The sequence below is a fragment of the Oryx dammah genome, unplaced genomic scaffold (genome assembly GCF_014754425.2).
Source record: "Oryx dammah isolate SB20612 unplaced genomic scaffold, SCBI_Odam_1.1 HiC_scaffold_13, whole genome shotgun sequence".
Lineage (NCBI taxonomy): Eukaryota > Metazoa > Chordata > Mammalia > Artiodactyla > Bovidae > Oryx > Oryx dammah.
Genome location: NW_024070197.1, coordinates 10,514,733 through 10,573,205, shown reverse-complemented (window position 1 = coordinate 10,573,205; position 58,473 = coordinate 10,514,733). Strand labels below are relative to the sequence as shown.

Here is a 58,473-nt window from a genome sequence, read left to right as displayed (position 1 = left end):
AAAGAATGTGGGAACCTTTAGGGGCCAGGGTGTGCTATTGGCATTTACCACCCAGAAGCCTTCTTAACTCTACCAGACCCCAGATGGTCTATGTTAGAAGGGTTGGCAGACTAGGAGCCGTGGGGCCAAATGCAACCTGCAGCTCATCCTTGTAAATAAAGTTTTATTGACACACAGACACACCCATTCAGTTACATATCATCCATGGCTGTGTCTATAGTATAGCAACAAGACCTGTAAGTTTGCTGACCCCTGCTCTATAAACGTGAAATCTACCAAAAATGCCAATCTCACCTCCCCATGGAGAAACACGGTCCCCCTTTCGGACAATAGATTTCAATTTAAACATTATCAGAGAAATATATACTCTGATTTTTTCTCTTTTTTGTACTCTGATTTTCTTTTCCCTTATTCTCTTTTTCACTGTGCTGGATGTCATTCCCTAAGTTGATGCCAGGTGATGGGCCATGCCCTGGAGTTTGAAAACTACTGTCTGAGACAAGCTTTTGCTCACACACATAGAGATGTATAAGGGAGTGTTAGCTCACATGTTGTCTGTAAGAAGGGAGAACTGGAGACAGCCTAACAGTTGGCATAGTTGTGGAGTGGAATAGTAGGCAGCAAACAATGAAACAGAAAGTCTTGGAGAGCTAACGAGTGGAAGAGCAAGCTACAAAAGGTTATATAGAGTGTGATGCTTGTATTAGTTTCTAGTTGCTGCTGTAACAAATCACCACAAACATCGTGGCTTACCACACACATCATACAGACTTGTGATCTTACACTGCTGAAGGCCAGAAGTCCAACACAGGTCTCAGTGGGCTAAAGCAAGTTGTCTGCACGGTTGTGCTTCTTCGGGAGGCTGCAGGGGAGAATCTGTTTCGTTGCCTTTTCCAGCTTCGAGAGCCCACCCCCATTCCTTGGTGTGCAGCCTCTTCCTCCATTTTCAAAGCCAACAGCATAGCATCTTTCAATCTTTCGCTGACTTTGATGCTCCTCTTTCCTTTTTCCCCTTACTTAAGGACCCTTGTGATTCCACTGGGCCCGTCTGGATAACCTAGTATCATCTCCTCACCTCAAATCCGAATTTAATCATATTTGCAAAGTCTGTTTGCCCAGTACAATAACATTTGCACAGCTCCTTCAACTAAGATGTGACTATCCTTGTGTGCATGTGTGCGTGCAAAGTTGCTTCAGTTGTATCTGACTCTCTGCGACCCTATGGACCATAGCCCACCAGGCTCCTTTGTCCATGGGATTTCCCAGGCAAGAATACTGGAGTGGGTTGCCATTGCCTTCTCCAGGGGATCTTCCCGAGCCAGGGATCAAACCCATGTGTCCTGCATTGCAGGCAGATTCTTTACCACTGAGCCAACAGGGAAGCCCATTTTATATATAGAAGTGTGTATATTTTAATCCCAAACTTCTAATTTATCCCACCCCCTTCCCCCTTTGGTAACCATAAGTTTGTTTTATATATCTTTGAGTCTGTTTTGTAAGTTTATTTGTGCCATTTTTTTCCGTTCCATGTATAAGCAGTGTCGTATATTTGTCTTTGACTTAACGTCACTTAGTATGGTAGTCTCTGCTGCTGCTGCTGCTGCTAAGTCGCTTCAGTCGTGTCCGACTCTGTGCGACTCCACAGACAGCAGCCCACCAGGCTCCCCTGTCCCTGGGATTCTCCAGGCAAGAACACTGGAGTGGGTTGCCATTTCCTTCTCCAATGCATGAAAGTGAAAAGTGGAAGTGAAGTCGCTCAGTCGTGTCCGACCCTCAGCGACCCCATGGACTGCAGCCTTCCAGGCTCCTCCGTCCATGGGATTTTCCAGGCAAGAGTACTGGAGTGGGGTGCCATTGCCTTCTCCGATGGTAGTCTCTAGGTACATTCATATTGCTGCAAATGGCATTATTTTATTTTTATGGCTGAGTAATATTCTACCGTATCTGTGTCTACATCTATATATAACACAGATATCTCACAGTGAGGTGTTGTGTTCCTTTGATACCTAATCAGTTTGAGCACCTTTTCATGTATACAAAGTTTTGAAACCTTGTAACAGCATTTCCATTGCTTATGAATACATAAAAACACATGTGGGAATGCTCAGTACCCCCTTTGGGGAGTGGCTACCTCTGGGGACAGAAGGAGGGAGGGGATTTAGTTGGGACAGAGTTCACAGAAGGCCTCAGCTTGCAATGTTGTTATTGCTAAGTCAGAAGTGGATACAGGAGTATATGAGACGCTTTATTTCTTCAAATTGATTAAGGTAAGTATGATAAACCATGCCTTCTCTTTTAGTAGAGCTGGGGGTGGTGGATACATAATTCTAGCAAACATACAGCCCTCCCCCATGTTCCAGACACTGTTTTCCAGTACTTTCCAAGTAGCAACGCTTTTAATCCTCACAACAACCCTATGAGAAATGTATGATGATTGTTACCTCCCTTTTAAGAGGAAACTGAGGCCCAGAGACCTGAAGCAACCTGCCCAAGGTCCCACAGCCAGCATATTGTTAAGGCCCTCTACTCTTCTCTATGCTCAAAACAATTCTTTTTAAAACAATTTTATTGAAAGGAAGTTGGTTAACAATGTTGTGTCCGTTCCAGGTGTGCAGCAAAGCGATTCAGTTAAGACACATGTTCTTTCTTTTAGATTCTTTTCCATTGTGGGTTATGACAGGGTATTGAGTATAGGTCCCTGCACTGTACAGTAGGTCCTTGTTGGTTATCTAGTTTATATATAGTAGTGTGTTTATTTTATGTTAGTAGTGTGCATGTTTTAATCCGGAACTCATAATGAATGGATCCCTCCCCCACCTTGAAACAATTCTTAATGTTAAAAACTAAGAATAAAGGAGAGAGAGAGAAGGCAGAAGAGGGTGGGCAGTGGCGTGATGTGACTGGCGGCCGTGATCCTTCCTTCCGCAGGCCCCCCCAGCCTGGCTGCCCGGCCTTCATCATTGTCAAGCTGAGTCCGCTGCGGGACCGCCTCGTGGTGACGGAGTGCCAGCTGACCCACTCGCACCCGGCCTGCCCGCTCGAGTTCGCCTACTACTTCCGCCCGGGCCACCTGCTGGCCAACGCCTGCCTACCTGTGCGCACCACCAACAAGATCTCCAAGCAGTTCGTGGCCCCAGCCGACGTGCGCCGCCTGCTCTCCTACTGCAAGGGCCGAGACCACGGCGTCCTGGACGCCCTGCACGTGCTCGAAGGGCTCTTCCGCACCGACCCCGAAGCCAAGGTAGGGTCTCGCGAGAGGCAGGCGGGGGGACGGGGGAGAGCCACGCGCAAATCTCACGAGTCTTTCATCTGTCCATCCATCCTCCCATTCATTCATTCTCGCCTTTCATTCATTCCTTTCCGCATTCATTCAGCACTTATGGAGGCGTGCGATGGGGGCGAGAGGCAGCTGCCAGCAAGACACACACGGTCCCTCAGAGAACTCATCCTCTAGGGCCGCCCCCTGCAGCAGAACTTTCTGCCGGGATGGGAATGCCTTGTGATCCCACCCCGCCCACTATGGTAGCCCCACAGCCACATGGGGTTGCTGGGTGCTTGTCATGTAGCCAGTCGGACTGAGGAACCCAATTTTTAAATATTACTTCGTTTTCATGAATTGAAATTTAAATAGCCACGTGTGGCGACTGGCTACTACTCCCGTGCAGTGATTGCGGGAGAAACCACAGACAGGTGTGTCCAAATGTGATATCAGGTCAACAGAGTTGGGGCTAGGTAGAAAAGTATCCAGAGTGATGGACGGTGCTATTAAAATTTTTTTTAACTGAACTACACAAATAGAAAATGTGCAAATGATAAGTATGGAATTTGATGCGTGTTCACAAAGTAAAAACACCCCGGTCAACCAGATCACATCTTAGTAGGGAGGGTACACCATGACACAATGAGAGGAATGGGGGTTGAGTGGTAGGGAAAGAATCCTAAAGGGGAATAGGGCAAGAGTGTGGACAGGGACCATTGTAAGGGTGCTATTTTACTGTGAGTGGTTAGGGAAAGCCTCTATGAGGACATGATGGTGAAGCTGAGGAGACAGACTGAAGAGAGGGGACACCCCCCCCCAATCATTTTGTCTTTGAAAGGAAGTGGATTCCAGGCAGGGGGAACAGTCATTGCAGAGGCTCTGAGGCTGGGGGGAGATCCAGGGGCTGGAAGAACGGTGAGAATACTGCTCCTCTGTGAGGAATCTTTCTGCTGGCTTGACCTGACTTCAGAGCCAGGGAGGACTTGAAGGGAAAGAAGGAAGGAAGGGAGGGAGGAAGAGGAAGGAGGAGAAAAACTTGGTTTCTCCTTTCTCCTGGCTGTGGTTTCATGCATGGAAGAGGTCCCAACTCAGGATAAAGATGAGGTGTGAACCTGTTACCAACTCCAAGCTCACTCTGCTCGCTGCACCAGAGGCCAATAAAACCAAGGGCCAAGCTGTTGAAGGAAGGAATATGACTTTATGCAGAAAGCCAGCTGACCCAGTTAATGTCTCAGAATAACCATCTTGTTGTTGCTGGGAGGAAGCCAATTCTGACTCCATGTTGGAAACTGTTTCTTTGACTTGCTTTTATTACTATAATCATACTCAATGGCTTGCCTGGAGGACCCTGCCCCTCTGCTTGACTGTAAACTAAAGTGCCTTTGTTCAACTCCTGGAGAGATAGTTTGTCCTTGCCCACCTGTGAATAGAAGAGAGTAACACACCCCTTCTGAAGGCTGGACATTCCCTTGGAGATGTTTTGCAAGACTGAAGACCCTTTCACTTTACTTCCCCATTGAATCTCCCTCTCTGTTCTGCCTTTTGACTTTAGTTCCTCATTGCCTCTTTGTTTCTGATCTATAAAACAACCTGGCGTCCAGACCCCAATAAAATGCTTATTTTGAGGTGCTAGCCTGCCATCTTCTTGGTCTACCGGCTCCCCGATTAAAGTTTCTTCCTTGCCTCAACACCTCACCTCGTCTCTTGGATTCATCGGCCTATTGTGCAGCGAGCAGAGTGAGCTTGGACTCAGTAACATTCTCAGGGCCTGGATGCCAGGTTCTTTTATGGATAGGAGATGGAGGGAGATGAGAAAACAAGTTAAAAAGACCATTTAATTCTTGAAAATACCTCCTAGAATAGCAAGTCTCAGGCAGGGGAATGTGTTAGTTTTTCTTTACAATCATTCATAGGTGGATTGGGTCAGATTATCTCCCTGTGAGCTAAACAAAGTCACTTTAGCTTAAGGGTCAGACAGAGGGGGCAGGGTTCTCTGAGGCAGGCCATCATGTATGATTATAACAACAAAAACAGCAAAAAAAAAAAAAAAAAAAGAGGGTTAAAGCCATAGAAACAGCAAGGAGTCAAAATTAACCCTTCCCAGTAACAAACCCACTCTAGAATCAAGTCCAAGCATTCTTCCCATCTCCACCTCATGCCCAGTAACAAACCCTCTTTCACACCCAACCCTCTATCCACACGTAATATTGATAATTTCACTAGCGTTTATCAGGCACTTACTATGTTCCAGGCACTACCCTAAGTGCTTTATAAATTATAATTTGTTTAAAATCTCACCAGCACACTACAAGGAAGGAGTCCACCATTCTCATTTTCATTTTGCAAATAAGGAAACTGAAGCACAGAGAGGGCAAGAAACTGGAAGTCACACAGCTACTTAGCAACAGAGCTGGACTTGAGACCCACACAGTCTGGATCCAAGGACATGCTCTTTACCACTCTGTATATTCCTCAGTTTGAAAATGAGGTTCCTGCCCCTCCTTGTCAGTTCCAGCTCTTCCCTGGAAACACCCTGTGTAGGGTCACCCCTGCAAGAAGCAGCATGTTCATATTGGAAAGATTCCAAAGTCAGTGGATCATCCTTCTAGCTCCCAGTTTGGAGGCTGTCATGAAATCCAGCCTAGACTGGGGTTGGTCCTGGGTCTGTGACTTGCCCTACCTTAATTTTTTCAATTGAAGTATAGTTGATTTACCGTGTTGTGTTTCAAGTATACAGCAAAGTGATTCTGTTATGCGTATATATACATCTATTCCTTTTCCTTATAGGTTATTACAAAATGTAGAGTTTAGTTCCCTGTGCTATACTCAACTTTGGTGCTTGTCTGTTATATATAGTAATGTGCATATGTTCCTGGAGGAGAGCATGGCAGCCCACTCCAGTATTCTCACCTGGAGAGTCCCCATGGACAGAGGGGCCTGGTGGGCTACAGTCCACGGTGTCGCAGAGTCAGACATGACTGAGCGACTACGCACAGCCCAGCACAGTGTGTATATGTTCATCCCAAACTCTTAGTTTATCCCTCCCCCTGCCTTTGCCCTTTGGTAACCATAAATCTTTTTGTTTCTAAGTCTTTGAATTTATGTCTGTTTTGTGACTAAGTTCGTTTGTATACTTTTTACAGATTCCACATATAAGCATTATCATATGATATTTGTTTTTCTCTGTCTGGCTTATTTCACTTAGGATGATAATCTCTAGGTCCATCTGCTAAGTCACTTCAGTCAGGTACGACTCTGTGCGACCCCATAGACAGCAGCCAGTCAGGCTCCTCCATCCCTGGGATTCCCCAGGCAAGAACTCTGGAGTGGGTTGCCATTTTCTTCTCCAATGCATGAAAGTGAAAAGTGAAACTGAAGTCGCTCAGTCATGTCCAACTCTTAGCGACCCCGTGGACTGCAGCCTACCAGGCTCCTCCAGCCATGGGATTTTCCAGGCAAGAGTGCTGGAGTGGGGTGCCATTGCCTTCTGCTACAATGGCGTTACTTCCTTCTTTTTCATGGCTGAGTAGTGTTCCAGTGTGTGTGTGTGTACGCCAAGTCACTTTGTCGTGTCCGACTCTTTCCCAGCCTATGGACTATGGCCCATCAGGCTCCTCTGTCCATGGGATTCTCCAGGCAAGAACACTGGAGTGGGTTGCTGTGCCCTCCCCCAGGGGATCTTCCCAACCCGGGGATTGAACCTGGGTATATTATGTCTCCTGCATTGGCAGGCAGGTTCTTTACCACCGGTGCCACCTGGGAAGCCCATTACACACACACACACACACACACACATATTCTTTGTCACACACACACACACACACGCACACATATTCTTTGTCAATTCATCTTCTGTCCATGGACATTTAGGTTGCTTCCATGTCTTGGCTCTTGTGAACAGTGCTGCTGTGAACTTAAGGGTGCATGTATCTCTTCAAATTAAGAGTTTTCTTTGGATATATACCCAGGAGTGTGATTGCAGGATTATATATCGACTTGCCTTAATACATTTGAAAGAAATGAAGAAGTTCCAGAAAACCAAGACACAGACTAGTGAAAGGGCTCTTCCTTTTAAAAAAATTTTTAAATGCTGGTGTTTTGAATATGTAGGATGGTCACATGGTCCTAGATTCAAAAGGTACGAAGGGTATGGAGTGACAAGTCCGCTTGGCATATCCTGTCCCTCGGGGCTCCTCCTCAGAGGCTGCTGGAGTATTCAGTGGCTTATCCACCATTTGTATCTTTCTGTTTTATAGCCCAACGCTGTCCAACAGAACTTTCTGTGATGCTAGAAATGATTTGTGTCTTGCTGTCCAGTAGGCTAGCTCATGTGGCTATTGAGTGCTTGAAATATGGAAATATGGCCAGTCTGACTGAGGAACTGAATTATTTTATTTTATTTGGCTGTGCTGTGCCGGATTTTTAAGTTGTGACTTGCAGGACCTTCGTTCCCCCACCAAGGAACAAACCCATGCCCCGCTGGAATGGAGGTGTGCAGTCTTAACCACGGGGCTGCCAGGGAAGTCCGTTGAATTCTTCACTGAATTACACGAATGGAAATTTCAGTAGTCCCATGTGGCTAGTGGCTTCTGTACAGAATGGCACAGCTCTCTGCACAGATAACATTTGCATGTGTTTATTTTTAATCTTCTTTCCCCGCACCCCTCCCCCAGCAAGGCAGCACATCACACCCACTTCTCTGCATCTTGCTTTGTATGCTGGGACCTGCCAGACGTTAGCATCTTTTGTTCTTCCTCTGGGGCTGCTCAAATCCCCCTGAGAAAACTCCAACCACTTGGCTGGCTGGCGGGTAAAAAAAACAAGCATGGGCTTATAGAGCCGTTTCACCGAGGGTGTCCCAGAGCCCTGTCTGAGTCTGGGGCCTGTACGCCCCCTGGTCTGTGGTTACCCTGCCTCAGCCTTCCTGCCTCCTGTTGGCTCCCAAAGCAAATCTTCTCTGTGTCCTGTTTTTTACATCAGGCTAGTCATTTGGGGGGTGATACAGTAACAGCTAGAAATTTGCTTTTATGTGGATGTACACTAAAAATGTGATATATATTCTAGCTGTACCATTTCCTGGCTGGGGAACGTCCAGTAAGTTGTGAACACAAGTTATACATAACCTCTTTAGACCTTGGTTTGTTCATCTGTAGAATGGAGATAATCAAAGATACTACTTCATAGGGTTTGGGGGCTTGGTTTAGGGTCTGGTGGCTCAGACCATAAAGAATCTGCCTGCAATGTGGGAGACCTGGGTTTGATCCCTGGATCAGGAAGATTCCTTTGGAGAAGGGAATGGCTGCCCACTCCAGTATTCTTGCCTGGAGAATCCCATGGACCGAGGAGCCTGGCGGGCTACACTCCGTGGGGTTGCAAAGAGTCGAACATGAATGAGCGACTAACACTTTCATAGGGTTTAGGGTTGTTGTTTTCTGTAGGTGTGTATGCGTGTAAGGAACAGTGCCCAGAAAGTTGGAAGCTCTATATGATTTGGCTATTTAGCTATTATTTTTATTCCTTCATTTTTTTGAGGGGGGTGGGGACAATCTGGACACTGTCCACATGTTATTCTGTTATTCTGTACATGTGAAAAAGGAGGCTGTGTGCCTGAATATAGGAAGATGTGTGGGTGGGGGTGTTAAGTGGTATGGTTTCCAATATTCACATCACATTCTGATGTGGAATCTGGTCTATGGATGTTGCATCCCAGGGCCACCGATCTGTGGTTCTGAGATGGTACACACGCTCATTCGCATCCTCCAAGCTGCTCCTCCCCCAGCCGCTCCATTCCTGCTTGTGCCCACCATTCACTGTGCACCTCACTCTGGAAACCTGGGAGGCAGGCCCAATCACTTTTGTGAAGGGTCTAGTGGTCAGAAGCATGGACCCTGGGCCCAAAGTGCCTGAGTTCAAATCCAAGCTCTGCTGCTTACTACCTGTGTGACCCCAGACAAGCAACTGAACCGCTCTGTGCCTCAGTTTCCCCATGTGAAAAATGGGATGGTAATAACAGGCCCTGTTGTTCAGGATTGTTGTGGGGGTTGAAAGAGTTAATGCCGCAGAACCGTGGAGATAGTTCTTCCCAGCACTTTGCACATGTGTGTTAAGTCGCTTCTCATGTCTGACTCTTTGCCACGCCATGGACTGGTAGCCCGCCAGGCTTCACTATCCATGGGGTTCTCCAGGCACGAATACTGGAGTGGGTTGCCATGCCCCCCTCCAGGGGATCCTCTCAGCTCAAGTATCGAACCGACGTCTCTTACGTCTCCAGCATTGGCAAGAAGGTTCTTTACCTCTAGTACCACCTGGAAAGCCCTTTGCTCTATTTGTTTTTCTCTTATTCTTTTTACAAGGAGAAAAAGATAAGAACTGACTTAATACAATGGAAACATGTAAGGTTGTTCTGGGTTTTTTTAACCCATTGTATCTATTAATATTTTCTTCTCGTTTCTGTTTTGTAACAGGAGTATAGTTGATTCGCAATGCTGTGTTACTTTCTGCTGTAGAGCAAAGTGATTCAGTTGTACATGCATATACGTTCTTTTTTACATTATTTCCACTATGGTTTGTCACAGGATTTTGAATATAGTTTCCTGTGAGATACAGTGCTGTGCTTAGTCACTCAGTCGTGTCTGACTCTTTGCAATCCCCTGGACTGTAGCCCACCAGGCTTCTCTGTCCATAGGGATTCTCCAGACAAGAATACTGGAGTCGGTTGCCATGCCCTCCTCCAGGGGATCTTCCCAACCCAGGGCTCTAACCCAGGTCTCCTGCACTGAAGAGGACTCTTTACCATCTGAGCCCCCCAGGAAGCCCGTGCTATACAGTAGGACCTTGTCATTTATCCTTTTTTTTTTCTTTTTTTGAGATTTAATTGACATATAACATTCTGTTAGTTTCAGGTATACAACATAAGGGTTTTTTTTAAAATATTTACTTATTTTTATTGACTTACTTGGCTGTGTCTGGTCTTAGCTGTGGCATGCAAGATCTTCCGTTGGGAACAATGACTCTCTAGTTGTGGCGCCCAGACTCCAGAGCATGTCGGGCTCAGAAGTTGCAGCACTGGGCTTAGTTGCTCCACAACATGTGGAATCTTAGTTCCCCAATCAGTGATCAAACCCACATCCCCTGCATTGCAAGGTGGGTTCTTAACCCCTGGACCACCAGGGAAGTCCCCATAATGGTTTTGATATTTGCATATATTGTGAAATGATCACCTCAGTAAGTCTAGTTAGCATCCGACAACTTTTATCTTTACATTGGTTTCTACACCAGCTCCATCGAATAAGACTTTCTGTGTTGATGGAAATGTCCCATCGGCCCCAACCCACAGAGTAGACATTAACCTTGAGCGGCTGTTAAGCAGTGAAATATGACCGGTGTGACTGAGCAAGTTAATTTTTACATCTTTTTAAGTCTTCATTTAAATGTAAATTGCTGCTGTATTGAACAGAGCTGTCCTAGATGGAAACATCTGCTAAGATAAATTAAATCATAAGGTAATCATAGGTATAAAAATTAATGATGGTTGAAAAACGTGATTGTGGTGCTGTAACTGATTCAGTGGTAAGCCAACTAGGCTTTTCCATAAAATGTATCAAATGCTTCTACTCCTTAAGATGCTGAATGTATAATTTTAGGGTGGGGAAGGCAATTTCTGTGTTCTTTTTGGACTCTGCTAGGACGGAGGAGCCTTGTGGCCTGCAGTCCATGGGGTCGCTGAGTCAGACACGACTGAGCGACTTCCCTTTCACTTTTCACTTTCATGCACTGGAGAAGGAAATGGCAACCCACTCCAGTGTTCTTGCCTGGAGAATCCCAGGGACGGGGGAGCCTGGTGGGCTGCCGTCTATGGGGTCGCACAGAGTCAGACACGACTGAAGTGACCTAGCACCAGCAGCAGCATGCTACTATATGGACACAGCACAGTGTGTTTAGGCATTCACTTGTTAGTGGATCTTTGAGTTGTTTTCAGTTTGAGGCTTTCAGTGGGCTGAACATTTGTGTTCTCCCAATATTCTTAAGGGCTTCCCAGGTGGTGCTAGGGGTAAAGGACCTGCCTGCCATTGTAGGAGAGATAAAAGATGTGGGTTGGATCCCTGGGTTGGGAAGATCCCCTGGAGAAGGGCATGGCAGCCCACTTTAGTATTCTTGCCTGGAGAATCCCAGGGACGGGGGAGCCTGGGGGGCTGCCGTCTATGGGGTCACACAGGGTCGGGCATGACTGAAGTGACTTAGCAGCAGCAGCAGCAGACTTTTTTTTAAATAGAATTTTGTTGTTGTTGTTATTATTTTGGTGTTTGTTTTTGTTTTTTTCTTTTACTTTGAAAGTGGAGAACTGTGCATTGCTGTTTAACCCGTTTTGAGGGATGAGGTCAGATTATGGCAGAATAGTTTGTGGAGAGATCTATGCTTAAATTATATTCCAACCCTGATTCTTCAGCTATGGGTCAGCTCTGCAGGGCCTGGCTGAAACAGCCTAGCTGCCTGCCTGGTAGAAGGGACCTAAGCTCATTGCCACTAATCTCCCTACCCCATTAAGCGACTTTCATGCAAAAATAATGAGGCCAGAGTGGCTGAGGCCAAGGCAGACAAGAGGGACAGGAGATGAGGTCCAAGGGCCCGATCATCCAGCCAGATAGCTGTGGGGTGAACTCTGGATCTGACTTGAAGTGTGATCGGAATTTCTGGGAAAGGTTTTCAAGCAGAGGAGGGGGTGATCTGATCTTGAAAATGCCCCCTGGCAGCTCTTTGGGGGAATGGGAGAGACAGGGGGCCCAGTGGAAGTGGCTACGATAATCCAGGCGGGAGATGGTGATGGTTCTGACCAGTGGCAATAAGTTGGGGAGATGGGGTCAGATCCTGGACTTATTTTGAAGGTTGCTGCTGGAATTTGGGGATGGGTCGAATTTTTAAAAATACATTTATTTGCTTGCACCAGGTCTTAGTTGCAGCATGCAGAAGAATCTTTAGTTGCAGCATGTGAACTCTTAGCTGCAGCACGTGGGATCTAGCTCCCTGACCAGGGATCGAACCCGTGCCCCCTGCATTGAGAGCGAGGAGTCTTAGCCACTGGGCACTCAGGGAAGTCCCTAAGGGATGAACTGCATCTGGGGGGTGAAGAAACAGAGGCGCTAAGAGTCAGTCTTGAGTGCTGGGGACTGAGCTATAAAGTGGATGGTGGATTCGAAACTAGGATTCAAAACCAGCATTCTCTGAACTTCCACTCCAGAGATAGTGGCAATCGCTACACACTCATGCATTCATTCACTCACTCACTAGGGGTGTGTGGAGCTGTGGCTCAGGCCAGGTGCCATTCATAGCACCAAGGGCTCCAAAAGTGAAATGAAACAGTATCCTTGTGAAACTGACATCCTAGGGAGGGCAAACAGGCAATAAGCGAAACAGCAAATAGAAATGTAACATGCTTCAGGGGTAAGTGCCATGGCCAGAAGCAGCTGGAGAGAGATGGATGTTGGCTTAGATGGGGTGTTCAGAGAAGACCTTGTGAGCGCCTGGTCTTTAAGCATGGACGATAGTTATGATAATAAGAAACACTTCAAGAGCACTTACTGGTTATTGAGTGAGTATCGTTGAATAACAGTGATATTATTTGTCAGTGCTGCATGCGTGCATGCTCAGTCATGTCCGACTCTTTGCGACCCCATGGACTACTGGCCAGCCTCCTCTGTGCATGGGATTTCCCGGGAAAGAATACTGAGTGAGTTGCCATTTCCTTCTCCAGTGGATCTTCCCGACTCAGAGACTGAACCTGGATCTTCGGCATTGGCAGGTGGATTCTTTACCACTGAGCCGCGAGGGAAAGCCGTTTGTGCCCTGCAATGTTCTAAAGACTTCCATTCATTTCATCTGCCCAATCACACTCTCATCATCATCATTTTGCAAATTATAGCGGCCAGGGAAGTGGCCAGAAGCTACACACAGCCAGGAAGTGGGGGCTCCAGGGTCTCAGTTCAGGCTATCTGGCTCCAGACGCTATGCTAAACCTGACTATCCATGCATGAAGGAATGACTCATTTCCCAGAAGGGGGAATTGGGAAACTAGGAGGTTAAGGAGGAAGCTGAGGCACAGAGAGCCTAAGTCACAAGGTTAGAAAGTGGTGGTGTGGGGACTCAGAGCCAGGCAAACTGGCTCCACAGTTTATGCCCTTGAGTTCTAGACCAGTGGCTCTCAGACTTGAGCATGCATGGGAACCCCAGATGTGTGCATGCCTGCTCAGTCGCTTCAGTCGTGTCCAACTCTTTGTGACCCCATGAACTATATAGCCCACCAGGCTCTTCTGTCCATGGGATTCTCCAGGCAAGAATACTGGAGTGGGTTGCCATGCCCTCCTCCAGGGGATCTTCCCAACCCAGGGATCAAACCCATGTGTCCTGCATTACAGGCATATTCTTATACCACTGAGCCACCAGGAAAGCCTTGGAAACCCCGGGAGAGCTTGCCAAGACAGGTTGCTGGGCCCCTCCCCCTGAACTTCTGACTCAGCAGGGCTGCAGAGGGCCTGGGAATATGCATTTCTGTCAAGTAACCAATAGGTAATGCTGATGCTGCTGGTCCAGGACTTACACTTTGAGAACCACTACCCTAGCCTGTCTTTGAGTGTAGGAAAGAATGAATACCCAGTTTCTAGTAGGGGGAACTGACATTCAGAGATGCTGTCTAGCAAAACCCACACAGCTCTTAGATGATAATGCCAGCATTGCAAATCCAGGCAATCTGGCCTGCAAGCTCAGTGTCTCAATCGTGCCCCGTTCTGTGTGACCCCATGGACTGTAGCCCGCCAGGCTCCTCTGACCATGGAATTTTCCAGGCAAGAATACTGGAGTGGTTTGCCATTTCCTACTCCAGGGGCTCTTCCCCATCCAGGGATCGAACCCCCATCTCTTGCATTTCCTGCACTGGCAGGCGGATTCTTTACCACGGCTCCACCTGGGAAGCCCCCAGACAATCTGGAGTTGGGTTTTAAACCATTCCCCTGCACTGCCTCCTGCTGGTCAAAGGGATAAACGCAGGCACTAATGAATGAGTGGTTGGATAGCGTCTCAGACTCAATGGACATGAATTAGAGCAAACTCCGGGAAGTAGTGAAGGACAGGGAAGCCTGGAGTGCTACAGTCCATGGGGTGGCAAAGAATGGGACACGACTTGGCCACTGAACAAGAACAGCAACAATGAATGAATGAATGGAGTCCCAGTTCCCGCCGAGGGGGGAATCGTGGGCAGGGCGACGACCCCTGCGCCTCTTGACAGCTCTCCCTGCCTCTCCGCCTCCGCCCGCAGGTGAAGCTGGTGTTCGTGGAGGACCAGGCAGTGGTGGAGACCGTGTTCTTCCTGACATCACGCACCCGGGCGCTGCTGCGGCGCTTTCCACGCATGCTTCTGGTGGACCGGCTGCCGGGGCTGCAGGGCGCGCTGGATCTGCTGGCGGTGCTGTGCGTGGACGGCGCGGGCCGCGCGCGTCAGGCCGCCTGCTGCGTGGCGCGCCCGGGCACGCCGAGCCTGCTGCGCTTCGCGCTGGCCTCGTTGCTGCAGAGCGCGCCCGATGTCAAGGGCCGCGTGCGCTGCCTTACTGCCGGGCCTGAGGTGGCGGCGCAGCTGCCCGCCGTGCGCCAGCTCCTGCCCGGCGCGCGCGTCCAGATCTGCAGGGCGCAGGGCCTGGAGACGCTCTTCAGCAAGGCACAGGAGCTGGGCGGCGCTGGCCGTGAGGACCCGGGCCTGTGGCCCCGCCTGTGTCGCCTGGCGGGCGCGTCGTCCCCCGCCGCCTACGCCGAGGCCCTGGCCGAGCTGCGGGCCCACGGCCCGGCCGCCTTCGTCGATTACTTTGAGCGCAACTGGGCGCCACGCCGGGACATGTGGGTGCGCTTCCGCGCCTTCGAAGCGGCCCGCGACCTGGACGCGTGCGCCTTGGTGCGCGGCCACCGCCGGCGTTTGCTGCGCCGCCTGAGCCCCTCGCGCAGCGTGGCGCAGTGCCTGCGCGATCTGGTGGCCATGCAGTGGGCCGACGCAGCTGGGGAGGCGGCGCCCGACGTCTCCGACGACGCAGGCCCTTGGCTGGAGGGGGAGCCAGGGAGGGGAGCCCAGGTGGAGAACCAGAGGTTGAAGGGCCTAGAAACCGGAGACTGGGGAGGGGCGCGGAAGGAGGGAAGTTTTTGGAGAGAAGCCCAGGTGGAGAAGGAGTGGGCCCGAGGGCTGGAGACCAGAGACCGAGGAGGGGCTCAGGTGGAAAGTGAGAAGGGGAGAGGGTTGCAAATCCGAGACTGGAGAGGGGTCCAGTTGGAAAACCAGGTGAGAGGGCTAGAGGGAAGTGTCTGGAGAGGGTCCCAGTTGGAGAAGGAGCGCTTGAGAGCTCCCGAAATCCGAGACTGGAGGGGGGGCCCGTTGGAGGGTGAGAAAGATTGGGGGCTGGAAGGTTATATCTGGAGGGGGGCCCAGGTGGAGGATCAGCGGTTGAGAGGACTGGAAGGGTATACCTGGAGGCTGGCGCAGCTGGAGGATCGAAGGATTAGGGTGCTGGAGACCGCAGACGGGAGGGGGACCCAGTTTGATTGTGAGAGGGCCAGGAGTCATGATGGGAGCTCCTGGAGGGGGCCCAAGTTGCACGATGAGCAGGTAAGTGGCCTGAAAACCAGGGATTGGAAGGGCCTGCATTTGGAAGCCGAGAAGGAGAGGGGGCTGGAGGTCAGAAACTGGAGGGGGGTCCCTGTGGAGAAGGCCCTGGAACTGGTCCCCGAGAATGGAGACCTCAGGGGGCCCCCGTGGGGAGATGGGAGGCAGAGGGGGCCAGACACTAGAGAAGGAGGAGCGAGGTTGGGTGTCAAAAGAAGAAGGGGCCTGGAGGATGTAGTTCTGATCCAGCTGGGGGACCCAAGGGGGGCAGGCCTGGAGAATGGAGACGGAGGGGGTGCCCAGGCTGGCAGCCCCAAGAGCAGAGGCGGGCAGGGCAGGGAGTGTGGGGACCCAGGAGGGGGCTGCCTAGGGCTGGGGGATGGAGTCCCGTGCAGCGCCCCAGGGGGGGCCGTGTCGGAGGGTGACCCAGAGCGGGCAGCGAGAAGGAGGAGGTACCCGGCCCCCGGGGAGAGCTCGCAGGAAGGAAGTGAAGGAGAAGGCCCAAGGGAACCAAAGAGGCCATGCTGCCCCTCTGGGAACGAGGAGGTGGACTGGGAGCCGCTGGCCAAGTTCCGAGCAGCCTGCGGGCCAGAACTGGCGGAGCTGGTGGCCGAAGAGCTGGCCTTCGCCCGGCAGCACGGGACCCGCGGCTTCCACTGGACCGGGGCTGGCTTCGCCCTGCAGGACGGCTCCTCGGACTTCTTCCTGGATGGAGCGCTGACACGCTGCTCCTGCTCTATCCACGCGGCGCGCCGCCTGCCCTGCCGCCACGTGTTCGCCGCGCGCCTCCTCACCGGGGCAGCCTTATTCCACATGGACCTGCTCAGGGATTGCTGGGGGAGGGCCCCCGAGCCCTGAGCCTGCCGGCCCCTGCCCGTGACCCTCCACGGTGGGGGCGGGAGGGCACGCTTCGATCCCAAAGATAACAGGGCTGAGGCCAAGAGGGCCACCCCATTCTGTCCCCGGCCACCTCCCGGGGTACCCAGGGGCCCCATCTTGGCAGCTGGCCTCTCTGGATCCGAGGGGGAGCCGACTGTGGTCTCTGAGGTCCCGTGGCGGATGGTGGTGGCCATGGGATTCTCCCTCAGAGAGGAAAGTTGGGGTGAGAGAGTGTAGACAGGGTCAGGTCGAGACAAGAGAAGGAAGGGGATAGAGCTGGGGGAGGGGAGGACACCAGGATGTGGGGAGAGCCTGGCAGGAGGAGGGAGAAAAGCAAAGGGGGATGAAGGAGAGGGGAGGGGAGGCAGGACAAAGGAGACATGGAGGAGAGAGGACAAGGGAAGAGGCAGAAATGACGAAGAAATGGAGACAAGCAGGAGGAGGTTGGAGAGGGGAGGGGAGGGGAGGAGGAGATGAGGATGAAGCAGAGGGAAGGGGAAAGGAGCCCGCGAAAGAAAGGAAGGGGAGAAAAGAAACGGAGGGGGTTGATTTGGGGATTTCTCTGAGGCCAGGCGTCTTGGATCGCCTTCGCCTACTGGTTGGTCATTCCCGGAAGAGACAGAATAACAGGGGGGCCCTAGGGGTCTGATGGGCTGGGCTGGGGGCTCTCCAGCGGGGGAGGGGAGCCGTCTGGACGCTGGCACTTCAAGATTGGAATAAAACAGTACTATTTTGGTTTTTGTGCTGAGTTCTTGGCTTGTTGGGGGTGGGTGGGAGGCCCAGACCCAGAGGACAGTTGAAAAGGTCCAGTGTTCCTCCATTTTTTTTCTATCAACAGGCCCTACAGGGGCTTGATGAAATGTGGGGCCCCAAAATGAATCCATCTCCATGGCAGCTCAGGCCCCATCCTCCCTTGCCTGGACAGCTTGCCAACATCTGTGGATGCTTTCCTCCAATGACTAGTCTATGCCAATGATTGGTTTAAGATGGGGCGTGTGGCCTGATCCAGGCCAGTGGGTCTGCTTAGGGCAAGAGACTTCTAAAAGTTCTCTCAGTCCTAAGGAGAAGCCCCAGAATGAGATAGTTAGGCCTAGAGCTGCTTGCTGCTGCTGCTACTGCTGATGCTGCTACTGCTGCTGCTGCTACTGCTGCTGCTAAGTCGCTTCAGTCGTGTCCGACTCTGTGCGACCCCATAGACGGCAGCCCACGAGGCTCCCCTGTCCCTGTGATTCTCCAAGCAAGAACACTAGAGTGGGTTGCCATTTCCTTTTCCAATGCATGAAAGTGAAAAGTGAAAGTGAAGTTGCTCAGTCGTGTCCAACTCTTAGCGACCCCATGGACTGCAGCCTACCAGGCTCCTCTGTCCATGGGATTTTCCAGGCAAGAGTACTGGAGTGGGTTGCTATTGCCTTCTCCCTAGATCTGCTTACAAGCCTCTTAATAAAATGTAAGAATGAAGGATATCATTGACGATGACAGAGCTAAGAGAGGAAGAAAATCTTGGGAATTCCCTGGTAGTCCAGTGGTTAGGACTCTGCACTCTCACTACCAAGGGCCCGGGTTCAATCCCTGGTCAGCGATCTAAAATCCCGTAAACTGTGTGGCCAAAAGGAAAGAAAGAAAAAAAATCCTGTATCTGGAGTCTGCCTACTGGGGAGCTTCCTAAGTAGGATAAAGATAAGTTAATACTTAATGACAGTTGGAGTTGGTTTCTGTTATTGTAGGTGATGTGGGGGATTCTCCTGCAGAATTATCCTGCAGGTGACAGGCAGAAGTAGCTCAGCACTTCTCAAACTTTATGAATGGATGAATCACCAGTCAGTCTGAAATGGGGCCCAATATTTTCTCATTGTTGTCATTTAGTCGCTAAGTCGTGTCTGACTCTTTCAACACCCCATGGACTGTAGATGGCCCGGCTCCTCCTCTGTCTGTTGGATTTCCCAGGCAAGAATACTGGAGTGGGTTGCCATTTCCTTCTCCAGGGGATCTTCCCAGCCCAGGGAGGGAACTGGCATCTCCTGCACTGGCAGGCAGAATCTTTACCACTCAGCCACCAGGGAAGCCCCCAAGATTGCATAAGGTTCTCCAATGATGTGGTTGCTGCTGGACTGTGGAGCACACTTTGAGTAGCAACAAAGGAGCTTGATATAAAAGTGGTCCAGCCATTCACATCACTGGGAAATCAGAGGCTTCAAGTGCAGCTGAATCCAGGAGCTCAAATAATGCCAGCTTTCTCCCCTGTGCTTCTGCCTTTTGTGTATGGGTTCTTTCGAAAGAAGGCTATCTCCTTTGGCTGAGAAAGATAGTGACTTGGAGCCCTAATCTCATATCCTCAGATTTTGATCCCTTTCCATCAGCATCCCTGTATCAGGTCTCAAAGAAGAAACTGATTGGATGTACCACGTGTATCAGTATCAGTTACCTATGGTTACGTTAATGCTGTGTAACAACCATGACCATTCAGGTATGACCTAAATCAAATCCCTTATGATTATACAGTGGAAGTGAGAAATAGATTTAAGGGTCTAGATCTGATAGATAGAGTGCCTGATGAACTATGGAATGAGGTTCATGACATTGTACACGAGACAGGGATCAAGACCATCCCCATGGAAAAGAAATGCAAAACAGTAAAATGGCCATATGGGGAGGCCTTACAAATAGCTGTGAAAAGAAGAGAAGCGAAAAGCAAAGGAGAAAAGGAAAGATATAAGCATCTGAATGCAGAGTTCCAAAGAATAGCAAGAAGAGATAAAGCCTTCTTCAGTGATCAATGCAAAGAAATAGAGGAAAACAACAGAATGGGAAAGACTAGAGATCTCTTCAAGAAAATTAGAGATACCAAGGGAACATTTCATGCATTGATGGGCTCGATAAAGGACAGAAATGGTATGGACCTAACAGAAGCAGAAGATATTAAGAAGAGGTGGCAAGAATACACAGAAGAACTGTACAAAAATATCTTCACGACCTGGATAATCACGATGGTGTCATCACTCATCTAGAGCCAGACATCCTGGAATGTGAAGTCAAGTGGGCCTTAGAAAGCATCACTATGAACAAAGCTAGTGGAGGTGATGGCATTCCAGTTGAGCTATTTCAAATCCTGAAAGATGATGCTGTGAAAGTGCTTCACTCAATATGCCAGCAAATTTGGAAAACTCAGCAGTGGCCACAGGACTGGAAAAGGTCAGCTTTCATTCCAATCCCAAAGAAAGGCAATGCCAAAGAATGCTCAAACTACCGCACAATTGCACTCATCTCACATGCTAGTAATGCTCAAAATTCTCCAAGCCAGGCTTCAGCAATACGTGAACCGTGAACTTCCTGATGTTCAAGCTGGTTTTAGAAAAGGCAGAAGAACCAGAGATCAAATTGCCAACATCCGCTGGATCATGGAAAAAGTAAGAGAGTTCCAGAAAAACATCTATTTCTGCTTTATTGACCATGCCAAAGCCTTTGTGTGGATCACAATAAACTGTGGAAAATTCTGAGAGAGATGGGAATACCAGACCACCTGACCTGCCTCTTGAGAAATCTTTATGCAGGTCAGGAAGCAACAGTTAGAACTGGACATGGAACAACAGACTGGTTCCAAATAGAAAAAGGAGTACATCAAGGCTATATATTGTCACCCTGCTTATTTAACTTATATGCAGAGTACATCATGAGAGACGCTGGGCTGGAAGAAGCACAAGCTGGAATCAAGATTGCTGGGAGAAATCTCAATAACCTCAGATATGCAGATGACACTACCCTTATGGCAGAAAGTGAAGAGGAACTCAAAAGCTTCTTGATGAAAGTGAAAGAGGAGAGTGAAAAAGTTGGCTTAAAGCTCAACATTCAGAAAACGAAGATCATGGCATCCAGTCCCATCACTTCATGGGAAATAGATGGGGAAACAGTGGAAACAGTGTCAGACTTTATTTTGGGGGGCTTCAAAATCACTGCAGATGGTGACTGCAGCCATGAAATTAAAAGATGCTTACTCCTTGGAAGAAAAGTTATGACCAACCTAGATAGCATATTCAAAAGCAGAGACATTACTTTGCCAACTAAGTTCCGTCTAGTCAAGGCTATGGTTTTTCCTGTGGTCATGTATGGATGTGAGAGTTGGACTGGGAAGAAGGCTGAGCGCCGAAGAACTGATGCTTTTGAACTGTGGTGCTGGAGAAGACTCTTGAGAGTCCCTTGGACTGCAAGGAGATCCAACCAGGCCATTCTGAAGGAGATCAGCCCTGGGATTTCTTTGGAAGGAATGATGCTGAAGCTGAACCTCCAGTACTTTGCCACCTCATGCGAAGAGTTGACTCATTGGAAAAGACCCTGATGCTGGGAGGGATTGGGGGCAGGAGGAGAAGGGGACGACCGAGGATGAGATGGCTGGATGGCATCACGGACTCGATGGACGTGAGTCTGAGTGAACTCCGGGAGTTGGTGATGGACAGGGAGGCCTGGCGTGCTGCGATTCATGGAGTCGCAGAGAGTCGGACACGACTGAGCGACTGAACTGACTGAACAGCCATGACACTCGAAAGCTATTCAACGATCAGCACTGATGGTTTTGTCTCTCATTGTCTCTTGTTCATGTGTTGCTCAGACTTGAGCAAGCCTCAGGAAATTGATTACCCAGAGATCCTGTTAAGACATAGACATCACCCTGAGTTTCTGATTGAGTAGGTCTGAGGTAGGGCCTGAGAATTTACATGTCTAATGATGCTGATGCACCTGGTTTAAAGACCATGCTCGGAGAATCACTGCTGTGATCAGTCAGCCTGGACATATGCCTATTCCTGTAATAGGATGACGGGGCAGACAGAATGTACAGGATCACAAAGAGTGTGGAGTTTGGGGCATTTTTATATTTATTATTTATTTGGCTGTACTGGGTCTTCATGCAGCATGTGGGATCTAGTTCCCTGACCAGGGATTGAACCCAGGCCCCTTGCATTGGGAGCATGGAGTCTTAGCCACTGGACCACCAGGGAAGTTCCAAAGAGGGAGGGTGTGTTCAAGAAAGGAGGCAGGAGGAATTCTGAGCAGGCAAACCCCAGCGCACTCCAGTGCACATCAATGTCCCAAACCTCCCCACTTAACTTTCTTATACTTAGATTCTTGGACATGGGTTAGGGAGAATCCTAGGAGGGCAAGAGCTCAGCTGTACTGTAAACTGAAAAAGGGCTAGTAGAAGAGGGTCAGGGTATGAGAAAGGGAGAGATGTGGATAGTGACATCAGGACCTTAAACATACAGGAGGAACAGGAGAAGAGGAGTCTTTATTCTGGGAGCAGTGGGAAGCCATTCAGTTCTTCATGTTGGGGGGATGCTCCCTGGCAGTCCAGTTATTAAGAATCTGCTTTGCAATGCAGGGACGTGGGTTCCATCCCTGTTTGGGGGAACTAAGATCCCACATGCTAAGGAGAAGCTAAGCCCAGACTCCACAACTACTAAAGCCCAGATAGCACAACTAAAGAGTTAGTGCCCTGCAGTGAAAGATCCCACGTGACCCAAGGAAGATCCCTTGTGCAGCAACTAAGACCTGATGCAGCAAAATAAATTAATTTTTTTAAAAGAGATGGGGTAAAATCTTACTAAAAATTTTTTTTTTCACACAAGGGCATGGCTTGATGGGGCTCCCCTGGTGGTTCAGACAGTAAAGAATCTGCCTGCAATGCAGAAGATCCAGGTTCGACCCCTGGGTTGGGAAGATCCCCTTGGAGAAGGGAATGGCAATCCACTCCAGTATTCTTGCCTGGAGAATTCCATGGACAGAGGAGCCTGGCGGGCTACAGTCCATGGGGTCGCAAAGAATCGGACACAACTGAGTGAATGATACACACACCCATGCTCGATTGGATGTACAGAAATAAAATTACCCCTGGCAGCTTTCTTGTGACAAATGGATCGGATGTGAATGCAGAGGAAGAAGAGGTTTATGGCCAGCAAAACGGGACAGAGCAGAAGTTTCTTCAGAGAACTGGATCTTGAAGGATGCATTTGACAGGGTAAGAATGGGGAAGTGCATTTTCTGCAGAGGGAACATCGAGTGTAACAGTTTGCCCTTGGGGAAGGCAGGAGAAAACTCTAAAGTTCAGTGATCCTTGCACCTCTACACGCTCTACAGGCCCAGCACAATCCCTTCAGGCCTCTGCTCAAATGTCACCTTCTTCTAAAAGCCATCCCTAAATTGTCCATTTAAAGAGCCATCCCACCCCCTTTCTCTGCTCTATTTTTCACAAGCACTATCACTGCCTGAAAGTGCGCCACACATCTCTACCAGGTCAGCACTGGTCTTGGTTCACATCCCAGCTGCACTCCTTGCCATGTGCCCTTCTGTTGCTTAATCTCTGTTTCTGTAGCTTAATCTCTGTTTGTTACTGATTGGGGACAACGGTACCTCTCTCACAGGGCTTTGTGAAATAGATGAATTAGGGTGTGTACGGATGTTCTCACATAATCTGCATTCCGTCTTCTCCCAAAGCCTCTCAATTGCCTGTTAACACACCGTTTGCTCTAGCGATTTGCTCTGACAACGTGTTCCTCCTTGTTATTAATAGTCCATCTTTCCCCGTCAAAGCATAAGCTCCATTTTGTCTCCCACTCTATCGCCAGTGCTTAGAACAGTGTCCAGCGCAAACTGAGCACCGAACAAGAAAGATGAAAGAATAAAAATGGCAGCCTGGCTCGCAGGGCTAGTGCTTCCTCCCGCCTCATTGTTGCTATGGTGACCTTGAGCCTGCCAGAAGATTCGCAGCTTCAGTAACTGTTTTTAGCCGGCTCACCCATTGACCACCGGTGTCTCCGCTGTAACAGCCAGAAAACTACAACTCCCGGCAAGCTGAGCGCCTCCAGCCACCTACCGCTAAGCGTGGGCTCCTGCGCAGTAGAATATGCAGCCTGGAGTTTTACTAGAGCGGTGCCGGGAGCAGGGCGCTGGGTCGGATGGGAGCAGAAGAATTGTGGGGCCCCCTAGTTTCATCTGGCTCTCTCGTGTCTAAAGGGTCTGGGTCTCAGAACATCTCACCGTGAGGTGGGTGGAGAGACTGCTCCGGTTTCCATAGTGATGAGCCTGGCTAGGTGCGCGGAGGGTTGCTGCGGGGGACTGCGGGAAGAGAGAGAGAGATCAGAGACGGGCGTTGCCATGGCAACCCTGGGGCAGACGAGGATGGGGGTGAGATGAAAGGATTTAAGGGTTGTCATGGGAGAAAATAGAATAACAGCCCGAGGAACTAACTGAGATGCTCGGAGGAACGGAGAGTGTGATGCGGAATCGGGTGTGAAATTGGGGGCGTTATGAGATACTAAAGGGGGGTGGGAGTGTTTTAGCGAATTCATATGTAAAAAGAACAGGAACGAGCATAAGGTTGTTTGTGCGGTTGTTACAGGATTCTTATAGAGACGAGTGGAGGCTTGTAGGGAGCATTGGAATGTTTGGGGTTGTGGGGGGAGTTACAGGAAGAGTTTGATGTTGAGGTGTAATCAGAAGTTGTATGGGCTTCACTGGTGGCTCAAACGGTGAAGAATCTGCCTGCAGTGCAGGAGACCCGGGTTGGATCCCCTTCCCGAGTCGGGAAGATCCCCTGGGGAAGAGAATGGCTACCCACCCCAGTATTCTTGCCTGGAGAACTCCATGGACAGAGGAGCCCGGCAGGGGACAGTCCATGGGATCACAAGAGTTCGACATGACTGAGCGGCTCCCACTGTACAGCTGTGTTGTCCAGTATCGTAGCAGGTACCCGCCTGTGGCTAACTTACAGAGAAATGGATTAAAAATTCAGTTCTTCAGCCACACTCACTCCACTGCAAATACTGTTGTGGATACTGATGATGTGGAACATTTCCATTATCAAAGAAAGTTCTGTTGACTGGCGCTGATATACAGGGTGAATTGGGATGTTAAAGGCAACTGGGGTTTCCTGACTCCTAACTGTCCGGACATATCTCTTATCACTTGCCATCCTGCCTCACCTACAGCTGGCTCCATCCTTTTGCAAAAACAGAACCAGCTTAATTCATTGTTTGCCCCTTCCAGTCCCTTTACCTGGATTGCTCACCCAACTCTTTGCCTTTCAGGCCTCCCAGGAGAGGATGCCCTGGACAGCCCTATTTAAAGTAGCCATCACCCTCTTCCCACCACCAGCAACTATCCCATCTCCCTGTATTATTTCTTGCAGAAACTTTATCAGAATCTTAAAAAAGTATATTGTTCATTTATCTTTTAATTGCTCATCTTCCCCACTAGGGGGAGGGCTTGTGCTGTTTACCATGAAAAATTCCAGTGCCCAGAAGAGTGCCTGGCACAGAGGGGACACTCCATAAATTTTGTCGACTAAACGAATGGAGGCGATTCAGAATTTGAGAGCTGTGGTATTACAGGGGAGATGAGGAGTGTTAGAGTCATAGTAGAGTTGGGAGACATAGAAGAGGAACTGATACCAGGAATTCAACTGATGGGGAATTGGGACATAAGTGTTACATTAGAAAAAGAATGTGTGCTCCAATTAAAAAGTAAAAGTAAAAAACTTTTAAAGAAAATGTATGAATAAAGCAAACAAACAAAAAGACACACAAATGTGGGGGGTGGTAGAGGAGGACTTGGGGTGTTTCGTGGAACTCATTGCTATTTGCAGGATTATCAAATGCCCAGTGCCTCAGTCTCCTCATCTGTAAAATGGAAATAATAGTAGTATCCATCTGATAGGTTTGAAGACTAACTAAGGAATAATACATGCAATATGTTTGGAAGACTGCCTGTCATCATCAAAATTATTACTGAAGTTAAAGCAGGAGTTAGTATACACAGGGTCCTGCCCCCTTGCTCCACCCGCAAGCTTGGTCTCATGAACCTGGGAAGAACCCTAGGGTTCCAAAAATATGGTTTGAAACAGTCTGCTGAAGAAAGCCATTTGAGACTGTGGGCCTGTGTTCTTTGTAGTAAAGGGTGGCAGTAATTCTTCTCTGTGTAGATAGTACAGAACTCTCTTCACAGTTGGCCTTCTTCCCTCATCAAAATCTTATGCCTGTCCCCATGCCAGTATTTAATTAGCCCTCTACTACATTGTGCCAGGTGGTTTACCTACAAGATCACCCCAAACACTCAAGGAGGTGGCTATCGTGACGATTTTCCAGCTGGGGAAAGTAAATCAGAGAGGTTCCATGACTTTCCTAAGGACACACAGCAGAGAGGAGGGTAGTTCCCCGTTCAACTTCCACCCCTGCATTTTCAGTGGCTCTCATTTTAGCAAAGAATGTCTGAATGGAGTCATACACAGCAGGCCACCAATACGGCTGTCACGCATTTGTTGAGGCTCCTTCCATGTGAGCCTCAGTTTCTTCATGTGGAAAATGAGGCTAATAGTAACGCACCAAGGCTGTTTTGAAAAATGAGAATGCTGTGTTTATATTTAGCAGATGTTAAGCACATCAGAAGAAGATTTGGAGAAGGAAATGGCAACCCACTCCAGTGTTCTTGCCTGGAGAATCCCAGGGACTGGGGAGCCTGGTGAGCTGCCGTCTATGGGGTCGCACAGAGTCGGACACGACTGAAGCGACTTAGCAGCAGCAGCAAGCACATCAGTAATTGCTTATTACTATATATCTGCCCTCCCCGCTTCTTTCTGAGAGACTGAAGCAGTGGTTTGACGTTAAGTGGAGATATAGTTAAGTTACAGAGGGAGAGAAAACCCCCTTGTCAACCTCCTGATAAAAACCAGCCACTGTACCAGAAATGCACTACGCATGCGCATTCGGGTGGGGGATGGGCCGCTGCCTCCATTCCCATTGCAGATGCAGACTCCTGTGAATCCGCAATATACCTGAACCTAAAGGTGAGGCGACGAAGTTTGGGAAGATACAGGTCGAATCTGAAAGGCACTGGGGGAACCAGAGCTCCACTCAGTCCTAGTTGAAGGGACTCCCTTTATACCTCGCAGCCCGCCCCGCTCGGGTAATGGTCTCGCCCGATTCCCGTTCTCTTTCACCACTCCAGGACATACCAAGTTTCCAGCAGAGGGGTGGATAGTGGACAGAGACCATTCAGCAGACGAGACCCTCGTCTCCGAGGTCAAGAAAAAATGGGGGGAGGGGGGAAAGGGGGTCCATACGGAGGAGGAGCGGGGGAGGCCTTCAGGAGACTGTGTCAAGGGGGCGGGGCCTGGAAGACCTTTGTCAAAAAAAGCAGGCGGGGCCTCTGGATGGGCGAGTTTATTGGGTGCGAAGGTGGGAGTTGGGGTGGGCGAGTTCATTGTGTGTCCGAATGAGGGGGATGAATGGTTGGGAGAGACCATTGTTTGGAGAAATTTGGGCAATGTTTGGGAGTGACCTCTGCGTGTATGAATGGGGAGGGTCAGGGTGAATGGATGCGCAGGTAACAGGTTTGAATTGTGCTTTGAGGCAGGAGTTGAATTCTAACAGAGAACAGAGGCTCTGAGATGTAGGTGAACAACAGGTGCAAACGCCCCATTGACGGAAGAGTCAAGGACCTACTTGCAGAAGGAGGGTCTGCCTGTTGGAATGTAAGGTCCGCGGGCAAACATATCGAGAGTGATGCTGGAGAGGATGCAGGGGACATATCAGAGGGGCCTGGACGGCCAGGCTGAGGGGCCTGACGCCGTCCCGCGGTACTGCGGAGCCATGGGCGGGTTGTGAGCCGGAGAGGGGCAAGATCAGTTCTGAGTGTAGAAAAACCTGCCTGGGGCCGTGTGCGAGATGGACTGGACAGGAGAGACTGGAGGCAGGGAGGCCCGGGAGGAGGCTGGGCGAGGACACCGGTTTCAGGGCTGTGGCGAGGGAGAGAGTACAGTGTGTAGTTGGTGGCGGAGGCCATGGGAATGTCTGCCATTGTTCCAAGGAGGGTCTTGGAGAGAGATAGGGCAGATGAGAACTCTGAGTTCTCCCTTTCAACACCAGCGGCCTGGAGAAAACCTTCCCTGTCACCTCCCTTCTTTCTTCCTCAGCCCCCTTTGCCTCCTCACCACTAGGAGTTGACCTGTAGCAGCCCTGCCTCACCCTCACCTCAGCATCCAGAGCCCAAGAGCTGATCAGGGACAGACTCCACCTCATGAAGCCGGGAGATGGAGAAGTGGATCCCGGAGAACCCCCGGACTGTCTGGGGTTCGATCCATCTCACCTGAGGACACACCCTGAGGATGCTGAGGACCCAGAAGAAGAGGTGAGACCCCACCCCTCACCCCCCAGGGGCTGGGCCTCGGTCTGCATAGAGGTTCAAGCAGCTGTGAGTTTGATCCCCAGGTCTATCACCTCCTGGCTTGATGAGAAGGAAAGGTCTCCAGGAGAAGTGACATTTGACAAAAGACCCGATCAAGGTGAGGGAGGGGAAGAGGGTTCCAGGCACCAACTCCCTTGAGGAGGCTTTGGGTGTGGCCAGAGCCTAGTGAGCCTAGGGGAGACAGCGAGAGATGAGGTCAAAGGGGGAACGCAGGCGGGTCGTGCAGGGCCTCCTGGGTCTTTGTAAGGACTCGGGCTCTTTGAATTAGAGCGGAGCCGGGGAGGGCACTGAGCGGAGAACCGACGTGAGCTCACGTAGGTGTTAACAGGCGCCCTCTGGCGGCCGCGTGGGGAACAGACCTGGGGATTGCGGTCTGAGGCAGGGAACCCAGAGAGCCAACAATTGCAGTAACCCGGGCAAGCGATGGGGCTTCCCAGGTGGCACCAGCGGTAAAGAACCCGCCTGCGAGTGCAGAAGACATAAGAGACGCGAGTTCGATCCCTGGGTCGGGAAGATCTCTTGGAGGAGGGCACGGCAACCCACTCCAGTATTCTTGCCAGGAGAATCCCATGGACAGAGAAGCCTGGCGGGCCACGGTCCATAGGGCCACAGAGTCGAACACGACTGAGCACACCGCACGGGCAAAAGATGATTCGGTTCATAAGAGGGGGCTGTCTGTGGAGGTGGTGAGATGTGGTCCGATTCTGGATGTATTTTCAAATTGGCGCCAACAGGCTTAATAAGGAATTAGATGAAGGTGTGTGCGAAAGAGGTGGCAGGTTTTTGCCCCGAGCACTTGGGGGAAAGAAGCTGCCTTTTCCTCAGATGAAGCCATCAGAAGGGGCAGGCATGGAGTGAGGTGACAGGATTTCAATCATAACCCATTTGACCAGCATCACCGCCGCTCCAGGAGGGAGGTCCCGTTATCTGCCCATTTTGCAGATGAGACAGCTGCAGTTTCCAGCCATGGTCATGCCTAGGCAGCGGTGGAATCGGGGGCAGGGTGGGGGGCGGATGACCCGAGGACTGTGCCCTCTCTCCACTTCTCCCAGGCGTCCGGAGGAGCCGAGGCGGAGGCGGGGACCCTGGTGCAGCTCATCGACGAGCACGGGGCGTACTCGACCGCGCGCCTGGTGCCCGACGGTTCCGCGGAGGAGCGCTCTGAGAAGAGGGGGCCAGGCTTGCTCCGAGCCGGCTCTGAGGGCTGGGAGGGGCTGGCGCGGCCCAGGCGATTCAGCTGCGCCGCCTGCGGGAAGGCCTTCAAGCGCGCGTGGGAGCTGCTGAGCCACGAGGTGGTGCACACGGCCGCGCGGCCCTTCCGCTGTGGCCTGTGCGCGGCCGCCTTCAAACGCCACTCGGACTGCAAGAGTCACCGGCTGGTGCACAGCGACGAGCGGCCGCACGGCTGCGACGCCTGCGGCAAACGCTTCAAGCGTGCCAGCAACCTACAGGTGCGGCCCGCGGGGCGGGGCCAAAAGAGGCGGGGCCTGAAGAAAAGGGGTAGGGCTGAACCGGGGCGTGTCCAGATGTGGGTGGGGCCTTGTGGGGGGCGGGGTCTGTGGGAAAGGGGCGGGGCAGGGCGTTGAACCAGATGTTCAAACTTCAGCTGCTCAGTAGCGTCTGACTCTGCGACTCCATGGACTGCAGCAAGCCAGGCTTCCCCGTCCTTCACTATCTTCCGGAGTTTGCTCAAACTTACGTCCATTGAGTCCAGGGACCCTGAAATTCTTTGCCCAAGGAGCCCTAAGGCTGCTTCCAGGGCTTTCTCCAGATCCACCATCCCCAGGGTGCACTTTGCCCCCTCTAGCAGGCATAACCTTTTAGCCTGGAAGGGAGGCAGGGAGGCTTGGGCATCTGGGCAGGGCTGTCCATTTGTGGGTGCAATATCCCCTGAGGCCTGGGAAGCCTCTGCCAGCTGACCTGGGCCACCAAGTTCTAGTGTGCAATTCTGAGGATTCCAAAAATTGTGAATTCGAACCTAGGCTTCTAGATCATGGTGAAGGTCTATTTGTTAAGGAGAAGGAAGAACTTATTTTATTTGATAGTTTGATTTGTAGTTTTTAAAAATGCTTAAACAATTGGTATGTGTACCTTCATGGGCTTCCCTGATGGCTCAGTGGTAAAGAATTCACCTGCCAAACAGGAGGTGCGAGTTCAGTTGGGTTGGGAAGAGCCCCTGGAGAAGGGAATGGCAACCCACTCTAGTATGCTTGCCTGGGAAATCCCATGGACAGAGGAGCATGAGGGTTACAGTACATGGGGTCGCAAAAGAGTCGGGCGTGACTCAGCGACTAAACCACAACAAATATATACTTTCACCTAGTCTCTTTCCCGGAGACCTACGAGGACTAGGGGTGAACCTGTCGGAGAGGAGTGTCGTGCAGAGATGCATGTCCTCACTCCCTCTGCTGTCCCTGTCCCCAGGAGCACCGCCGCATCCACACGGGCGAGCGTCCCTTCCCCTGCCAGTCCTGCCCGAAGCGCTTCAAGACCCACTACGAGCTGCACCGCCACGAGCCGCTGCACGCTCCCTTGCGGCCCTTCCCCTGCCAGGACTGCGGCAAGGCCTTCGCAGCAGGGCAGGCCCTGCTTCTCCACCGGCGGCAGCACTGCGTGGACAAACCGCATGCTTGCGGGGTGTGCGGTAAGCGCTTCACCCACAGTCACAGCCTGCGGGTGCACGAGCGTGTGCACACGGGCGATCGGCCCTTCGTGTGCCCGCTGTGCGCCAAGGCCTTCAAGCAGTCCAACGCGCTGGCATCTCACCGCCGCGTGCATTCGGGGGAGCGGCCCTACAGGTGCACCACGTGCGGCAAGGCTTTCAAGCAATCGTCCTACCTGGCCATCCACCGGCGCACGCACACGGGCGAGCGGCCCTATCCCTGCGACGCCTGCGGCAAAGCCTTCTCCAGGCCATCGCTGCTCCTACAGCATCGCCGGGTACACAGCCCCGTGCGCCCCCACGCCTGTCGCTTCTGCCCCAAGCACTTCAAGGACCTGAACTACCGCGCAGTCCACGAGAGGCTGCACACGGGAGACACGCCCTACAAGTGTGGTCTCTGTGGCAAGGGCTTCGCGCATCCCAGCAACCTGCTGCAGCATCAGAGTGTGCATCCGGATGGGTGAGGGTGGGGTGTGGGGCCGCGAGGAGGCCAACGAGGGCTCCATGTCCCCAGAGCTGGAATGGGAGGGAACCCAGTCCAGTGGACGCCCAGTTTCAGACAGCGCAGTCCAATAGCATCTCTCCAGAAACACTCCGCATCTAGGCCGTCCAGTATCTTAGCGACCAGGCCCCTGTGGTTCCTTTGAGCCTTTGAAACATGGTTAGTGCCCCTGTGGACGTGATTTTTTGGGGAGGGGTGTAACTTTTTAGTTTGCAGTTCTTTAAGACTCACGAGAAGTTGCAAAAATTAGCACAGAGCTTTCCCATGTACCCTTCACCCAGCTCCCCGCCATGGATACCTCTTAGCCTTCCTGGCACCATGTGCCTGCATGCATGCTCAGTCCTGTTTGATTCTTTGCGACCTCCTGGACTGTAGCCCGCCAGGCTCGTTTGTCCATAGGGTGTCCCAGGCAGGAATACTGAGTGGGTTTCCATTTTCTTCTCCAGGGGATCTTCCCGACCCAGAGACTGAACCCGCATCTCCTGCACTGGCAGGCGGGGTTTTTGTTTTTACCACTGAGCCACCTGGGAAGCCTAAGCATACTGCCAATAACCAGGAAATTGACTCTGATAAGATTCTGTTAATTCAGGTACAGATCTTATTCAGAGTTCGCCAAAACACAAGTGACTATTTAAGCTCACTGAATTTAAATCAATTTCCATTTAAATAGCCACCGGTGTCTAGTTGCCGGCATCCTGGACAGTATAAGTCTAAGGCCTGAAGGCATGAGGGATGCCGGGCAGTGGCTGTGATGTTTGAAGAACTGCTGTACACGCCCATGCGAGCCACATAATATTCTTGAGAAGGACTTTGCAGAGGACCTTTAACAAAGCCTTTTTTTTTTTCCTTTCAAAGCCAAGAGGAAAGTTTATAAATCTCATTCCAGGGCAAAAAGTACACACATTGAAACCCAACACACTGCTATTATGTGGTGGAAATGTACATGGTAATATATTTGATCAAATCACAGCTGCACCCAGGGGTAGCCTGTTAGGTGGCCCTTTGCCTGTTTCGGGTTTCCTTATAACTAAAACATCAGTGTGGTAATGAGGTTATGTGGTCACCTTGTGTCTTCCCACGCATAAAAAAGCGCTGAATTCCTTCACTTGGAGTATCTGGTTTTCCTTGATTAACAATAATCATTTGATGTTCTGACTACCTGCCCTTTGTTGCAAAACCTCTATATGACCTGGGTCATCCCCTTGCCTCCTCAGAGCAGTTCTCTCAGGGTCATTTGAGATGCTGCCTCCCAGGCTTGACGTCCTAAGAATTCCCACTGAATAAAACATAACTCTCAACTTTTAGGTGGTGACTATTTTTTTTTTAAGTCGACAATGCAATTGTCTATATAGTACTGTGTCGTAAGAGATCTATAATACTTTTCACACAATACATTAAAAACCAGACAGGAAAAATAAAGAAAACATTTTTAATCTTAGAGAACCTCGAAAAGTACAGTAGTGCAGTACAGCAGCTGGCATACAGGGGCTGGCACCGAGTGAACAGGAGAGAAGAATCACTAACCGGAGGAGAGAGACGTGGTGGGGGATGGCAGAGCTGAAGGGTCGTCAGCGATAGGAGACAGAGGGCAAGCCACAAATTCACCCACTCCTGACGCTGATGGCACAGATTCTGGTTCCTTGCCGGATTCGGTTTTTATCTACTCCCGTGAAAAAACGATCCGGTGATGTCTGGTTCGTACTCTTTTTTTTTTTCCTCTCCTCATAGATGACACGGCAGTACTGGATTGCATTCTGAATGGCTGCCGCAAGCTCCCGGTACCATTCTCCGTTCAGATCCTGTGCTTCAAAACACGAACAGTGCCTCCTGGAATGAAGAAAATCCCCTTGCCCTGTCCTGCATCGTGAATCTCTTTGGTTCTTCAGTGAGTTCTTCTTCCTCTTGTCTCTCGTCGTCCTTTCTCCGGGCTTTTGATTCCATCAGGTCTCCATCAGTTTCATTAGTAAGCTCCTCGTTACACACCAGAGAGTTCAGTGAAGTCATCCTCTTGCAGATCTGGCTTGAAATAAAGGTACGGTTCCACAGAACTCTACGTAGTACTGTCCAGTAAAGGACGCAAAACACAACCACTTATAGAGGATGCATGGAGCGGACAATGTACTCCAGCTACGTTAACCAACTTATGTGGTTGGACATGATGGCAAACAACGTCCACATCTTTGAGAGGTCACAACCTGCAGGTTTTGTCTGTAGGCGACTTACTGTATTCCCAGAGTTGGTTGAGCGAGGTAGCAGCCACATTTTCAATAGAGCAAAACCAAGCAGATAAAGTTAGTTTTAATCACATTGTATAACGTATTTTAACTCAAAATATTGTAAACAAGTAGTCCATGTGGAAATTATTAATTTCATATTGATGTGCTCTTTTTCATTATAAGACTTCCAATCTATGTATTTTTTAATGGAGAACTTGTCTCAATTCATACTCAGGCCCATTTCAGAGTTCAAGAGCCACACAGCACTTTTTTTCTTCCTTCTGTAAATTATAGAGACTCTGGTTGTCACAGGAAGTTGTGGATATGAGACCATCTATTGAATATCTTTCAGGAAAAGATGATTCTCAGCTTGGAGAGGGAAGAAGTGAGTCTGGAAGTAATCTTACTGTTTTTCAGCAGCACAAAAGGGCAGACGGTTGGATAGCAGGATGAAAATATCCCAGTAATTCTCTTCAGTCTTGAATTTTTCTCAAGTTTATGAAACAAATGGAAGACAATGAAGTTGTTTGAGCAATGGAAGAAAACAAAGCAACTTACCAGCAAAAGAATAGTGTGGGTGGCTTTGATTTCAGGAGATGACTGAGGAGAGAGGCTGGGGCTGTGAATGTGCTGGGCCCTTTGGTGGTGTTTGTAGAGGAGATTCACGGTGTAGAGACTGGACCACATCATGAGGATCACAAAGAGGAGATCTCGAATTATTACGACACTTCCAAATGCAACCGAATGATTCTGTCTCAAGTGGTTCGTTTGGCAGCATAGTGTCGAATACTCCAAACCAACAATCGTGACATTGTGATCGGCTTCTAGAGTTTCAGTGATGTAGCTATAGGTGAGCATGTTGGTGATCCAGAAGAAAAGGAAAGAGGAGTAAATGCAGATAGAGAGTTTAGATCCAAGCCACGCCCACCTCGAATGAACAGGACTGATGGTGATGGCTTGGTACCCACTCAGGAGAGCAGTGGTACAGATGGAAAGACCCCGGGAAACTCTATATATGTACAAAGTGGCCTTACAACCAACATCATCCAGAAAATGTTTGTTTTAATCACAGAATGTCTGATATCAACTTGAACAAGATGGTCAAAGCATTGACCGAGGTCAGATGTACACAGATCAAATCTATGGGTTTTTTCAGGTGATTTTTATCTAAGAAGATATATACACAAAGCATGGAAAGCAGTGAGTTCCCCATGAACCCAATACTAATTTGAAATATGAAGAAAAGTCCCCAAATCACTTCACGTGGAAACATTATGAGACTGATGTTTTATACACTATAATGGGGTCAACCAGGTTTAAAATAAAATCAATTATATTGTGAAGTTATGCATAATGGAGGCTGTGAAAGGGTATAAGGATTGACAGTTCAGTGTCAAGGTAAGGGACAGGAATGTTTAACTCTTCTGTATTTCAGGCCAAGATGTGTCACTTCCAGACCCTCAGTTCCAGGAATTCTTGAGAATCTCTGATATAGAATTAGGTTTCTAAAAAAGGGAGAACTCACAAATAATATTAGAATTTTAAAATTACTGCTAGGACAGAGAAGCTGACAAATATTAGAAAAATAACATGATACTACAATTATCGAGCCAACTCACTGGAAAAGACCCTGAGAAAGACTGAAAGCCAAAGGAGAAGAGGGTGACAGAGGAAGAGATGGTTGGATGGCATCACTGACTCGATGGACATGAGTTTGAGCAAGCTCGGGGAGATGCTGAAGGACAGGGAAGCCTGGCGTGCTGCAGTCCAGGAGGTCTCAAAGAGTCCAACATGACTTAGCAACTGAACAACAACGACACCATTATCTATGCCAATAAATTTGGAAATTTAGGAGATTGGGGGACAAAACTCCAGAAGACTTTAACTTAACCCCCCAAATATATTGACATAATAGAAAGACATAATTATATAAAGTTCCTCATGATAACATTGATCATAGGAAAAATTCATCCAGAAGCTGTATCAAAGCATCTTTCGATGTTGAAGTGTGCCAAACACAGCAGATATAAATAATATCTATGAACCACTGCTAAAGGGAGAATAACAGAATATTCCATCAATCATATTATGGGCTTAACATAACTTTGGAAGCAAAAAAATAACAAAGTATGACAAAGACAATGCCAACTCTATTTCATAAGCAAAAACATTTTTAAAAAGTTACAGAATAACTGTAAAATTATGTTTACAGTGCATAAAAACATCAAGCACTTAACCAAAGGTTTATCTGAACATAAAAGATAAGCTGTACTGTTGAAACTTCATCTGCATGACTGCCCAGCTGCTAAGTCGCTTCAGTCGTGTCCGACTCTGTGCGACCCCATAGATGGCAGCCCACTAGGCTCCTCTCTCCCTGGGATTCTCCAGGCAAGAACACTGGAGTGGGTTGCCATTTCCTTCTCCAATGATTACCCAAACTAGTAGGCTAAAAGAACAAAAGTAGATGATTGCTTTAATATATGCAGAAGACCATATGATAAAATTTAGGATATTCAACATATATTTATGATAGAAATATTTAGGTATCAACAATGGAAAGGAATACTCTTACCCCGACAAAAGTATCAACAATGACAACACTCCTAATTCAGGTTACATATGAAAAGCTTTACATTTGAGATCGGCACTAAGTAAAAATATTTTCTCTCACTCCTGTTCCTCATTTTTTCAGATTTCATGGCCTTTACTGTAAAGAAAGAAAGTGAAGAAGGAAGACTTTTTGTCATTGACAGTATGTAAATTTAAAGAAGGAAACCAATAGAATCATTGGTTGAATTATTGGACTATTTAAGAGTAATTGTCAGGATTACTGAAAGCAAAGTCAGTAAAAAAATTTCTTTTGGATTTCTATGTGCTAGCATAAAAATAGTTTTTAAGTGCAATTTAAAGTGCTATTAATATAGCATAAAATCTGTTAAATCTAGGAGTTAATGTATGATTAGAAATATGTAAAACCTCTAAGAGAAAACAATGGTATATATCTGTCTATGTGTGATTAAAGCATTTTAATTGAAAATGATGTACAATAATTTGAGATAAATGGCATTATCCATAAAAATACAATTAAAAAGGTATTATCTATTAAAAATAAAATCTTAACATAGAAAAACAAAAGTGAGGCATACTGATGGCTGGGAAAGGAATGAAGTGAAACTAAGAGGCAAATTTTATCACATGTAAATTTATAACAACTAAATATAGAGAAAAGGCTTCCCCCCTGGTTCAATAAAGAACCTGTCTGCAAATGCAGGAGACATGGAAGATGTGGGTTCGATCCCTGGGTTTGGGAAGATCTCCTGGAGGAAGGAAATGGCAACCCACTCCAGTATTTCTGCCTGGAGAATTCCAGGGACAGAGGAGTCTGGCGGGCTACAGTCCAAGGGGTCTCACAGAGTTGGACACAACTGAGTGACGAAGCACAACCCAAATGCAGAGAATAAAGAAGAGACAAAAGGAAACATAAAGAAAGGGTGATATTAGCTGATACATGGACCGTGTGGAATTTTCAAATAGTTGCTAATAATACACTGAAAGTCAAAATACAATAAAGAAAATGTGATACGGTTTTAAATGGAAACAAAAAGAGGGACAGTGAAACAGTATTGGAGAGCTGTAAGTGATAGTAATGAGTAAAAGAAATGAAAGAATGCAGAAAGCAACGCAATAGAAAAGAGAATGGGGGCAATATTAGGAGAAAGAAGATAAAACACACTTCTATTGAACAGGAAATTAACTGAAGGTTAAGTCTGAAAAAAATGGCAGACTCCATAAGGAAGTTTTGGATGGGGAAGGGAATCCTGGAGAGGTCTCCATACCACTGTCTCTTTCTTGAGGCTGAGAGTCTCAGATCCTGAAGGAAAGCAGTCAGATTCCCCAAGGAGGTGGAAGCATCTTGGACAGGCTGGGTCTGACCCACAGAGAGTGTATACGGGAGGCCAGAGAGCAGGGCTTCTCCCCGCAGCGGATCCCCTTATCACCTGCGGTCTCCAGCACTGTGTTTGCTGGGGTCATCCTGACGCACCCAGAGGAGCAGCAAATTGCTCTCCCAGATGCAAAGTGATTCTCATGGTAAACTTACTAGGTTTATTGACGAGGAGGCAAAGGCCCCATCTGGGGATGTACATTTTCCCAGTAGATCGACCTCATGAACTTCAGAATCGAGAGACGTGATCAAAGTCAGTTTTCACTTCACTGATGGAAATTCCCCCAGGACTTGTTAAACTCTAACCTCAGAGCAGCTCCTCAGAAATCACAGTTCACTTTCCCTCTTTAGCCTTTTATGCCTCCTGCTTTTTTAAAAAAATAATTAATTTTAATTGGAGGCTAATTACTTTACAATATTGTAGTGTTTTTTGCCATACATTGACATGAATCAGCCATGGGTGTACATGTGTTCCCCATCCTGAACCCCCCTCCCCATCCCATCCTTCTGGGTCATCCCACTGCACCAGCCCTGAGCATCCTGCCTCATGCATCAAACCTGGACTGGCGATCTATTTCACATATGATAATATACATGTTTCAATGCTATTCTCTCAAATCATCCCATCCTCGCCTTCTCCCACAGAGTCCAAAAGTCTGTTCTTTACACCTGTGTTTCTTTTGCTGTCTCATATATAGGGTCATCGTTGCCGTCTTTCTAAATTCCATATATATTATGCCTCCTGCTTTTATTGTTAACTTTCCCCGCAGCTTTGTTGAGATAGAGTTGACATGTAACACTGTGTAAGTTTAAGGAGTATGATGTGGTGATCTGATACGCTGAACTACATGGGTTTGCAAATGAGCGGATCCACTTATACGTGGATCATTTTTCCCACTAAGTATGTACTGTAGTGCTATACGATCCACGGTCGACTGACTTCACTGATCCAAGACCGCAAATACAGACGGCTCACTGGATTTTCAACTGTGCGGGCATCAGAGCCCCTAACCTTTGTGTTGTTGGTCAACTGATATTGCAAAATGACTACCATAATAAAGTGAATGTCTCAGTCATCTCACATAATTACCTGTGTGCCTGTGTCTCTCTGTGTGTGTAGAACATTCAAGATCTACGCTCCCGGTAACTCTCAAGTATACAGTGCAGTATTGTTAATTAGTGTTAACTATAGTAACCAGGCTATTGACTAGAGTCCCAGAAATTATTTGTTTTAGAAATGGCAGTTTGTGTCCTTTGACCAAGATCTCTCAATTTCCCCCATTGTCCAGGCCCTGACAATCACATTCTGCTGTCTGTTTCTAGGAGTCAGGCTTTCTTAATTTTCATTAAAAAATTTTAAATTATGGTATCCTTTGTTATTTTTAAAATGTTTATTGAAATTATGTTGTGTTTGTTTCAGGCGTACGGCAAGGTGATTCAGTTATACATATACATAAATATACTCTTTTTTAGATTCTTTTCCCATATAGGCCATTACGGAGTATTGAGTAGAGTTCCCTGTGCTTTAAGTAGGTCCTTATTAGTTATCTCTTTTATATGCAGCATTGGGTATATGTCAATCCCAATCTCCCACATCTGTGATTCTGTTTCTATTTTGTAAACAAGTTCATTTGTACCACTTTCTTTGACACCACATATAAGCAACAGCATTGGATATTTATCCTGAATTAGGCTTTTTTTAGATTCCACATATAAATGAGGCCATGTGGCTTGCCTTTCTCTGTCTGACTTATCTCGAAAAGCATAATAATCCTCAGTTTCCCAAATTGTTCCAAATGGCAGGTTTTCCTTTTAAAAAAAAAATATTTATTTTTATTTATTTTGGCTACACTGGATCTCAGCTGTGGCTCTTGGGACCTTTAGTTGGTGCATGTGGGATGATGGTCCCTGACCAGGGCTCAAACCCGGGCCCCTGGCATTGGGCGCACAGTCTTAGCCACTGGACTGCCAGGCAAGTCCCACCTGTTTTTTTTTTTTTTAAATTGCATCCTATTGATATTCACCAATCTAAAAACCCAGTCATTCATAATTGCCCTCTTTTATCCAGGCTTTGCCTATTAAAACTTTTTTTTTTTTTAACTGAAATATTGTTGCTGGACATTATGTCTGTTAAGGTTTTAGCATGCTAGTGGCTAGGTAAAAAAAAAAATTCTTTTTCAAATGAAAGACAGTTACACAAGAGAAAATAGTTTGATTTTGAAGAATAATGGAGAGCGTGGCAACATTCATTTGTTTATCACAATATTCCTTGGGTGTCTATATGGGCTAGACATGAATCCAGCCATCTAGGATGCTGGCAATGACGAAGGAGACATATGCATTGCCCCTTCCCATACTAGACCAAAAAAATCACACCAAGAAACCCAAAAATTCTTATCATCTGAACGATCAGACATTTACCTGGAAGCAGGACCAGGTACGCCAAGACCTGGAGATGTATGTGTCTGGCTGCCTTGGAATGTGACTGCAGGCTTGAAGTCCCAACACATAGACAGGACCTAAGCAAGATGGTAGCCTGCCTGGGCAAGAGGAGATTCAGCATGCAGGTGACCCTGCATCTCTGGACAGTATCGTGGGGCAGGAGATGAGATGACATTGTGAAGATTCAGTAGAAGGAGGATGACCAGTAGCTGAGGACCCCAAAATGACAGGGTCAGCTCTACCAACAGTGTGACAAAGTCACCCCATCCTAACGAAACACATCAGCACATACAGACAGAACTCAGTGAAAGAGTCAGAGACCGTTTCAGGATATGGATTCTCCCACGTTGGTTTCAACTTCTCCACTATTCCCAGGAATTCAGTTGGTTTTACTTCTCCCCACTATATATAGCAGTTCAGGGGATATCTTTCCATGTTCTTTCTCTGCGTATAGGTGCTCTTATGTTATAGAATTGATTTCTAAAGGTGGCTTTTGGGGTCAAGGGACAATTCAAAATTTTAACCTGTGTTTCCACACTATTCAAAAAGTTTAAGGCAGTTCATAGCTCCTCCACTAATTTCATCTTATAAAGTCTTATATAAATGGTTCTTTGCATAATATTGCCCGAGGTGATGAATTTCTACTCTTGAAGACATTCCTTTCTGAGTCTTTATAAGTATCAAATAGAGAAAGTCCTTTACAAAAGATGTTGTATTACAGAATTTTTTTTATATTCAGCATCCAGGGATTTGATAACCTATAGATCTTTTGGCCTATATCAGGGGGTATATCTCATTTTGATGAAATCATGTTTATGATGCTGAGTTTATGTAAATAGATAAAACATTTTATAAGAATAATCATCAGGTTGTCTGAAGGATGTGACACCCGAATTAAGAAGGGTGACTGTGTATACATATTTTCATAAAAGTCATTTAGGATATTTTCTTTTTAAAAACTTTATTCATTTCCTTTTGACTGTGCTGAATCTTCGTTGCTCCTAGGGCTTTTCTCTAGTTGTGGCAAACAGGGGCTCCTCTTTAATTGCAATACTTGGGCTTCTCATTGCAGAGACTTCTTTTGTTGTAGAGCATGGGTTTCTATGGCACACAGGCCTCAGTACTTGTAGCTCAAGGGCTTAGTTGCTCCATGGCATGTGGGGTCTTCCCAGACCAGGGATCAAACCCGTGTCTCCTTCATTGGCAAGCAGATTTTGATCCACTGTGCCACCAGGGAAGCCCAGAGTATTTTCTTGATATTCTAATTCAGTCTTTTTGTATGAGCCTTAATTTTGATGACAGATGAAATTTCATGGCAGGACCTATATGACTTCTAGGAATTTCCTACAATTTCTGGGACACTTATAACATACCTCTATAGACACATTGTTAATAAACTGTTACTTATTTGACAATGCTTCCCATGTAATTTAATATATCAAATATACCTGGTTAGTTTAATCTCTTTTTTCTCAATAAGGAGAGAAAACAAATCTTTGAGATATTTCAGGGGCCTCTGAATACCTTAAAGTTAGTCCAAAGTCAAAAAGACCTTGTTTAGAATTTAACTTAATGTTTTAAAAGTTTGTAAAAAATATTAAAGGGTTTTAAAACACTTAGTCAAATAGGTCAGTTGGAAACAATGCTTAGTTATCCATTTAACCAAAATTACAAAGATTTCGTAGGCAAATACAGAAGCTAAGAGAAAACTTAGATCTTTTAATGCTATCGAGACCAAAGACATGATGAAGATAACATGCTGCGACTGCTAAGTCGCTTCAGTCGTGTCCGACTCTGTGCGACCCCATAGACGGCAGCCCACCAGGCTCCACTGTCCCTGGGATTCTCCAGGCAAGAACACTGGAGTGGGTTGCCATTTCCTTCTCCAATGCATGAAAGTGAAAAGTGAAAGTGAAGTCGCTCAGTTGTGTCCGACTCTGTGCGACCCCATGGACTGCAGCCTACCAGGCTCCTCCAGAGTGGGGTGCCATTGCCTTCTCCGAAATTACTCCTGAGTAAACTATAAATAGAAAATAACTACAATGTATAACACTTTATAATGACTTAAAAGGGCTATTTACATTTAGAGTATGTATTTTAAATATTATCAAAACAGAACTTAATATATCAACTTTATTAATTGTATGTACATAATTTATACAAAAATGTTAAGGATTTTCCCCCCATGGTTATAAGGACACCTCTGACACACATTCATATAATACTAATTTTATTAGCCTAAAAAACTAAGTGAAATATAACCCCAAATAATCACCATCGACGTAGAAAAACAATTAAAATACTATCTGCTGTGTAGTCAATTATTTATTGAGCACGTCCTATTTTTCAGCACCAAAACACAGTTATTACCTTACAGAAATCAAAAAACCATCTTTCGTCTCTTTCTTAGCTGCCTCCCTAAGGTCATTACCATAGAACATAACTAATTATTTTGACATGGCACAAGATCTTTATTTATTTATTTAGGCAAATGACTTAAAGGTAAGGAAAAATTTTTTTAGAAATCCTGGTGGCTCAGGATTCAACTGCCAGTGCAGGAGACATGTTCGACCCCTGGGTCAGGGAAGATCCCCTGGAGCAAGAAATGGCAACCTACTCCAGTATTCTTGCCTGGGAAATCCCATGGACAGGGGAGCCTGGCAGGTGACAGTCCATGGAATCAAAAAAAGTCAGATGGGACTTAGGGACTGAACAACGATCAAGTGCAGATCAATTTTTTTTTTTAATTGTCCTCTCAACAGATAGAAAACCAAATTCCAGTTTTGCATCAGTTTACTTTAGATACTGGGGGCTTCCTTGGTGGCTCAGAAGGTAAAGAGTCTGCCTGCAGTGCAGGAGAGTCGGGTTTGATCCCTGGGCCAGGAAGATCCCCTGGAGAAGGAAATGGTAACCCACTCCAGTATTCTTGCCTGAAGAATCCCATGGACAGAGGAGCCTGGCAGGCTGCGCTCCATGGGGTTGAAGAGAGTCAGACACGACTGACTGAACACCACCAGGGGTTAACACTCCGAGCTTCCACCGCAGGGGGCTCAGGCCCCATCCCTAACTGGGGAACTAAGATCCAACAGGCAACATGGCCAAAAATAAATATTACAATTTTGAAAAGAAACCTATAAGACCTTGGCTGGACCTTGAGAGCATTAAACGGTGTGAGTTAGAGAGTGAAGGACAAATGTATGATCTCACTTACAAGTGATACCTAAAACACCCAAACTCATAGAAACAGCAGAAGGGCAGCTGTCGGGGGCTGGGGTGTGGGGGGGAATGGAGAGATCTTAGTCAAAGGCCACGCCTCTCCAGTTCTAAGATAAACAGTTTGGAGGAATCTAAGGGACAGCACAGTAAAGTATACTTAACAATACTGTACCGTTCACTTGAAAGTTGCTAAGCGAGCTGATCTTAAATATATTCTTATCACACAGAAAATGATGGTAATTATGTGAAGTATGGAGACGTTAACCAACTTTTATTATGATAATCGCTTTGCAATATATACCTGCTTCAAATCATCACACCTTACACTGATTCAATGTTATATCTTGCACTGCTGTGCTAAGTCAGCTCAGTCATGTCCATGGGGTTCTCCAGGCAAGAATACTGGAGTGGGTTGCCATGCCCTCCTCCAGGGGCTCTTCCCGACCCAGGGATCGAACCCGGGTCTCTTATATCTCCTGCCTTGGCAGGCGGGTTCTTTACCACTGGGGAAAAGCTTCCTGGGGAAGCCCATGTTCCATATTGCTTTGTGTCAGCAAAGATGTTTTAAAAAACAAGCTTCAGAAGAGGGGGGCTGAGTTGGAAAAGTGAACGTATCCTCTGAGATGCTGCTCTGAGGTAGGCTTTTATCAGGTGCTGGGGGAATTTCCATCAGGGAGTGGAAACTAACTTTGATCACTTGTCTAGATTCTGACGTTTACTTAATGATGTAGATCAACCTGGGAAAAATACGTCCCCAGATCATGCCTTTGCCTTCTTGTCAATAAACGTAATAAGCTTACCAGGAGAATCATTCTGCATCGAGGAGAGCAACTTGCTGCCCCTCCGGGTGCATCAGGATGACCTCAACAAACGGGTGCTGGAGACAGCAGGTGACAAGGGGACCCGCTGGGAAGAGACGCTCTACCATCTGGTCCCTGATATACAGTCTTTGCGGGTCAGACCCGGCCTTTCCAAGATGCCTCACCTTCTTGCGGAAGCCAGTTGCTTTCAGTAAGGATCTGAGACACTCCGGTTTGAGAGCCAGAAAGAGGTATAAAATCCTTTTTTAATTTTCTTGAGGAGGAGGCGGAAGCCTAGTTCCACCGCCAGGAATCAAACCCATGCCCTCTGCAATGGGCAGCGCAGAGTCTTAACCACTGGACTACCAGGGAAGTCCCTAAAAATCTTTTCAATAGTTTCACTCCCAATCCCAAGCTTCCTTACAGAGACTTCATTATTTGCTCAGATATAATCTGCTAATTTTTTGCTTGATATGAATATATTTATCTTCTTGCTCACAATATTGTCACGATTTCTTTTCCTTGAGGTATGTTGTTTTTTATACTTTATTCTTTTCCTTTTTTAGTATTTCTTAAATAATGTTTCTTAAATTACTTAAATAATGAACAGCTGTTGATTACTTTCACTGTCTACAATTCATTTTCCTTTTAAAACTCTATCATATTTTCTACATTGTACTTTCGACTTGTTTCTTAAAAGCTATTTAAAATTCCAAACAATTTCACTTAACAAATACCTCCTCTTTTGTAATGCTTTTTTGGGTCTCTTATATTGTCTACACCCTAACTGATATTTATTTACATTTGATATAATGCAATGCCTCTCAGTTTCATTTAATTACTATTTTATAATCTTATCTTTAATTTTGTTTTTCCCAGCATCTTTCTATTTTTATGTATATAAGTTTTTATCTCAAATGGAATTACAGTAGACTCATTTTCATTTAAAAATGCTCGATAACATCATTTATCTTAAAGGCTTTACATATTTTCTATTAAACATATATTTATTCCTGGGTTCAGGAAATTTTTATGCTGTTGAGATGTATCATTCCTTAAATTTCATTTTAAAACAATTATCCTACTGCAGTACAGAAATTCAGATGATTTTTGTACTGACTTTGCTTCCAGTAAACTTGTATGTCAGTTTTAAAAATTCTAAAAATGAAGCTGATGATTCTATCAGTTTCCTTTTTAACATGTATAGATTATGTTCATGATTAAAGATAGTGATAAAAAATTCTTTCTGATTTTTTTCTTACTTTATTACAAAGCCCAGGAAATCGGAAATCATGAAACTCCAAATTCCAAGAAACATGGATGAGGTAATAACCTTGTGAATTTGAACGTCAGCCTTAATGGAGGTCATACCATTCTTACACTCTATCTGTAAGCTGACTAATTCTAGTTTTGTAACAAGCACATAAAATTGTTTACAAGAAGATATGGATTGGAGATATTTTGCAGTCAGCAATACATATGGACTATTTATTAGTTTGGTTTTTATCAGCCACAGTACGACCGCTATTTCAGGCTAAAAAAAACGTCCATGTTGTGGGAACAGACCCTTATTTTGTAAAATGTTTAGCAGCAACCTCTGTAGTGCTTACTATTAAGAACAGAAAATGTCACTGAAAAATGCAATTGACCTATGGGACAAAGGCAGCATGAGGCAAATTGTCCACTTGGAAAATTCTATATGAGATGATTCGTGTTGGGAGTGGGAAGCCATGCAGCGCTGCATATAGGATCTTAGTTCCGGGACCAGGGATTGACCTGCACCCCCTACATTGAAAGCACAGAGTGTTAACCACTGGAATGCCAGGGAAGACTCTGAGTTGAATTTTTAAGTGGTAATTGTCTTAGAAGTATTATATAATGTAGTTAAAATTCTAAACACGAACTTCAAATATATATGATTCTCTTTAGGTTTTAGAAGTGTAACATTCTCTAGAAATGTCAGACTGTTGAAATGTATGGGTTCAGATACAACATGCAATTCAATACTCTTAGGAAAAAATGTTTTCTTTTTTCAAGAAATATTATATAGATTTATGCACATGTTTTCTTTTTTTAAGATTTGTTTTTGTGTGTGGACCATTCTTAAAGTCTTCATTGAATTTGTTATGACATTGCTTCTGTTTTATACTTTGGGTTCTTTTGGCTGTTAGGCATGTGGACTTTTAGCTCCCTGATCAGGGATCAAACCCCCACCTCCTGCACTGGAAGGTGAAGTTCTTTAACCACTGGACCACCAGGGAAGTCCCTGTGGATAACACATTCATTATATTTGGTCAATTAAAAACAGAAAAAACTTGGAGAGTTAAAAATAATTTTTTGAATCCCATTTCCTGGAGGGAATCTTTTTTAGCAGAGAAACGCTCACTATACTTTTCTCTTTCTATGAGCAATTTCTCCCAAATTGGAACCAGTCTGTATACAGCTTTTCTGTCTTACCATTGTCTCTCATTTGCATTCCCCATATCATCTTTCAAACATTCTTTTTTGCGTTCTTTTCCATTATGGTTTAGCCCGGAATATTGAATATAGTTTCCTGTGCTATCCAGTAGAACCTTGTTGTTTATCCATCCATATATAGCAGTTTCCATCTGCTAATTTCAAACCCCCAATCCATTCCTCTCCCCCAGCCCTTGGCAACTACAAGCTGTTTTCTATGTCTCTGAGTTGGTGTATGTTTCATAGATAGATTGGATTTTGCCTGTTTTAGATTCCACAGGTAAGTGATGTCATGTGGTATTTGTCTTCCTCACTTACTTCACTTAGCTGCAATTCTTTTTCATGACTGAGTAGTATTCTACTGGGCTCCCAGTGCAGTGGGTTCAATCCCTGGTCAGGAAACTAGATCCCACGTGCCACAGTTAAGATTCAGTGCAGCCAAGTAAATCAATGTTCTTTAAAATGCCTTCAAAGATGCAAATTAAAATTTGTCTTTTTTTTAATTTGCCCAACATGCCATAGGTAATATACTAGAGTTAATGTTAATATTTGAATTACACCCTCTTCATAAAACTGAATTCTGTACTCAAAAAATTCTCAAGAATCCTTGTAATCCAGTTGGGAAAGAGCCATATGTGGGTCTGAAATACAGAAAAGTTGAACAGACGCTATAAATTATAATTTCAGGATATAATCTATTTTGCTTTGTTTGAAGTCTGGCTGACCTAATGAAAGCCATAAAACAGGATTAAGATAATGCTTGCAAGTGATGCAGTTTTGGAATTCTTCTTCATGTCTCAGATCTGTATTGGGCTCATGGGGAACTCGGTCCTCTTCAAGTTAAAAATGTGCACTTGCATAACTCAGCCTCACCTGAAAAAGCCCATTGACGTCATATTCATACACCTGACTTTGGTCAATGTCCTGACCATCGTGCTCAAGTTGATACCAGATGTCATGTCATCCTTTGGAGTACGACATTTTCTAGACGATGTTGGTTGTAAAGCAACTTTGTTCACACACAGAGTTACCCGGGGTCTTTCCATCTGTACCACCGCTCTCCTGAGTGCCTACCAAGCCATCACCATCAGTCCTGTTCATTCTAAGTGGGCGTGGCTTAAATCGAAACTCTCTACGTGTATTTACCCCTCTTTCCTTTTCTTCTGGGTCATCAACATGCTCATCTATATCCACATTATCAAAACAGTAGTAGCCAATCTCAACTTCACAATTGTTGGTTCTGGGTATTCCACACTATATTGCCAAACTAACCAGCTGGAACACCACTACTATTCAATGGCATTTTTGAGTGTCATCTTGATTCGAGATCTCCTCTTTGTGAGCCTCATGGCGTGTTCCAGTCTCTACATGGTGACCCTTCTCTACAAACACCGCCGGAGAGCCCCGCATATTCACAGCCCCACCCTCTCTCCCCGGGCCGGCTCGTGAAATCCAGGCCACCCACATCGTTCTTCTGCTAGTCAGTTGCTTTGTCTTCTTTTATTTCTCAGACAACTTCATTACCCTTTATCTGTTTTATAGACATGAGAAAAATTGGAGACTGAAGAGAATGAATGGAATCATCTCTTCCTGCTATCCGATGATCTGCCCTTTTGTGCTGATGAAAAATAACAAAATTGTTTCCAACTGCATTTCTTCCATTTTAAAGATGAGAATGACCTTTTCTCGAGGAACACTGAAGAGATGACCCGAAGCCCACAGGCAACGTAGGGGTCTCTGGAATGATTTATATAAAGAAGAAAATGCCACGTGGCTCTTGAACCCTTAAAATGGGGCTAGTTGGCTAAAATGAGATGAAATGCAAATTAAAAATACACACAGATTTGAATCTCACAAGGAAGAAGAGTACATAAACATCCCATTAATAATTTTCCTATTTCATATTGATTACTTGTTTCTATTATAATAATTTGGATTAAGCAAAATGTAGTATAGTCATATCATTAAATAATCTGCTTTGTTTTACTCTTTTTTTAAAACTGCGGCTACTAAAAGATTTAAAATTACATTTGGGACCCACCTTATATTTCTATTAATGTGCACTGCTCTAGGGAAATTCATTTATCTATTTAACAAACAGATATAGCATGTTTAGGCATTAGACATGTTCTAAGCTCTCAAAAGAGTGGGGCATGCATGGGTGATTAACACAGGCAAAATATAATTACCCGGGAGATTATATGCAATGTTCTCTAAAAAATGTAAATGCACATGATAGAGCTATAAATTATTCAAGCAGCTAACACAACATTGTAGGTAAACAATATTTCACTAAAATAAATCTTTCTTAAAAGGAAAGCAATAATTTGAGCAGCATAAGTGAATCGGGAGTGCTGGGGCTGTCACCCTTATGCACAGCGAACTGTAGGAGGTAACTTTCAATGTCTGTGTGAATCTATCCATGATAATAATCCCACGAATGCTGTGCTCATATATTTGCAATTTTCAATACGCTATGTGATGATAATGTCAATGAAATGTGTCCCTCTATTTTCAATAATTCTTTATTAAACACAGCCTGACACTTTCCTACCTACTCTGCTGCAACATTTGCTTTAAATAGATGGAATTTGCACATTTCTTTGTTCTGCACCATTTTTCTTCCTCTTCAGCTTGTGTCGTTTTGAAGCCTTTGTTCGGTCAATTCATTGTTTGCTTTAAGTCCTCAGGGTTATGATGAAAGTGACATAGAGCAATCTGAGCAATCTTTGCTCAGAGTGTTTGATGTATTCCGCTTTGCCCAGGCATAGGATTATGGGCTTAACCCATAATAGTTCACTTTCCCCCTGACTTCCAACTTTCCCTGGTGCAAATGAAATGAGTGATTCTTTTCCTTTGAAGAAATTTCATTGTCTCCATGAGCTTTTAAAATTGAACTTTAACATAGAAATAAAACTTATGATTACCAAAGGGGAGGGAGAGGGTGGATAAATTAGGAGAATGGGATTAACATATGCACACTACTATGTATAAGACAGATGGCTTCCCAGGGTAGCGCTAGTAGTAAAGAATCCACCTGCCAATGCAGGAGACGAGAGAGATGTGGGCTCAATCCCTAGGTCAGAAAGATTCCCTGGGGTAGGAAATGGCAACCCACTCCAGTAACCTTGCCTGGGAAATTCCATGGGCAGAGGAGCCTGGAGGGCTACAGTCCATAAGGTCTTAAAGAGTCAGACTGAGTAAACACGTACTGCATAATACACTAACCCCACTTTGGGGTTTATTTTGAGGGAGATGAAATTACCATCTTTGAGAGATGTATGTACCCCATTTTTGTAGCATTATTCATATACCCAAGAGACTCTTGAAAAGCAAGGAGGGAAAAAGAAAAGAAAAGCAAGGAGATCAAAGCAGTCAATCCTAAAGGAAATCAGTCCTGAATATTTTTTGGAAGCACTGATACTGAAGCTGAAGCTCCGATATTTTGGCCACCTGGTGCAAAGGGTCAATTCACTGGAAAAAACCCTGATGCTGGAAAAGACTGAAGGCAGGAAGAGAAGGGAACAATAGAGGAAGAGATGATTGGATGGCATCCCTGACTTAATGGACATGAGTTTGAGCAAACTCTGGGAGATAGTGAAGGACAGGGAAGCCTGGTGTGCTGCAGTCCATTGGGTCGAAAAGAGTTGGACAAGACTTAGCAACTGAACAAGATATCAAAACCAGCTCTGTGTTAATCGGTGGATGAATGTGTAAATAAAATGTGGTATATATATATTTTTTTTCCCTGTCTCTATATTGAAATATTATCAGTTATTAAAAACTGAAGAAGGGGAGGGGTGAACTGACAGTTGGGGTTAGTAGGTGCAAACTGTTACATAGAGCATGGGTAAACAAGGTTCTATTGTAGAGCACAGGGAACTGTATTCAATATCCTGGGTTAAACCGTTATGGAAAACAACATAAAAATGAAAGTATGTATGTGTATAACTGAATCACTTTGCTATACACCAGAAATTAATGCAACATTGTAAATCAACTATACTTCAATAAAAAAATAAATTTTAAAAAATGAAGAAAATCTTGCCACAATGTGGATGGATCTTGAGGGCATTATACTATGTGAAACAAACTAGGCAGAGAAAAACAAATACTGTATGATCTCACTTACATGTGGAATTTAAATATGCTAAACTCACAAAAGCAGAGATCAGATTGGTGGTTGGTTGGGGCTGGGGTGTGGGGAAAATGGGGATATCTGAGTTAAAGAGTATGAGCTTCCATTTCTTAAATGAATAGATTCTGGGGATCTTAAAGGGCAGCAGGGTTACTATAGTAGGTGTTGTTCAGTTGCTAAGTCATGTCCCTCTCTTTGCAACCTCAGGGACTGTAGCACACCAGGCTTCCCTGTCCTTCACTGTGTGCTGGAGTTTGCTCAGACTCATGTCCATTGAGTTGATGATGCCATCCAACCAGCTCATCTCTAACGCCCCCTTCTTCTGGACTCAGTCTTTCCCAGCATCAGGGTCTTTTCCAACGAGTCGGCTCTTCCCATCAGGTGGCCAAAGTATTGGAGCTTACTTTAGTTAATGGTACTGTATTGTATATGTGAAAGTTGCTAAGAGAGTAGGTCTCCAATGTTCTCATTATTAACAGTATGCTAATTCTGTGAGGTATTGAGATGTCAGCTAACTTTATTATGGTAATCATCTTGCAACAAACACCTGCATTAAAACAACACACTGTAGATCTTAAACTTTTGTTGTTGTGTCCCACTCTTCTCGACCCCGTGGACTGCAGACTTTACAGACCTAAACTTACACAGTGTTATATGTCAATTACACTTCCCAGGCGCTAGCAGCTCTTGGCGGGCAGAAAGCCCTAAAAGAGGAAGCACAGCAGGGGAACTGGAAAATTGAACTTCTGCTGTGAAGAGCTGCTCTGAGGCCAGGTTTTATCACATCCTGGGGGAGTTTCTATCAGCAGAGTGGCAACTAACTTTGATTTCTAATTTTCTAAAGTTTACTTTTTAATGTAGTTCAACTGGGGGGAAAATTACATCCTCAGATGATGACTTTGTCTCATCAATAATCCTAATAAGTTTACCATGAGAATCATTTTGCATCTGGGAGAGCAATTTGCTGTCCTTCTGGGCACATCAGGATGACCCCAACACAGTGCTGGAGACAGCAGGTGACAAGGGGACCCCCTGGGAGGCTTTGTGGGTCAGACCCAGCCTTTCCAAGAAGCCTCTTTTTTTTGGCAGAGGCCAGCTGCTTTTAAAAAGGATCTGAGATACTCAGTTTTGAGAAGAGAGAGGTACGAAAATCTTTTCAAGATTCCCATTCCCCATCCTAAGCTTCCTTACAGAGACTTCCTTCCTCTTAAATTTCAAATTTAATCCTCCATCAATTTTCTGTTTGATATGATTGTATTTTATCTTCTTTCTCATGATATTGTCACTATTTCTCCTTTCCTCCATAGATATTATTTTTCATTTCTTCATTACTTTTCTTTAGTATTTCCTATTCCTGCCCTGTATTATTTTATTATTCACAATATATTTTACAAAACTATATCTGTCACACTTCCTACATTGTGTTTTGACATTTCTATTTTTAACAACTATTTGAAAATTCCAAACCATTCCATGTATTGGCTAATACTTCTCCTTATTTTATGCTTTACTTTCACTTTTCACCTTTATACTCGACACCTTAGTTGATATTTATTTACATTTCATATCATGGCAACCCACTCCAGTGTTCTTGCCTGGAGAATCCCAGGGACGGGGGAGCCTGGTGGGCTGCCGTCTATGGGGTCGCACAGAGTCGGACACGACTGAAGTGACTTAGCAACAGCAGCCTGCCTCTCAGGTTCATTTAATTTCTCATTTTTACAGTCTTCTGTTATACTTGCTTTTGTTTTTCCCCACATCACTCTATTTTTATAATATCGTTTGTTTCAAATTATAATATACTAATTTTATTTTTAGAGTACTTGAGTCACATTTACCTTAATTGATAACATCATTTCTTCTTAGAGGTTTTGTACATTTCTTGTTGTTTAGTCACTAAGTCATGTCGCTAACTCATAGGGAATAGCCTGCCAGACTCCTCTGTCCATGGGATTTCCCAGGCAAGAATACTGAAGTGGGTTACCATTTCCTTCTCCAGTACATTTCTTATTATATACTAATTCCTAGGTTCAACAAATTTTCATGGTTTGTAAAAGATGCTATTTTTTATATTGCATTTAAAAATTTTTCATGCTGGCGTATAGAAATCCAAATGATTTTTCTTCAGGACTCTTGAAAATTGTTCTTAAAAATTCTAATCATTTAACCAATGATTCTATCAGTTTCCTTAAAACTTACGGAATCTTTTAATGATAAAAGATAGTGGTAAGTAATTCTTTCTAATTTTTTGCTTCTTTCTTTACTATAAAGCCCAGGGAGGCGCTTCCCTAGTGGTCCAGGGCTTAGGACTCTGCTTCCATTGCTGAGGGCATGGGTTTGATCCTTGGTCAGAGAACTAAGATCTCAAAAGCCATGCTGCTGGGCAAAAAAAAAAAAAAAGAGTTCAGGGAATCTGAAAACATGAAAAATAGAAGTGATGAAGCAGATATTTTTACTCACAGCCGATCTCAAAGGAAAAGCTTTCAGTATACAGCCTTTAATATAATACTTCTGCCACTGTTAGATAGCATCACCAACTCAATGGACATGAATTTGAGCAAACTCCAGGAGATAGTGAAGGACAGAGGAGCCTGGTGTGCTGCAGTCCATGGGGTCACAAATAGGGTGACATGACTTAGCAACTGAACAACTGCCATTGTAAATATTTTTGTCTGGGTACAAGATCATTCCTTCCTAGTGCTACATAACTGAACATTTTTATCATAAGTACATAGTGAATTTTGTCACACGATTTTTTTGCATACACTGAAGTGACAATATATTTTTGTTCCTTGAGAGCAATCATACAGATGAAGTTTCAAATGTTAAAATCAGCTTCCAGTTAAGGATAATTCTATGGCCAAGTGCTTGATTCTTTTTGCATATTGTGGACTCAATTTTTACAATCATTTTGACTGATTGCTTTTCATTTGGTTTCTGAAGTAATCTCATATTATTGTCCTTTTCATTATAAGTTTTGCTACCAAGGTCATGCTAATCTCATAATGTGATTAGTGGAATGTTCTCCCTTTTTCTATCCTCAGCAATTGTTTGTATATATTATTTGTTTCTGAAGTGTTTGCCATACTTCACCATCAAGCATTCTTTAGAATTTCTTATGAAATGATTTTTACCCACTCTTCAATTTGATCATGAGGCATATTGTCTATGTATGACCTTCTATGACACAAATATCTTTCTTTTGGTAAGTTAACTCTTAGGTATTTGTCCATATCTCCCAAATTTCCGAATTTATTGACAGAGTTAACCATACTTGCATGTTATTTTCTAGTATTTGCAGCTTCTGTGTTGCTATCCATTTAACGTTTTAAATCTTGATAGTACTTGTGCTTACCTTGAAGAAAGTGGAACAATCTCACTGAAAAGTGAAAAGGGTTAGTCATTCAGTCATGTCTGACTCTTTGTAACCCCATGGACTATAGCCAGTCAGGCTCCTCTGTCCAGGGAATTCTCCAGGCAAGAATACTGGAATGAGTTGCCATTCCATTCTCCAGGGGATCTTCCTGCCCCAAGGAATCTTCCTGTCCCGGGGATCGAACCCGGGTCTTCTGCATTGCAGGCAAATTCTTTGCCATCTGAGCCACCAGGGAAGCCCATCTGGCCTTGTGCTTACATTTTCACATTTCTGAATGTACTGTATGGGGCTTCCCAGATGGCACTAGTGGGAAAGAGCCCACTCGCCAGCGCAGGAGGCATAAGGGATGCAGGTTCAGTCCCTGGATCACAAAGATCCCCTGGAGAAGGGCATGATAACCCCTTCCAGGATTCTTGCCTGGAGAAGCCCATTGGACAGAGGAGCCTAGTGGGCTACAGTCCGTGGAGTTGCAGAGTCAGACACAACTGAAATGAGTTAGCACAAACACATGTACTATATGGACACACAATTCTTTTTATGTGCCAGAACTGTTGAATACCGTGTTCTACAGAAAATTTAGAATATTAATACATATAGATCCAGATATTAAAAATGCAAGCTAGGGACATCTGGTCAACCAGGTCAGTTTGTGAAGCAGTCCCAACTCTTTGGGACCCCATGGACTGTAGCCTGCCAAGCTCCTCTGTCTATGGAATTCTCTAGGCAAGGATACTGAAGTGGGTTGCCATTTCCTTCTCCAGGGGATGTCTATCAGTTCAGTTCAGTTCAGTTCAGTCGCTCAGTCGTGTCCGACTCTGTGACCCCAAGAATCGCAGCACACCAGGCCTCCCTGTCCATCACCAACTCCCGGAGTTCACTCAGACTCACGTCCATCGAGTCCGTGATGCCATCCAGCCAACTCATCCTCGGTCGTCCCCTTCTCCTCCTGCTCCCAACCCCTCCCAGCATCAGAGTCTTTTCCAATGAGTCAACTCTTTGCATGAGGTGGCCAAAGTACTGGAGTTTCAGCTTTAGCATCATTCCTTCCAAAGAAATCCCAGGGCTGATCTCCTTCAGAATGGACTGGTTGGATCTCCTTGCAGTCCAAGGGACTCTCAAGAGTCTTCTCCAACACCACAGTTCAAAAGCATCAATTCTTCGGCACTCAGCCTTCTTCACAGTCCAACTCTCACATCCATACATGACCACAGGAAAAGCCAGAGCCTTGACTAGACGGACCTTAGTCGGCAAAGTAATGTCTCTGCTTTTGAATATGCTATCTAGGTTGGTCATAACTTTTCTTCCAAGGAGTAAGCGTCTTTTAATTTCATGGCTGCAGTCACCATCTGCAGTGATTTTGGAGCCCAGAAAAATAAAGTCTGACACTGTTTCCACTGTTTCCCCATCTATTTCCCATGAAGTGATGGGACTGGATGCCATGATCTTTGTTTTCTGAATGCTAAGCTTCAGGCCAGCTTTTTCACTCTCTTCTTTCACTTTCATCAAGAGGCTTTTTAGCTCCTCTTCACTTTCTGCCATAAGGGTAGTGTCATCTGCATATCTGAGGTTATTGATATTTCTCCCAGCAATCTTGATTCCAGCTTGTGTTTCTTCCAGTCCAGCGCTTCTCATGATGTACTCTGCATAGAAGTTAAATAAGCAGGGTGACAATATACAGCCTTGACGTACTCCTTTTCCTATTTGGAACCAGGCTGTTGTTCCATGTCCAGTTCTAACTGTTGCTTCCTGACCTGCATACAGATTTCTCAAGAGACAGGTCAGGTGGTCTGGTATTTCCATCTCTTGAAGAATTTTCCACAGTTTATTGTGATCCACACAGTCAAAGGCTTTGGCATAGTCAATAAAGCAGAAATAGATGTTTTTCTGGAACTCTCTTGCTTTTTCGATGATCCAGCAGACGTTGGCAATTTGATCTCTGGTTCCTCTGCCTTTTCTAAAACCAGCTTGAACATCAGGAAGTTCACGGTTCACGTATTGCTGAAGCCTGGCTTGGAGAATTTTGAGCATTACTTTACTAGCATGTGAGATGAATGCAATTGTGCGGTAGTTTGAGCATTCTTTGGCATTACCTTTCCTTGGGATTGGAATGAAAACTGACCTTTTCCAGTCCTGTGTCCACTGCTGAGTTTTCCAAATTTGCTGGCATATTGAGTGAAGCACTTTCACAGCATCATCTTTCAGGATTTGAAACAGCTCCACTGGAATTCCATCACCTCCACTAGCTTTGTTTGTAGTGATGCTTTCCAAGGCCCACTTGACTTCACATTCCAGGATGTCTGGCTCTAGGTGAGTGATCACACCATCGTGATTATCTTGGTCATGAAGATCTTTTTTGTACAGTTCTTCTGTGTATTCTTGCCACCTCTTCTTAATATCTTCTGCTTCTGTTAGGTCCATACCATTTCTGTCCTTTATCGAGCCCATCTTTGCATGAAATGTTCCCTTGGTATCTCTCATTTTCTTGAAGAGATCTCTAGTCTTTCCCATTCTGTTGTTTTCCTCTATTTCTTTGCATTGATCACTGAAGAAGGCTTTCTTATCTCTTCTTGGTATTCTCTAGAACTCTACATTCAGATGCTTATATCTTTCCTTTTCTCCTTTGCTTTTCGCGTCTCTTCTTTTCACAGTTATTTGTAAGGCCTCCCCAGACAGCCATTTTGCTTTTTTGCATTTCTTTTCCATGGGGATGGTCTTGATCCCTGTCTCCTGTACAATGTCATGAACCTCATTCCATAGTTCATCAGGCACTCTATCTATCAGATCTAGTCCCTTAAATCTATTTCTCACTTCCACTGTATAATCATAAGGAATGTCTATGGAGTCTGCCAAACTTGAGGAAGCTGAAGCCAAGTGCATGGAGGCCATTGGCTTGTGGCCGTTTGGAGGGATAAACAAGCTGGGATCTAATACACTTAAGAAAAAATGCCCTCTAACGTGCAAATTTCATATAGGCCCAACATGTCCTAGGTAACATACTACATAAGTTTTTCTTTATTATTATTTTAACCTTTTGGCTGTACCATGCAGTATGTGGGATCTTCTCTGACCAGGGATTGAACCCATGCCCCCTGCATTGGCAGCATGGAATCTTAACCACTGCACCACCAGGGAAGTCCCAATATACTAGAAATAGGATGTTAGTATTTGAATTCCACCTTCTTCAGAAAATCTAATTCTCTACTCTAAGATTCTCAAGAATTCTCAAGAATCCAGTCTCTGAAAGTTCCATATCGGGGCCTGAAATACAGAAGAGTGGAATATTTCGCACTCTCTCCTCCTACTGAACTGTCAATCATTAATTTGTTTAACAAGCTCCATTATAATTTCCCAATATACTCTATTTTGTTTCATTACAAACCAGGTAAACCTAATTAATATATCTAAAATCAATAAGATATGTTTACAAGTGATGAAATTTTAGGGTTTTTCCATATGTTTCAAATTTGTGTCGGGTTCATGGGAAATTCATTGCTTTTCATGTTCGCCTTCTTAACTCATTATCACATGAAAAAATCCAATAGATTTGATATTCACACACTTGACCTTGGTCAACATTTTGAATATCATGTTTAACTTGATACCACATTTCATGTCATCCTTTGGAGATAGATATTTTCTGGACGATATAGGTTGTAAAGCAACTTTGTATACATACAGAGTTACCCGGGGTCTTTTCGTCTGTACCACCATTCTCCTGAGTGCCTACCAAGCCATCACCATGAGTCCTATTCATTCTAATTAGGCGTAGCTTAAATCAAAACTCTCTATGTGTGTTTACCCCTCTTTCCTTTTCTTCTGGGTCATCAACATGCTCATCTATATCCATATCATTAAAACTGTAGAAGCCAGACGCAATTTCGCAATAGTTGGTTCTTGGCAATCTCAGATACGCTGTCAAACTATGCAAGCCACACCACACAATTCAATGGAACTTTTGAGAGTCATGGTGATTTGAAGTCTCCTCTTCATGTTCCTCCTGATATGCTCCAGGCTCTACACGTCTCTACCATCATCTTTAGTAACTAGTGCAGGAAGCCAACAATAAACTCTGGAATAATTGGCCCCAAACTGCCAGGTTTTGATTAATAATTTGATCATATTTGCCCTGACTTCCCACTTCAGTGCCAACTGGAGAAAGCCAGATATTCACCCCCTCCCCTTCTAGTTCACCTGCTGACCCATTTTAGTGCCCCAGGCCAACAGCCTCCCATCATGGCTTACCTGAAGCCTTCCTTATTTTTCTTTTAGGGAGCTCTCCCACTCTGCCTGCCTTTGAGTCTCTGCTAAATGCAGGTGACGGTGGCTAACTCCCTTGCTAGAGCCAGCTCTGAACAATAGCCTTTCCTTGTTCTCCTTCTGGGTTTCTCTTTTGATTTCCATGTTTTCTCAATCCTCTGTTCAAACCCACAGGAGTTTCCTTCACACGAATGAAGCTCTCCATGGTTATTCTTATAATATCCTATGTGCCTCTCACAGCATAACTCATGCTTCAATTTCTGTCTCCATACTCTCTGGCCAGTCATAAGGAAGCACTCAATGTTGACAAAAACAGACTATGTGATTTCCCATTTTGGCATCTTTGCACATTTGTCCTTCACATAGCACTGATTCTCTGTCTGAAAAATAAAAATCTCAACCCAAATGTTATCTCCTTTGTTTCCAGACCTTCATAGCTGTGTGTTTCTATCTCTTCTTGCCTCTTTAA

The 58,473-nt window shown here is 45.8% G+C and overlaps 3 protein-coding genes and 2 pseudogenes across 3 annotated transcripts in view; 4 read left to right on the top strand and 1 right to left on the bottom strand.

The window, feature by feature from the left end:
* Positions 1 to 17,509, top strand: part of ZSWIM9 (zinc finger SWIM-type containing 9) — a 21,883-nt gene extending 4,374 nt beyond the window's left edge. The window contains exons 2-3 of the mRNA XM_040252410.1: positions 2,929 to 3,241; positions 14,565 to 17,509. Coding sequence (XP_040108344.1) covers positions 2,929 to 3,241; positions 14,565 to 16,748 — 2,497 coding nt within the window. The 3' untranslated portion in view covers positions 16,749 to 17,509. The remainder of the gene's footprint in view (positions 1 to 2,928; positions 3,242 to 14,564) is intronic.
* A 9,011-nt stretch (positions 17,510 to 26,520) lies between these two features.
* On the top strand, positions 26,521 to 31,121 carry LOC120873093 (zinc finger protein 664-like). The gene is made up of 4 exons (XM_040253831.1): positions 26,521 to 26,595; positions 27,724 to 27,938; positions 29,048 to 29,446; positions 30,420 to 31,121. Exons 2-4 carry the CDS (start codon positions 27,828 to 27,830, stop codon positions 31,119 to 31,121), a joined length of 1,212 nt encoding a protein of 403 aa, XP_040109765.1. The 5' UTR covers positions 26,521 to 26,595; positions 27,724 to 27,827.
* A 1,453-nt stretch (positions 31,122 to 32,574) lies between these two features.
* LOC120872206 (vomeronasal type-1 receptor 2-like) lies at positions 32,575 to 34,913 on the bottom strand. Its single transcript, XM_040252409.1, is given in 2 exon segments — positions 32,575 to 34,438; positions 34,440 to 34,913. Coding segments are annotated over 2 exon segments (924 nt in total). The 5' UTR covers positions 34,649 to 34,913; the 3' UTR covers positions 32,575 to 33,723.
* Positions 34,914 to 46,989: 12,076 nt separating this feature from the next.
* LOC120872205 lies at positions 46,990 to 47,941 on the top strand (annotated as a pseudogene).
* A 9,223-nt stretch (positions 47,942 to 57,164) lies between these two features.
* Positions 57,165 to 57,813, top strand: LOC120873092 (annotated as a pseudogene).
* Positions 57,814 to 58,473: the final 660 nt, after the last annotated feature.

Excerpts from the sequence above, each read along its gene's own strand:
- LOC120873093 (XM_040253831.1), top strand. The coding sequence starts at position 27,828 with ATGAAGCCGGGAGATGGAGAAGTGGATCCCGGAGAACCCCCGGACTGT. Across the intron at positions 27,939-29,047 it reads CTGAGGACCCAGAAGAAGAG|GCGTCCGGAGGAGCCGAGGC; the intron begins GTGAGACCCCAC and ends CACTTCTCCCAG. Across the intron at positions 29,447-30,419 it reads AGCGTGCCAGCAACCTACAG|GAGCACCGCCGCATCCACAC; the intron begins GTGCGGCCCGCG and ends CCCTGTCCCCAG.